Below are 63,426 nucleotides of genomic sequence, written 5' to 3'. Positions count from 1 at the left end.
TACTGCAGGGAGCACTGTTTCTCGCAAGGTGTAAACAGCACCAGTCATTGATATAAAACATACATGAGCAATGTCTCCTTGGTCCAGTTCAACTACAGTACTGAGTAACAAAGGTTTAACAAAAACCCGACGGCACACAGTGAAAGTCCAATCTGCAACCCTCTGGGTGATGACTTATGGCTACCGGCCTCCCCAGAAACCTTCATCTTCATTACGGGATCATGGAAACTGGTGCTCAGAGTAATACAAAGGGATAACATTTACATCCCTACTCTAAGCAATATCCATACTTCCTCATTGTACGGTTAGGAAATAAACCCAACAAACCTTGTTCTCAACCTAAAAAGACAAGTGTTGTTTTTCCAATGTGCAAACACACAAGGCTTTCAGGGTAGGGCACAGCACGATACAATGTTTAGTCTTGCTGACATAGATGTACCTTAAAGGGGAAGGAAAGGCTAAATCACTATGGGAAGTTAGCTGGTGTGATGGAGTTGGATCTGCCAAATTGCTCAATAAGGGACCAGCACAATGGCCCATGATGGTACAGCCTGGATACAATTCAAACTGCATAACGACGTAATTGATGGGGTCCTCTCATTGCAACCCAATTGCCCCATCTGCACAAACAGGGCACTTCCCATTGTAGTTAACAGGCAGCATGTTTCCCATTCACCGGAATGTAACATTGGCCTAAGGAATTACCGTTCCTATGCAGAATTAGCTGACAATCTTTTTTTTTTTTTTTTTTTTTTTTTTTAAACAAGCTCATTCAGTTGGGCTTAAGTAGAAAAGTTTCATAAACATGATCTGAACGTCCAGTTTTTTCACAAATATTAAGTTGCCCATATATTGAAATATCTGCTCGTTTAGTGACCTTCCCCAATACACCCATCTTGATGTAGGACATATGGGACTGATCACATTGACAGGATACAGGCTGTTGGGACAAGGACCATATCAACAAGCCAATGCGCTTCTCACCCTGACTGGATTTTTATACCTGTCCTAATGACATCTGGAAGATTTTTGCAAGATATTGGTCTGGTGGAGCCGTCAGAGGGAACTATACACGGACCATCTCGGTTGGTTGGTAGCTTTTATCAGCTTGTGTATGGCCACCTTAAGGATGACACCCCTCTCTACACTGTTCCATTTTTATCTTCATTATTTTTTCAGTAAGTGACTGCCAAAAAATATTGCTCCACGAGGCTACAATTTTATTGTCATTGTTCCTTTGTATTACTTAACCTTCTGTTTAGGCCCTCTCCTATTCATATGCCAGTCTCTCATTCAAAACACTGCCTGGTTGCTAGGGAATATAAGACTCTAGCAACCAAATACCTGCTGAAATACCAAACTAAAGAATAAAAACCAATTGTAATTTAAAGGTGAACAACCCCTTTAACGTTGATCCAAAGGCACTTGCATGGCAGAGGAAGAGCTAGTCAGTGCGCGCACACAGGCTGGATTTCAGTATAAAAGGGCAAGTCATCCTTCTCTCTGCTCCAGAGGAGAAAACCTCAAGCGTGACACAGCCCTAAGTTGAAAAGTTTGACATCATGGGGTCAGTAGTCTCCACTATATAAGTTTAACTAGCCAAGTCTTGTTCGTTCAGGATATTTACCCACTCTGAAGAGTTAGTGCTTACAGGACAGTGTCCCTCTCTAATTCCCATGGCAGTTGAATGCTCAGCACAGATGCTGGGAGACCGAGGTCAGACCCGTCGACAACTGGGGCATTTAGACACGGACTCAGAAATGAGTGAGCAACTTCGAAAAGTTAAAAGGAAAAGTGTATTGTGCATTCTCTCTTTTCAGGAGCAGTATATTGCTTAACAAATAAGCCATCTTATTAAGGAGAAATACTCTTGACCTATCAGACAACATTTTGGTTTTAGCAGGAAAAAAAAAATCTGGTTTCCACATAGAGCTCTCTCCTAATGATCATGAAGATAAACCTACTGACACCGCCAGTTGAATAAAAACAACAGTAAAGACATTTGCCAACTGCGCCTATGGTTAGTGTTATGTCACAAGGCACTGAAGACAATTCCTAGTATGGGATCTCTTATTCAGAAACCTCCAAATTACAGGAAGGCCGTCTCCTATAGTCCGTTTTCTTATCTTTAATTAAACAGTACCTTGTACTTGATGGGAACTAAGCAGCATACATTTATGGTGGTGGCAAAACAATCCTATTTGGGCTTTAATTAATGTTTCTTAGCAGACTTAAGATCTGGTGATCCAAATGACATAAAAATCTTTTATTCGGTAAACCCTCAGGTCCTAGGCATTCTGGATAATAGATCCCATATCTATAAGTAGCTGAATTTGATGCCAGAAACTCCAAAACTATTACCATATACAAAAAAAAAAACATTTAAATCTGAGGCTGCAGTTACTTAAACCTTCCACAAGGGGTGTCCAAAACACAATGTTGCTGGATTGCAACCCCCAGCACACTCTCACGCTGGAAATCTTGTTTTATCCTATAAAGACAACAGTTCCAGCTCCCAAGCCTTTACCTGCCAATGTAAGAAAACCTTTACACACAAGCAATAGGAGCACTGTATACTTACTGTAGGAGAGTCAGACTAACTCACATCTTTGGCAACAAACCCCTTAAAAGCTATGGGGAGGGACCACCGTGTGTTCTTATTCGATAAGGGCAGACATCTGAAAACCACAAAAAGTTGAGCCATTTTTCTGTAAACTGTATTAGTCAAAGAAGAACAATTTTGGGGATTTTTTTCTTTGTAGCTGTTAAGAACAGGAGATTGTTACAAAATGCACAAGGGGTAACATACAGCACACTGAACTCTTCTCTATTTCACAGTAAGTGGTTGAATTACAATACAAAAATACACAGAGTAAAATCCAGTTGCTCTTTGCCAGTAAGATCAGCTGGGCTGGTCCCTTAGAATGGAACACATGGGCCGCCTCGCTCGTGCCCTTGTGCATCCATAGGTTGGGCATACAGTTCCAGATGCTTGCACTTGGAATGGTCCCTCTATATCTTACTGAGCAGGAAGAAGAAATTTAATGCTGGACAAGTGACACGCTTCCGTAGGAGCTGCATACACTGAGGCATTATGGGACTTTCAATGCAACTAAAGTCAGTGAGTGGAAGGGTTTTGTGTCTGTACTTGGGAAATTGTGCTCACCTTAAGGCCCGCTGAGAGAGGGAATGATGTAATATTTAATCTGTAATGTGTTGGTGCTACGCAAGCAAATATATAAAAGGTAATCTTTTACACACACACTTAGGGGGTTTAACATTCCACCCTGTGCAGGGGCTAATTGTATGCTTTCCATCACAGGAAGAATGCAGGGTGAGATGCAGAATCTAACCTGCGTTTGGAGCTCCAATGAGTTCCCAATGATACAGGCCCCGCAGAAAAGAGTGGGGTTAGTTAAAGGGGTTGTTCACCTTTAAATTAACTTTTAGTATGATGTAGAGCAGTGATCCCCAACCAGTGGCTCGTGGGCAACATGTTGCTCCCAGTGAACTCAAGGTTGGTGCCTAATTTTTAAATCTCTGGCTTGGAGACACAGAGACACAGTTTTACTCCAAGCAGATCATCCTGCAGGCCGGCATTCCACATGGGGCTACCAAATAACCAATCACAGCCCTTATTTTATATTCTTACTGAACTCATGCTTGTATGGCTCACCAACGCATTCTTTACTCGTAAGCCACACTTAGATGTAAAAGGTTGGGGATCCCTGATGTAGAGAGTGCTATTCTGAGACGATTTGAAATTGGTCTTCATGGTTTTTTTTTTATTTGTGGTTTTTTAATTATTTCCCTTTTTGTTCAGCAGCTCTCTAGTTTGGAATTTCTGGTTGCTAAGGTACAATGTAACCTAGCAACCAGGCAGTGGTTTGAAAGAGAGGCGGGGATATGAATAGGGGAGAGCCTCAATATAAAGAAAAGTAATAAAAACTAAAATTGTAGCCTTACAGAGGAATAGTTTTATTTGGCTGGTGGGTTCAGTGACTCCCATTTGAAGGCTGGAAAGATGACCAATTGAAAAGTGGCTGGAACAGGCCATTTTTTTTAACCTGCTAAAAGTTAACCGGAAGGAGAACTGCCCCCTGAACAGATCAGATGTAAAAATGATGTGTGTGTAGGAGCCATATAGGCAGCAGGTTGCTCTTTGCTCAGCAAAGATATTTCCATATCCAGAAGCGGCTACTTATGGGATGTGGATTATAACAAGAGGCACGCAGGTTTGAAGTTATGGTTTGTGAGTGACTTCAACTAGTTGCCTACCATGAACTGACACAGGTTCAATTCAACCAGATCTGCAAATGACCTTTTCAAAGAAACTAAACTGCAGGAGTAACAGCTTCAATCATAGACAAAGTTCAATTCCAGATCGGTTAGTGGCCGAGAGGACTGCATTTTACATACTGTGTGGGTCTAAATTTTGAAAAAGGTTATTAGTAAAAGAATCTGCTGAAATATTTAATAAAAAACTTAAATAAACTAGCGGATTTCTGGAAATATCTAACAAATATACATATGAAAAACAGCAAATATTCTTCTTCAGACACTAAAAAAAAAAAAAAAAAATATATATATATATATATATAGATAAAAATGGAACAGATGCCGCACAGGTCTTAGTCAAAAATACTGGAACATTTATTGTGTCAGGCTAACGTTTTGGCTGTCTCCACAGCCTTTCTCAAAGTGAACAAGCAAGGCAGCAAACCCACATTTAAACCCAAACTGGCACCAAACTGCAGTCAGTGACGTCACACAATGTAATTAAATGTCATTACCCACCAACCGTGCAAAAGACAATTGTAGTCACAAAATAAAAAATAAAGAAAGAATATAACGAAAATTATTGTATATATAATAAAACGAAAGTGAAATCAATATACACAAAAAAAGAAGTATGTACAGGAGAGAAGGGGAAATATAGGGTAACCTGTATCGCTGAACTGCAACAACCGTTATGTGTACCAACGAAGATATGAGGAATCCAGTATAGGCAAGCAAGGGAGAGTGGATAAAGTAAATTCAGCTCAAACTTAGGGCAAATCAGAGCAGTTACTGTGCCAATGCGACTATGCAAACCTCCGCGATCAAAGCAAACCTCCGTATATGTAGGTTACCAGGACGCCAAAGAGTCGGTTCTGGACCTCCGTGGTCACAGCATAGAAGCAGAATAGCAGTTAACTTGTAAGGGGTGGAACATGCACAAGTGAGGTCTGTCTTACACGATCTTACCACCTTAAAGCCGGTGAAATGCATTAAAGAACTGATCGTGTAGGGAATAAGTGGTGGCGCTTAAAAAGCAATGATGGCAAGCGATTCAATGTGATGTCTCCATTAATCACAGTGGCACCCATGAATACCTTAAGCCAGTTCAGCGATCCCACATATACCATAGACCCACTATTATAAGAGTGGCGCATTTAAATATTGAGAAGGTCGGGTTATCATATTGAAAGCCAGTTTTTACAGGAACACTATTGCTTATTATTGTGGTACTGCGTGTAGAATTATTATGTGTGTATTTGTTGCCTACAGCACAGGTCATTACAGGGGAAAAAATAAGGAAATAAGTGTAAAAGAGAGAACAGACAGGATAATGTAGCATAAAGGAAAGAAAAAGTGAAAAACAAAAGGAAACTGAGCCACAGAGATACAAAGTATCTAGTGAGTCTCTAACAGAATGCAACCATACAGCAACAGACTATCAAGCATTACAGCAGTAAATTATTAGTGGGATATAGATAGTTACATGTCGCAAGTATATTACTAGCAATTCCATAAGGCAAGCAGAGAACAATATGTTGCTAGCTGTACAGTATGTGTTGCATGGATCCTTAATAAAAAAAAATTATTTCAAAAACCGTGGAGCAATATTTCTGTCCTTTGTACTATTAAGTCCTGATGTAGAACACACATTTCAACTGAAGAAGGAGAGCAATGGTGAAGTGCTGAAGTACACTAGTTTAGTCAGTCCACTATAGATAAAATACTGAATATGATACTAGTTCATTCAACCCGCTAGGGCTAATGGTATTGAGGTGATGTATCCATCTCAATTCCCTCTGTAGGAGAAGTTTTTCACGATTGCCACCACGAATCAAAGGGGGTACATGGTCGATTATCATACATGTGTGAAGGGGCGGGAGGGTGGGCGAGTGTGTGAAGGGGCGGGAGGGTGGGCGAGTGTGTGAAGGGGCGGGAGGGTGGGCGAGTGTGTGAAGGGGCGGGAGGGTGGGCGAGTGTGTGAAGGGGCGGGAGGGTGGGCGAGTGTGTGAAGGGGCGGGAGGGTGGGCGCGTGTGTGAAGGGGCGGGAGGGTGGGCGAGTGTGTGAAGGGGCGGGAGGGTGGGCGGGTGTGTGAAGGGGCGGGAGGGTGGGCGGGTGTGTGAAGGGGCGGGAGGGTGGGCGGGTGTGTGAAGGGGCGGGAGGGTGGGCGGGTGTGTGAAGGGGCGGGAGGGTGGGCGGGTGTGTGAAGGGGCGGGAGGGTGGGCGGGTGTGTGAAGGGGCGGGAGGGTGGGCGGGTGTGTGAAGGGGCGGGAGGGTGGGCGGGTGTGTGAAGGGGCGGGAGGGTGGGCGAGTGTGTGAAGGGGCGGGAGGGTGGGCGAGTGTGTGAAGGGGCGGGAGGGTGGGCGAGTGTGTGAAGGGGCGGGAGGGTGGGCGAGTGTGTGAAGGGGCGGGAGGGTGGGCGAGTGTGTGAAGGGGCGGGAGGGTGGGCGAGTGTGTGAAGGGGCGGGAGGGTGGCGAGTGTGTGAAGGGGCGGGAAGGGTGGGCGAGTGTGTGAAGGGGCGGGAGGGTGGGCGAGTGTGTGAAGGGGCGGGAGGGTGGGCGAGTGTGTGAAGGGGCGGGAGGGTGGGCGACGTGTGTGAAGGGGCGGGAGGGTGGGCGAGTGTGTGAAGGGGCGGGAGGGTGGGCGAGTGTGTGAAGGGGCGGGAGGTGGGCGAGTGTGTGAAGGGCGGGAGGGTGGGCGAGTGTGTGAAGGGGCGGGAGGGTGGCGAGTGTGTGAAGGGGCGGGAGGGTGGGCGAGTGTGTGAAGGGGCGGGAGGGTGGGCGAGTGTGTGAAGGGGCGGGAGGGTGGGCGAGTGTGTGAAGGGGCGGGAGGGAGGGCGAGTGTGTGAAGGGGCGGGAGGGTGGGCGAGTGTGTGAAGGGCGGGAGGGTGGGCGAGTGTGTGAAGGGCGGGAGGGTGGCGAGTGTGTGAAGGGGCGGGAGGGTGGGCGAGTGTGTGAAGGGCGGGAGGGTGGGCGAGTGTGTGAAGGGGCGGGAGGGTGGGCGAGTGTGTGAAGGGCGGGAGGGTGGGCGAGTGTGTGAAGGGGCGGGAGGGTGGGCGAGTGTGTGAAGGGGCGGGAGGGTGGGCGAGTGTGTGAAGGGGCGGGAGGGTGGGCGAGTGTGTGAAGGGGCGGGAGGGTGGGCGAGTGTGTGAAGGGGCGGGAGGGTGGGCGAGTGTGTGAAGGGGCGGGAGGGTGGGCGAGTGTGTGAAGGGGCGGGAGGGTGGGCGAGTGTGTGAAGGGGCGGGAGGGTGGGCGAGTGTGTGAAGGGGCGGGAGGGTGGGCGAGTGTGTGAAGGGGCGGGAGGGTGGGCGAGTGTGTGAAGGGGCGGGGCGAGTGTGTGAAGGGGCGGGCGAGTGTGTGAAGGGGTGGGCGAGTGTGTGAAGGGGTGGGAGGGTGTGTGAAGGGGTGGGAGGGTGTGTGAAGGGGTGGGCGAGTGTGTGAAGGGGTGGGAGGGTGGGCGAGTGTGTGAAGGGGTGGGAGGGTGGGCGAGTGTGTGAAGGGGTGGGAGGGTGGGCGAGTGTGTGAAGGGGTGGGAGGGTGGGCGAGTGTGTGGAGGGGTGGGCGAGTGTGTGAAGGGGGCGAGTGTGTGAAGGGGTGGGGGGGTGGGCGAGTGTGTGAAGGGGTGGGGGGGTGGGCGAGTGTGTGAAGGGGGGGGTGGGCGAGTGTGTGAAGGGTGGGGGGGCGAGTGTGTGAAGGGGTGGGAGGGTGGGCGAGTGTGTGAAGGGGTGGGAGGGTGGGCGAGTGTGTGAAGGGGTGGGAGGGTGGGCGAGTGTGTGAAGGGGTGGGTGTGTGTGAGGGGGTGGGAGGGTGGAAGAGTGTGTGAAATGGTGGGAGGGTGGGCGAGTTTGTGAAGGGCTGGGAGGGTGGGTGAAGGGGTGGGTGTGTGTGAGGGGGTGGGAGGGTGATTGTGTGTGAAGGGGTGGGAGGGTGGGTGGGTGTGAAGGGGTGGGAGGGTGGTTGTGTGAAGGGGTGGGTGTGTGTGAAAGGGTGGGTGGGTTGTGCGAAGGGGTGGGAGGGTGAGTGAGTGTGTGAAGGGGTGGGTGAGTGTGTGAAGGGGTGGGTGAGTGTGTGAAGGGATGGGTGAGTGTGTGAAGGAGTGGGTGGGTGTGTGAAGGTGTGAGTGTGTCTCGGTGTGTGTGAAGGAGTGGGTGTGTGTGAAGGGGTGGGAGGGTGGGTCTGTGTGAAGGGGTGGGAGGGTGGGTGTGTGTGAAGGGGGGAGGGTGTGTGTGTGAAGGGGCGGGAGGGTGTGTGTGTGAAGGGGCGGGAGGGTGGGCGAGTGTGTGAAGGGGCGGGAGGGTGGGCGAGTGTGTGAAGGGGCGGGAGGGTGGGCGAGTGTGTGAAGGGGCGGGAGGGTGGGCGAGTGTGTGAAGGGGCGGGAGGGTGGGCGAGTGTGTGAAGGGGCGGGAGGGTGGGCGAGTGTGTGAAGGGGCGGGAGGGTGGGCGAGTGTGTGAAGGGGCGGGAGGGTGGGCGAGTGTGTGAAGGGGTGGGAGGGTGTGTGAAGGGGTGGGAGGGTGTGTGAAGGGGTGGGAGGGTGGGTGGGTGAAGGGGTGTGTGTGAAGGGGTGGGAGGGTGATTGTGTGTGAAGGGGTGGGAGGGTGGGTGGGTGTGAAGGGGTGGAAGTGTGTGAAGGGGTGGGTGAATGGGTGTGTGAAGGGGTGGGTGTGTGAAGGGGTGGGAGGGTGGGTGGGTGTGTGAAGGGGTGGGAGGGTGTGTGAAGGGGTGTGAAAGTCGTAGTAAATTTGAGTCTCTCATCCGTTGTTCTCTGTGATGTGGGAGGGTGGGTGAGAGTGTGAAGGGGTGGGAGGGTGGGCTAGTGTGTGAAGGGGTTGTGCGAGTGTGTGAAGGGGTGGGAGGGTGGGCGAGTGTGTGAAGGGGTGGGAGGGTGGGCGAGTGTGTGAAGGGGTGGGAGGGTGGGCGAGTGTGTGAAGGGGTGGGAGGGAGGGCGAGTGTGTGAGGGGTGGGAGAGGCGAGTGTGTGAAGGGGTGGGAGGGTGGGCGAGTGTGTGAAGGGGTGGGAGGGTGGGCGAGTGTGTGAAGGGGTGGGAGGGTGGGCGAGTGTGTGAAGGGGTGGGAGGGTGGGCGAGTGTGTGAAGGGGTGGGAGGGTGGGCGAGTGTGTGAAGGGGTGGGAGGGTGGGCGAGTGTGTGAAGGGGTGGGAGGGTGGGCGAGTGTGTGAAGGGGTGGGAGGGTGGGCGAGTGTGTGAAGGGGTGGGAGGGTGGGCGAGTGTGTGAAGGGGTGGGAGGGTGGGCGAGTGTGTGAAGGGGTGGGAGGGTGGGCGAGTGTGTGAAGGGGTGGGAGGGTGGGCGAGTGTGTGAAGGGGTGGGAGGGTGGGCGAGTGTGTGAAGGGGTGGGAGGGTGGGCGAGTGTGTGAAGGGGTGGGAGGGGGCGAGTGGTGAGGGTGGGGGTGGCGAGTGTGTGAAGGGGTGGGAGGGTGTGTGAAGGGGTGGAAGGGTGTGTGAAGGGGTGGGCGAGTGTGTGAAGGGGTGGGAGGGTGGGCGAGTGTGTGAAGGGGTGGGAGGGTGGGCGAGTGTGTGAAGGGGTGGGAGGGTGGGCGAGTGTGTGAAGGGGTGGGAGGGTGGGCGAGTGTGTGAAATGGTGGGAGGGTGGGCGAGTTTGTGAAGGGCTGGGAGGGTGGGTGAAGGGGTGGGTGTGTGTGAGGGGGTGGGAGGGTGATTGTGTGTGAAGGGGTGGGAGGGTGGGTGGGTGTGAAGGGGTGGGAGGGTGGTTGTGTGAAGGGGTGGGTGTGTGTGAAAGGGTGGGTGGGTTGTGCGAAGGGGTGGGAGGGTGAGTGAGTGTGTGAAGGGGTGGGTGAGTGTGTGAAGGGGTGGGTGAGTGTGTGAAGGGATGGGTGAGTGTGTGAAGGAGTGGGTGGGTGTGTGAAGGTGTGAGTGTGTCTCGGTGTGTGTGAAGGAGTGGGTGTGTGTGAAGGGGTGGGAGGGTGGGTCTGTGTGAAGGGGTGGGAGGGTGGGTGTGTGTGAAGGGGGGAGGGTGTGTGTGTGAAGGGGCGGGAGGGTGTGTGTGTGAAGGGGCGGGAGGGTGGGCGAGTGTGTGAAGGGGCGGGAGGGTGGGCGAGTGTGTGAAGGGGCGGGAGGGTGGGCGAGTGTGTGAAGGGGCGGGAGGGTGGGCGAGTGTGTGAAGGGGCGGGAGGGTGGGCGAGTGTGTGAAGGGGCGGGAGGGTGGGCGAGTGTGTGAAGGGGCGGGAGGGTGGGCGAGTGTGTGAAGGGGCGGAGGGTGTGTGAAGGGTGGAGGGTGTGTGAAGGGGTGGGAGGGTGTGTGAAGGGGTGGGAGGGTGGGTGGGTGAAGGGGTGGGAGGGTGATTGTGTGTGAAGGGGTGGGAGGGTGGGTGGGTGTGAAGGGGTGGAAGTGTGTGAAGGGGTGGGTGGGTGTGTGAAGGGGTGGGTGTGTGAAGGGGTGGGAGGGTGGGTGGGTGTGTGAAGGGGTGGGAGGGTGTGTGAAGGGGTGTGAAAGTCGTAGTAAATTTGAGTCTCTCATCCGTTGTTCTCTGTGATGTGGGAGGGTGGGTGAGAGTGTGAAGGGGTGGGAGGGTGGGCGAGTGTGTGAAGGGGTGGGCGAGTGTGTGAAGGGGTGGGAGGGTGGGCGAGTGTGTGAAGGGGTGGGAGGGTGGGCGAGTGTGTGAAGGGGTGGGAGGGAGGGCGAGTGTGTGAAGGGGTGGGAGGGAGGGCGAGTGTGTGAAGGGGTGGGAGGGTGGGCGAGTGTGTGAAGGGGTGGGAGGGTGGGCGAGTGTGTGAAGGGGTGGGAGGGTGGGCGAGTGTGTGAAGGGGTGGGAGGGTGGGCGAGTGTGTGAAGGGGTGGGAGGGTGGGCGAGTGTGTGAAGGGGTGGGAGGGTGGGCGAGTGTGTGAAGGGGTGGGAGGGTGGGCGAGTGTGTGAAGGGGTGGGAGGGTGGGCGAGTGTGTGAAGGGGTGGGAGGGTGGGCGAGTGTGTGAAGGGGTGGGAGGGTGGGCGAGTGTGTGAAGGGGTGGGAGGGTGGGCGAGTGTGTGAAGGGGTGGGAGGGTGGGCGAGTGTGTGAAGGGGTGGGAGGGTGGGCGAGTGTGTGAAGGGGTGGGAGGGTGGGCGAGTGTGTGAAGGGGTGGGAGGGTGGGCGAGTGTGTGAAGGGGTGGGAGGGTGGGCGAGTGTGTGGGAGGGTGGGCGAGTGTGTGAAGGGGTGGGGCGAGTGTGTGAAGGGGTGGGGGTGGGCGAGTGTGTGAAGGGGTGGGCGAGTGTGTGAAGGGTGGGAGGGTGGGCGAGTGTGTGAAGGGGTGGGTGTGTGTGAGGGGGTGGGAGGGTGGAAAAAGTGTGTGAAATGGTGGGAGGGTGGGCGGAGTTTGTGAAGGGCTGGGAGGGGGTGAAGGGGTGGAGGGTGGGTGAAGGGGTGGGTGTGTCGGGAGGGTGATTGTTGTGGAAGGGGTGGGAGGGGGTGGGTGGGGTGTGAAGGGGGGAGGGTGGTTGTGTGAAGGGGTGGGTGTGTGGAAAGGGTGGGGGTGGGGGGTGGGGAGGGGGGTGGGAAGGGGTGGGTGAGTGTTGAGGGGTGGGGTGGGAGTGTGTGAAGGGGTGGGAGGGGGCGAGTGTGTGAATGGGGGTGGGGAGGGGGCGAGTGTGTGAAGGGGGGGAAGGGGGGCGAGTGTGTGAAGGGGTGGAGGGTGGGCGAGTGTGTGAAGGGGTGGCGAGGGTGGGCGAGTGTGTGAAGGGGTGGCAGGGCTGGGCGAAGTGTGTGAAGGGGTGGGAGGGTGGGCGAGTGTGTGAAGGGGTGGGAGGGTGGGCGAGTGTGTGAAGGGTGGGAGGGTGGGCGAGTGTGTGAAGGGGTGGGAGGTGGGCGAGTGTGTGAAGGGGTGGAGGGTGGGCGAGTGTGTGAAGGGGTGGGAGGTGGGCGAGTGTGTGAAGGGGTGGGAGGGTGGGCGAGTGTGTGAAGGGGTGGGAGGGTGGGCGAGTGTGTGAAGGGGTGGGAGGGTGGCGAGTGTGTGAAGGGGTGGGAGGGTTGGCGAGTGTGTGAAGGGGTGGGAGGGTGTGTGAAGGGGTGGGAGGCTGTGTGAAGGGGTGGGCGAGTGTGTGAAGGGGTGGGAGGGTGGGCGAGTGTGTGAAGGGGTGGGAGGGTGGGCGAGTGTGTGAAGGGGTGGAGGGTGGGCGAGTGTGTGAAGGGGTGGGAGGGTGGGCGAGTGTGTGAAGGGGTGGGAGGGTGGGCGAGTGTGTGGGAGGGTGGGCGAGTGTGTGAAGGGGTGGGCGAGTGTGTGAAGGGGTGGGGGTGGGCGAGTGTGTGAAGGGTGGGCGAGTGTGTGAAGGGGTGGGAGGGTGGGCGAGTGTGTGAAGGGGTGGGTGTGTGTGAGGGGTGGGAGGGTGGAAGAGTGTGTGAAATGGTGGGAGGGTGGGCGAGTTTGTGAAGGGCTGGGAGGGTGTGTGAAGGGGTGGGAGGGTGGGTGAAGGGTGGGTGTGTGGGAGGGTGATTGTGTGTGAAGGGGTGGGAGGGTGGGTGGGTGTGAAGGGGTGGGAGGGTGGTTGTGTGAAGGGGTGGGTGTGTGTGAAAGGGTGGGTGGGTTGTGCGAAGGGGTGGGAGGGTGAGTGAGTGTGTGAAGGGGTGGGTGAGTGTGTGAAGGGATGGGTGAGTGTGTGAAGGAGTGGGTGGGTGTGTGAAGGTGTGAGTGTGTCTCGGTGTGTGTGAAGGAGTGGGTGTGTGTGAAGGGGTGGGAGGGTGGGTCTGTGTGAAGGGGTGGGAGGGTGGGTCTGTGTGAAGGGGTGGGAGGGTGGATCTGTGTGAAGGGGGGGAGGGTGTGTGTGTGAAGGGGGGAGGGTGTGTGTGTGTGTGAAGGGGTGGGAGGGTGATTGTGTGTGAAGGGGTGGGAGGGTGGGTGTGTGTGAAGGGGTGGGAGGGTGGGTAGGTGTGTGAAGGGGTGGGAGGGTGGGTAGGTGTGTGAAGGGGTGGGAGGGTGGGTAGGTGTGTGAAGGGGTGGGAGGGTGGGTAGGTGTGTGAAGGGGTGGGAGGGTGGGTAGGTGTGTGAAGGGGTGGGAGGGTGGGTAGGTGTGTGAAGGGGTGGGAGGGTGGGTAGGTGTGTGAAGGGGTGGGTAGGTGTGTGAAGGGGTGGGTGGGAGGGTAGTGTGTGAAGGGGTGGGAGGACAGGTACATGGAGCAGAGGTTGGCCTGAAAAACACTGCAACAGGAGTTTTTAGTGTGACCTCCGCTTCAAGCACCTGCGCTATCGCATCTCACCCCCCCCCCCCCCGTGTTGGCGCACATGCGCAGTTCGGCGGGGGGGGGTGTGAGATGCGAACCGATAGTTCATTACCCCCGCCGCGTAATGACAAACGCCGGGGTCAATGAAACCAGAGCACAGCACAGACTAGGGGTAGGCAGGACAGGCTCCTGCCTGGCGCCCCCCAATTGTTGCGGCCTAGGCAGCTGCCTCTTCTGCCTACCCCTAGTTCCGGCCTTGTTTCAAGCACCTGCACTCAGAAGGAAGCTGTACTTTAAAGTGCAGGTTCACAGAGTGATATACGGGGGCGAAGAAAAATGCAGGCTGAGAGAAGCGGACCAAAAGCTTTTTGTGCCCAGGCCCTAAAACACTCAAGTCCAGCCATATCAATAGGTTATCTGAAAGCAGTCCTGTTATGTAGCGCTGGCTCCTTCTGAAAGTTTAGACTCAGGCACCAATATTACAACAACAACAAAAAAATGTATTGGTTTAATGGTAGAATTAATTATTTGCACTGTACACAGTGTAATTTATATTAAATTAATTATATTATTAATTATTTATTAATTATTTTATTAATTAAAAAAAAACTATACTATAAAAATCTTGACAGAATTTCTTCAACATATAATGCCTAGATATTAGGCAGGCAAACTAATGTTTGGAAAAAAGTTTTCCTCCTTGCCGACCTCGCGATTGCATGAAGTATTTCCTATGGCCAAGGTGTTGCATAAAGAGAACAGTATACACAATATTATGTGTACCGCATCGCTAGGCAGTTTACAGATATCAACGTTCATGGCCAATCTCTATCCAAACAGATCAATACCTGGGCAAATTTGCTGATTCCTACTGTTCCAGTTCCATTTACCACTGATATCCGTTCATGTTTATCTGTATATTTCAAGACTGAAAGAAACAGACATTTGCAATTAATGGAAAGAAAGGGCTCAATGCTGAACCATTACAAAATACAAATTTCAGGGAAAGGCTAGACACATTTAAAACACAAGTAAAGGCCAAGCATACTGTCAGGGTACTGTTTCAGGGTACTCGTTATGTTGCTGAAAAGGCTTGTTTACCCTGTGCTAAACCTGATTCTAGAACAGGGATAACCAGGCTAGGGCTTGTCAGTGTGTAGATAAACTTCAACACTGCCAGCAGGCTACGTAGCTCTGCGCTGGGAGTTGCAGTTCCGGCAGCCACGGGTTGGATATGCCTGGCTTGTAGTCATGCGTCTGGCGGCCGGCAGGGGGCACAGACGTATAGAACACACACTAAGTAGGGCTGTAATGGCTACGGGCAAAGCCTACTAGACCACAGCGTCCAAATAGGGCCAGCAGCAAGCGGTGCGAGCTGCTCCCACCCGCGGCGGGCCCTCCCTTCGGTGTGACAGGCCCTTTGGACTAAGGCAAGATGCCGCTGTTATTCCTGGAGCGATTCCCCTGGCCCAGCCTGCGCACTTACACCGGCCTGAGCGGCCTGTTGCTGGGCCTCAGCCTGCTAAGCGCCTATCGGAGCCTGAGCGGGGAGGCGGCAGAACGGAGCATGCTGGAAGGAGAGGAAGCTGGGGCACAGCTGCCACCTGAGCCCGTGGACTTAGTTGAGCTGTTCCGGTACCTGGTCTCTGACAGTCTTGGGGTGTGGGTGAGTGTGGCACCCTGGGCACGGTTACGGCTGACATCTCTAGCTGATTTTAAAGTACAATTCCTGAAATTCACGTCAACCCATGGCATTAAACCATGACTGTTTCAGAGTTGTAAACTGGCATAAGGGAGAATCATTGTACAGGGTAACGCAGGGACATTTTTGCTGTCTCAGCAATTCAGCCATAGCTCCAGGCAACATCAGAGCAGCAAATAAATCTTCACCCCATATTTTTCACTTCCCTTCTGGAGGCTTTGTAGGCCACAGGGACATATAGCAGAACCCTGCAATTTCCCCGTAATAATAAAACAGTACCATGTACTTGATCCCAACTAAGATATAATTAGTCCTTATTGGAGCCAAAACAATCTCCTGCCCCCCATAAGTGAGTGTCAAATTCTCTTAAGGCCCTCATACACGGGCCGATAGAAGCTGCCGATATTGGTCCCTTGGACCGATTCGGCAGCTAATCGGCCTGTGTATGGGAAGAAACGAGCGGCCTGGCCGACCGATATCTGGCCTGAAATTGGGCAGATATCGATCGGCCAGGTTAGAAAATCCAGTCGGATCAGGGATCGCATCGGCTCGTTGATGCAGTCCCCGAACCGACTGCCCATGGCCGCAAATGTAATCCGATCGTTTGGCCCCAGGGCCAAATGATCGTATTATTTTTTTTTAAGCAACTTGCTACCCGATATCGCCCACCCGTAGGTGGGGATATCGGGTAAAGATCCGCTCGCTTGGCGACATTGCCAAGCGAGCGGATCTTATAGTGTATGGGGACCTTTAGACTCTTAGCAGTGTTATGTGTGTGGCATAAAGCATGTGCATATCTTCTGATTAAATAAGTCCATTGGCATAATTACTGGGGGGTGGGGGCACGGTTGCAAATTTCATGCCTAGGCATTTAGCTTACAGCCAAATAAGTCTTCTGTTGTACTTTACAGATGTGGGTCCCAAGTTACTAGGTATTAGACTAGGCTACATTTGCCCGTAAACTACAACCAGTAAAATGTTTGCTGTCATTATTTTTGATATGTATTTTTGATTAAACAATAATGGATTTTTTTTTTCCCCTCTAAAGGTGGCCATAACACAGGCCAATTGTAACTGCTGATATCAGTCCCTTAGACTGATTCGGCAGCTTATCGGGCCATGTAGGGGCAGCAACGACAGGCATGCCGACCGATATCTGACCTGAAATTGGGCAGATATCGATTGGGCAGGTTAAAAAATTTAGTCGCATCGGGGGCTGCATTGGCTCCTTGTTGCGTTCCCCTAACCGACTTCGCCGTCGTTACAACTCGATCGTTTTGCCCTAGGGCCTAAATTTGCCCGATTGCTTACCCATAGGTGGGGATATCGGGAGAAGATCCGCTCGCTTGTCGACCTTGCCAGGCGACCGGATCTTTACGTGTATGGCCACCTTTAATGGGAAATCCGTGAAATGCCCAAACTGATTTTTTATCACCCAAATAACTTTGGGTTAGTTGACATTTCTGTAGCTCTATTACAGTGACTTAGGCTTGTTTCACACTAGACATACGCAAGCAGTTTTGCGCCAAATTCCAGGCTGACACAATGGGGCCGATTTATTAAAACACGAGTTCGAATCCCGAAAAAAATCCAAAAGTTCGGATTGGATACGATAATTTCTGAAGATCGCAAATATCACGAAAATGCTTACGAAAAAATCTTATTAGTCATGATAATATCGTATTGGCGATCCGAAAGTCACAAAATTTTTGCACCGAACGTTTGTAAACAGCGGCAGAACCTTTCCAAATCAAGTTGTGCAAGCGGGAAAAAAACGGCAAAAATACGCTCAGAGCGTTCGTGTCTTAATAAATCTCCCCCAATGTCTCTGGGTGCAGCCAAAACAATTACATTTTTCAAGCACGTGGTGGATTCTTGATCCGTGTTTACCTGCAGGCCGAGAATCTGCCCGTGTGGCACTAGCCTTAAAGTAATTGCTGTGTGATTGCTGAGTCGGCACCAGAGCAAGCTTTGCACATGTTATGCAGGGTTATGTTCATGTATAATCTTTAAAGGAATAGTAACACCAAAAAAAAATGTTTTAAAGCAATTAAAATATTATGTACTGTTGCCCTGCACTGGCAAAACTGATCTGTTTACTTTAGAAACCTTAGTATAGTTTGTATAAATAAAGCTGCTGTGTAGGAATAGAGGCAATTGGAATAGAGCTAAATGGCACAGGTTAAATAGCAGATCTCAGTGGAACACCATTATATTCTATAGAGCTTATCTCTTATGCAACTTGCGCTTTTTCTCCTTTGAAAGGCTGTTCCTGTAGCTACATAGCAGCTTGTTTATAAAAACTATAGTAAGGTTTCTAAAACAAACACATCAACTTTACCAGTGCAGGGCACACAATACATTATATTTTGATTACTTTAAAATACAGGTGTGGGACCTGTAATCCAAAATGCTCGGGACCTGGGGTTTTCCGGATAAGGGACCTTTCCGTAATCTGAATCTCCATAACTTAAGTCTGCTAAACATAATTTAAATATTGAATAAACCCAATAGGCTTGTTTTGCCTCCAATAAGAATTAATTATATCTTAGTTGGGATCAAGTACAAGGTACTGTTTTATTATTTATTTATTATTACAGAGAAAAAGGAAATCATTTGTTTTTAATGGAGCCTATGGGAGATGGCATTTCCGTAATTCAGAACTTTCAGAATAACTGGTTTCCGGATAGGGGATCTCATACATGTACTTAAATATTTTGGTGTTACTGTTCCTTTAAAGGTTGCTGTACACTGCTATTGTTGGTGTAGTGCGTGTTCATAAAACGGGTTAAAACAATAACAAACTTCATTATACAAGGGTTCAGTGTATACACAACAGCTCACTTCTTGCATCTCAGTGTTATGACTGTATAATACAGAAAATGGTATACAGTGAAAATTCACCTTTGGGCAGAATGGTGATTAGTTTTGCTTCCTGGTAGTGCTGGTATCCTATGTTAGTTCTGTCACTGCTTGTGGGGCTTTTCTTGCACAGGAAGCAGGAACTGTTGTACAAACACATTTTATAGAAGAAACATTTTATTTGTGGATTAATGTTTCAAACCTCACTAGGGTCTGTCCAAAAAAACTGGTGTATGGTAAAATCCTATGAATGTCCACCCTATTGTGATCTTATATAGCTCATGCTTTTGGCAGCTAAGCAGATTCCAGTTGTGGGCAAAATAGTGAAACATCTCAACAGAAATATTAAATGCTGGGCATTTATTGCTTATCTGCTCTTGCATGCTTAATTGCATACCAGTAATAGACTTAGGGAGGTGACAGACGGGGAGATTAGTCACCACGCAACAAATCTTCGTTGCCACGGGCAACTAATCTCCCTGCAATGCCATCCCACCGGCAAGAATGTAAATCGCCGGAGGGATGGCATACGCATTGCTGTGATTTCCGCAAGTCGCCCAAAGTTTCCTCTAAAGGCAACTTTGGGCGACTTCCGGAAATCGCAGCGACGCATATGCCATCTCACCAGTGATTTACATTCTTGCCGGTGGGATGGCATTGCGGGCAGTGCCCGCGGCAACAAAGATTTGTTGCGGGGTGACTAATCTCCCCATCTGTCACTTCCCTAAATCGGTGGATGTATTATTACATATATATGTATATATATTTGCAGTGTCTAATAAATGCCTTTAACCATTTGTGCTGTAGAGTTTAAAGGAGACATATGTTAACATTAAGAATGTACAAATGCATTATACTCCTCTAAATATAGGATTATGCTTAAAAAAGTTGTTGACTGATGTATTGAGAAATTCCCCCAAAGTGCCACCCATCTGTACTACTTCCTGCTGGCTTAATTCTCTAGATGTGCAGGGGAGCAGGCGGCACTCCATATACTGGACTGTAGGATAGGAACCAATCTGCAACTAGGCTGACCTGATAGGGGACTGAAGTCTGTTTTTGCTTGTGTGACTGCAGAGCTGTGATTGGCTATCCCCCTTCTACTGTGCTTCTGGCAGGGACCCTTAGGACATGCCACTCATCATTTGCTCATCAAACACGAACAGAGACCTGATAGGATTTATAGGAACCTCCAATAAAGGGGCCATTTTTATAGATATTATTTATTTTTGGACAAAAGTGAAACCAGCACCATGTATTATTTATAATTGCCTAGAAGATTAGGGTTTTCTTCCATTTATCTAATATGTCTTCTTTAAATGTATTTTGTACAAACTAAATGAAAAAAATATTTCTTCATCTTCTAGTGAATATTGCCCCATAATAGGGCACCATCTGGCATGTTAAATTGCCAAGGCTTTTAAAGTAAAGAAAGTATTTTTTAATAAAATACAGGCATGGGACCTGCTATCCAGAATGCTTGGGCCCTGGGATTTTCCTGATAAAGAATATTTCTTTAATTTGGATCTCCTCTGCTAAAAATCATTTAAATATTGAATAAACCCAATAGGATTGTTTTGTCCCCAATAAGGATTAATTATATCTTAGTTGGGATCAAGTACATGGTACTGTTTTATTATGACAGAGAAAAGGGAAATCAATTAAAATTATTTGCTTCTAGTGGAGTCTATGGGAGACTGCCTTTCCATAATTCGGAAATTTCTGGATAACAGGTTTTCGGATAAGGGATCCCATACCTGTACTTCTGAAATAATGCAGAATTGTTGAAGTGCAGACATGTAGATAGCCCATGTATATTGTATCATTATTTATTATTAGTTTTATTTTCTCCCCATTTTAATTTGCAAGTGTATTGTAATATGGTTGGAGAAAGTGCTTGTGTGTTAAAATAAGATGCAGGGCTAGGGGAATTTCTGAGGGAGGATCATATCTGATCCACTTTTGGAGAATTAAGTATTGGTGTAATTCTCTGTAATATAACTGATGGTGCTGAGGCACAGTGGCTCTGGGTGCAGACACCGCTGAGATCATTTGTGAGCTGAGGTGCTGTTTCTTGGCTGCGCTTATATGCAGGCCTTGAAACATCCTGGTCTTGCATTAGCCTTAAGCTAAGATATTGTTTTGTACGATATTCAGTGCATGTATAGTGAATTGAGGCAACCAATACCGCAAAAGCATTGGATGTCGGTCGTCTCATCAATCGGACGAGGCGGCACCCGAGCAAAAACAAGCATTTAGGGATGAATTCCTATTATTTCTACCTCCATATCTGACGATTCAGCCCTGAATGCTAGTGGAGGGTATGAGCAATCACTGGAAAGATCATAATTATAATGTGTATGGCCACCTTTAGGCCTGTGTCACACAAGCCATTTTCTCTGCTGAAGTTAAGAGGCATATCATGTAAAAATTAAGAATGTACCAGTGAATTATTCTCCTCTAAAAATAGAAGGATTTTGCTTAAAAAAAAGTTGCGTTTTGAACTGATTCATTGAGAAATTCCCCCAAAACCCTACTAGTCCCACCCATCTGTTCCACTCCTTCTGGCTAAATTCTCTGGATGTGCAGGGGAGCTGGCGGCACACTGGACTGTAGGATAGGAGCCAGCAGCAGCTAGGCTAACCTGATAGGGAACTGAAGCCTGTCTTTGTTTGTATGGCTGCAGGGCTGTGATTGGTTACCCCCTCCTGCTGTGCTTCTGGCAGGGACCGTTAGGACACACCCATGCTTTATTTGAATCACTAACAGAGACCTGAGATCTTAGGGAGATATAGGGACGTCCAAAAAAGGGCCATTTTTGTAGACAGTATTCAATTTTAGCCCAAAGTGAAACCACCACCATATATTATTCATAATTGCCTACAAAATTAGGGCTTGTCTCCTTTAAATATACCTGTGGAGTAAATGCTGATTGTCTTCTACCCTGACTTTAGTGTGCACTGACAATGGGGCTCTTTTAAAAGCACTGGGCAAATTTTTGTCTGGCCAGTAACCCATAGCAACCAATCATTGATTAGTCTTTTCAGCTAGCTGTAGGGAGAACAGTGAAGGCAAATGTATAATGTTGTTGCCATGGGTTACTGTCCAGGTGCTGATTTGGCCAGTGTTTATAAATGACCCAGACTGGTACACTGACATGTTGGCTGGTGCCAACTAATCTGCGCTTTCACCCCCCTGGGGTATTTATGCCAGTTGACAAAACAATATGTGGTTTTAATGAGAAACACTTATGTCAGTGTGCACATATATAAAAACTGAATCTGCCTCATCAGGGCCATTCAGCCTGTCATTTACTTAAATAGTAATCCCCCTGATACGAGGCCTTAAGAAATATATTTTTTTCTGGGGCCAGTTCCTTAACATATAAGTATTTTTAACTGGAAAAAAGATTTCAAGATCTAGTACAAAAGTGAAATTGAACATTATTTGTAATATATTTCAGTGCATTTTCATTTCCTCATGTTACTGACCCTTTAAGTGTGTGTATGTGCCTATACATACATAAATTTAAATGGCTAGTTGACTTATAAATAAAGTAAGACTGGTTAAAATAGTAGCAAAAATCCTGTTTTAGTATGAAAATACTACATGGGACTACAAGACAGGTAAGTTAACTTTTGTACAGGTATAAGACTGCATGCATATTTACTGTAGCTTCTTTATGCATTTGTCTTTATTAAATGGGTAATTCACCTTTGAGTTACATTTTAGTATGAAGTGGAAAATACTATTCTGAGACAATTTGCAATTGGTTTTCATTTTTTTATTGTTTTTTTTTTTATTTCACTTTTTGCTCTCAAGCTCTTGAGTCAGCAGCTAACTGGTTGCTAGGGTCCAAATTACCTTAGCAACCAGAGAGTAGTTTGAATGAGAGATTAATATATGAATAGGAGAGGGTCTGAATAAAAAGAAGTAAAAAGTAACAATAAATCTGTAAGTAACAATCATTTTTTGGCTGCTGGGGTCAGTGACGTTCCTTTGAAAGCTGCAAAAGTCACAAGAAGAAGACAAATAATTAAAAAAAACTATAAAAAGACAAATTAAAAAGTTGCTTAGAATTGGCTGTTCTATAACATATTAAAAGTTAACTTAAAGGTGAACTACACCTTTAAGGATTTTTCCTTTATCACCCCTCCCATGTTAAGAAAAGTGTTTTCAGGTGATAATATCCTTTTATTTCTCTAGGGTTGTACACACATTATAAATTAGTATACCAGGGTACAGTTTCCAGTATTAACCAGTCTGCAATAAGATTTAAAGAGTCAATTACAAGTTGGATAATGGCAACTGCACTTGGATAATGGCACAGGATCCACATACAGTCTCTCTTTCTCTACAGGTTCTAGTGAACACAGTGTGTTGCCTTTTGATGCTGATTGCTAAACTGATCCAGCATGTGGTATTTGGTCCCCTCCGTGTTGGAGAGAGACAGGTAAAAAGGACTGTCTATGTTCCAGTTGGTGTTAAAGGAACAGTAACACCAAAAAATGAAAGTGTATAAAAGTAATAACAATATAATGTACTGTTGCCCTGCATTGCTACAACTGGTGTGTTTGCCTCAGAAAGACTACTATAGTTTATATAAGTAAGCTGCTGTGTAGCCATGGGGGCAGCCATTCAAAGGAGAAAAGGCACAGGTTACTTAGCCGATAACGGATAAACCCCCATTATATGGGGCTTATCTACTAATTATCTGCTATGTAACCTGTGCCTTTTCTCCTTTTTTCCAGCTTGAATGGCTGCCCCCATGGCTACACAGCAGCTTATTTATATAGTAGCTTTTCTGTAGCAAAAACACCAGTTTTTTGCAGAGCAACAGCACATTATATTTTAATTACTTTAAAACACTTACATTTTTTGATGTTACTGTTCCTTTAATAACCAACTTGTATGCTGTTTAATCCTACAAATTGCAGTCATCTTGACTTTGCACTCTTCTCTTGCCTTCTTTATTTTTGTAGCACTTGAAGGACAAGTTTTGGAACTTCATCTTTTATAAATTTATCTTCATCTTTGGGGTACTCAATGTCCAGACAGTAGAGGAAGTGGTCCTTTGGTTTTTGTGGTTTGCTGGATTGCTTTTTCTTCATCTCATGGTGCAGCTCTGTAAGGATCGGTTTGAATACGTACGTAGAATGGGAAAAAAATTAAACATTGCACTAAAAATTTAGCTCTGATTCTGCTGTGCATATATTTCTAAATGATTTTCTCCTTTCTTTCTTACAGTTATCTTTCTCCCCAACCACTCCAATGAGTTGCCATATGCGTGTCTTGGTTCTGCTGAATATTATGCTCTTGGCCTGTTGTGGTCTTGCTGTGCTGTGTGCAATTGCTGGATACACACATGGGATGCACACATTGGCTTTTATGGCTGCTGAGGTAAGAAAATACCAGATTGTTTCTCCCTGTGGTACATAAGCCTGCTCGCTGCTTTAATATACTCCACATTTAGATACCAAATTCTTAGTCTCCCTGTCTTAGTATACTGCTTTTGATTAATTTTTAAAAGGTATTTATACCCTATTATATAATTTAATGTAAAATTGCTCACTTCTCTTCTGGTCTCTGCTATTATCATGAAGGTGTAAAAAAGCTTATTTTACTGAAGTAGGATGTGTCCGTTGATGCTTAGCTTAGCTCCCCTTCTCTGTAATCAATGTGAATTTCAATGTGCTGAGATAAGCAGTTTTATATGTTATACATAGCGTTAATGTCTCCTTTTAATTTAAGTTATTACTTGAATAATTACCAATTAGCATTTAAGTTTGTCTGCATTTCTAACTTATATCCTGTTGTACTTTTTGTCAGACTATAGTTTGTCTTGTCTTGTTTTTAATGGTAGCAGGAATCTCTCAAAAGGAAAATAAAGCAACACAAGTCCTCAGAAAGGGTTCACTCCTTGAAATACAGTACCTTTTTAGAATTTAATAAAAGTGACTGCATTGCTGAATTTTCCATTTGAATGATTCCTTAAATACGGTAAGGTAAATCCAGTTTTTTTTTTTTTCTTTAAAATACCAGTATATATATATATATATATATATATATATATATATATATATATATATATATATATATATATATATATATATATATGAGAGTTTAAGTGCCTTTTTTTGATGTTGGTGTTCTCTGTGATTGGTTTTACTCAATCTTACAAACACATCAGATCAAATGGATCGTTTCTTTAGAATACAATGTTATTTAGTACGTAGCCAAAGAGATTAACAAGGGTCCAGTGGCATTAGTAGCACAGAAATAGAATTAAAACTTTTCTTATATAAATGGGACATTTGTTGCTAAGAAATAGTTTATTTTTAGGTGATGTCAACAATTCTGTAGGGAAGCACTGGCACAACACATTCAATAGAGTAAATTAAAGTGCAAATGTGCCAGTATTAATTTAATTACTATTTAATAATTTAATATTTTATTTCCTTAAAAGTGTGATTGCTCAAATCTCATGTAAGTGTAGGTGATCTAAATATCACACTCTGGCTAAATCACCTAATCACCAGATGCATAAATAGCAAGGCCAAACATCCATCTTTCATCAGGGACCTTCTGTCTATCTTATGTGGATACCCACTGAAAACAAAGTGCACCAAAATTGTGTAGTAACATTTTAATAAGAAATAAATATAAACCCAAATGGAATACTCACAGAGATTCATTCAAGCACTAAATAAAAATTCTTTAAAATCCTGGAAACTTCTGAGGTTCTCTACTTGTTTCATGTGGTATGTTACACATCCTCAGGAGGTATCACCTATTTTAGGTGATGGTTGGACAGGTACGCATTTTAACTGTAGAAATAATATTTTTATTTTATGCTGTTGCTGGACACTTAAGAGAATTGTGATCTAAAAGCTGCTGATTATCTGTGCACATTAAAAATGAATTACTTTTATTCCTGTAGTGCATGTTGGTGACAACAAGAACCACTCATGTTGTGCTACGGTAAGCCCTAAAACTATTATTGTGTTATTTTTTTTTATTTTTTTTTAAATGAAAGTATGTACAATAGTGTTAAAACCAAAACATATCAAATAAGTATATTATCTTACAGCAATAGCTCGTGCTTTTACTGCAAGAGTTGTTTTGTGCTAAAATGTAGCCTTTGATGTGATGTAGAAAAACTGTGTAACTGAAGTTGAGGTATTGCATTGTTGATCCAGGAGAGTTTTGCTTGCAGAGGTCTGTCTGTCACTGTTCCTTGTGCATCAGCCAGGGCGGCAGGCAGAGACCGGTGTTATGAATGCTGATGTTCTCCATCTGAGGCAGTAATGGTCTGCATGATCTGAGGGTCCTGTGAGCTGACGTGATCAAAATCACCTTGCCACTTGGAAGCCATACCCTCAGTCATGTGAACAAGAAACGTGCTGTTAGTAGCCGGCAGTTGTGAAACTATTTAGGATTGCTTAGGAATGTTGTAAAGCCTGTCTCCCATAGACTCCATTTTAATCAAATCATTTAGATTTTTAAAATTGATTTTGATTTCCTTTTTCTAATAATAAAACAGAAGCTTGTATTTGATCGCAACTAAGATATCATTAATCCTTATTGGATGCAAACAATCCTATTGGGTTTAATCAATCTTTTATTGATTTTTTTTTAGTAGACTTAAGATATGGAGATCCAAATTATGGAAAGATCCATTATCCGGAATACCCTTGATCCCAAGCATTCTGGATAACGGGTCCTATAGCTGTAATTCTAAACTGAGAAATTTAGGTAGCAGGTAAAGGTTTTTTGCAATATAAATGCAGAGTGGGACACACAAGACCCATACAAATATAAGTGTTGTGTGGTAGAAATGTTTAATGTGTGGGCAGAGGGTGGATAACATTGCAAGTTGCTGCAAGCCAGTTCAGGAAACCTATAATAAAATTTTATAGTGCCTGTCTCCCATGGGACACAAACATTATTGATGAATAAGATACTTTTTAATTTACTCAGAAAGCCCAGGTGCGTGTATATGTTTTGAGATTGATTTTAAATACATTTAAGGAAGATGATTTTTGGATTGCAGATGACCGTTTTATATAGTGCAAATAGATTTTATTGCGATGGAGAAGATTGGAGGTAGCGATTGGGGATATGAGAAATTAGGAGTTTTTTCAGATAATTAGGGCCTTAATTATAAGAAGGCAGATTTTAAAAAGAATCCATTTCCAATCCATTTAATTGGAAGCCAGTGCATGAAACAAAGTATAAGAGACACATTTATCAGGTGTTCTGGGCATGAGCATTTTTCTGTTTGATTTGCATTACAATAATTCTGTTTGACCTGTAAACTGAGGGCCATATTGTCTTCAACACTTGTACTTTTATCAGTGCCAATTTATACTAGCTAGGTAACTTTCTATTGTTTCATAATATGGGTTCTTGCAGCTATGTCATTCACCTTTGGGACCTAAACCACGAAGGAACATGGGAGGGCAAAGGGACTTATGTATACTACACAGATTTTGTGATGGAGCTCAGCCATCTGTCCATAGACCTAATGCATCATATTCACATGTTGGTATGTAATGCCATTTTTTACATTTTCTGTCTTTCCTGTCCTTTGCCTTTTAACTTTTCTTTCTCTCTTGTGCTGTATCTGTTTTGTTTTTTCCCTTTTCCCTTGTAGCCCTTTTCTACATTGTTTTTAACTCTTTACATCTCTTAATGTTCTGACTCTCTTCTCACCCTCTAGCTAGCTCCTAATCTTTATTTAAGCACTATGGATTTATCAAAATTTAACAACTTTTATTCGTGCTTTTTCAGCTTTTTGGTAATATCTGGCTGTCCATGGCAAGTCTTGTCATCTTCATGCAGCTCCGCCACCTCTTTCATGAATTTCAGCGCCGAATACGACGCCACAAAAACTACTTACGAGTTGTTGGAAACATGGAAGCTCAGTGAGTGTTCATGACTGAAGGTTCAGAGGTTAAGATAACAGCAGCTATGTTAAATGTTGCATGTGTGTCCCTTTTCAATGTTTGACTTGACATGATATAGAATGTGTGTGAGTATTGATATTGTGTTGTAAAATGTTAGTTTGAGGCCAGAGAATAGCTTATGTAGTATGTTTACATAGGAACACTAAGGCTTTTACAGCTCATGCATGTAATATAATGGGTCACAAAAGAGTGAATGCAAAGTAAAACATTGTGTGTATATTTGTATCTACTGTCTATTTAAAAAAAAAAACAAAAAACAAACAAACTAGACAATAACCCTTAACTGTCAGCTACGTAAAATGTATTGCTGGCAAAACATAGGCATGCCAGCAACATAGTTCTAAAAAAAAATATGATTTCAAAAGAAAATATATTTTGAACACATTGTCACTTTCTTTTTAAAGGGGACATTGTGCAATGAATTGTACTCCGCTAAATAGAAGGAATGTGCTTTAAAAAGTAGTGTTTTGGGCTGATTTATTGAAAGTTTCTCCAAAAATCCTACTAGTCCCACCCATCTGTTCCACTTCCTGCTGCTTCCTTTCCCAGGCTGTGCAGGGGGTATAGCAGCACTCGGCACACTGCACTGTAGGATAGAAACCACTCAGCAGTTAGACTGAACTGATAGGGAACTGAAGCCTGTCTTTGCTTGTGTGACTTCAGGGCTATGATTGGCTATGCCCCTCCTTTTGTGCTTCTGGCAAGGACTGTTAGGACCTCATTTGAAGCTCGGACAGGGACCTGAGAGGATCTAAAGGAAGCTCCAATAAAGGGGCTATTTTTACAGATAGTATTAATTTTTAGACCAAAGTGAAACCAGTGCCATATATTATTCATAACTGCCTACAAGATTAGAGTTTTTTCTTTTATGCTTTAATGTATGTGAATGTCTATTGTAAGACGATACAAGTAGAAGGAATGCTGCTATATATTTTTTGTCTTGAAGTTTTGCTGTAGCAACTCCTGAGGAACTTGAAGCTAACAGCGATGACTGCGCTATCTGCTGGGATTCAATGCAGTCTGCTCGGAAGCTTCCCTGCGGTCATCTTTTCCACAAGTAGGTAACTGTGGGTGATATCTGCTTTAACCAAAAATTTAGAAGTGTGGACAGAGGATGCAACTGGCAATAGACATATGCAGAAAATGTTAGTGTTAAAATGTAATTCTTCAAATCCTATGGGCATATTTTTGTAGTTTAAAATAATTTTGGTACTAATAGTTTACTGTATATGTAGTGTATACAGTTGTGAACGTGCACTGTTATTTTACAGTGGACCAGAGCTGGTGTAATCAGTAAGGCAGAGGAGAATTTCCTGAATAAAGAGCAGAGTGAAATGTGCCTCTTTTTAAAGAGTACTACTAAATGTGGGGTTAAAAAAGATCTTTAAATAAGATTTTCTTGCTGGCAGAACCAAATAAACCACAGCAGAAGTGTGAGGCAGAATTTTAAAACTGACTGTGTATCCTACTTACTTTTTGTCTTAGCTCATGCCTCCGATCCTGGCTGGAGCAGGACACGTCATGCCCAACTTGCAGGATGTCCCTTAACATGGCTGATGGCACAAGAACTCGTGTAGAACAGCAGAGGGAAAATCAAGATCAGAATGCGGTACCACTGGCAGTTACAGAAGGACGGCCACGTCTCAACCATCATAATCACTTTTTCCATTTTGATGGTAAGAAGTAGCCTGATTTTAAGGTAGACAGAAATCGGTGGGAGTTGATTGAATTTAAGCCTATATCTTGATTTTTCTTTAGGTTCTCGATTTGCTAGTTGGTTGCCTAGCTTCTCAGTGGAAGTAATGCATACAACCAACATCCTTGGCCTTGCACAAGCAAGCAACTCTCAGCTGAATGCTATGGTAAGTAGTTGACAGTGACTAGCTCCTGTAAGGTTACTAATGTACCATATAATTAATCAGAGCATTAAAGGAGAAGGAAAGGCATTTTGGCATTTTATTGTCAATAGATTAGTCACAATAGTGCAAGCAAGAATGCTAAATTTCTTCTTTAGAATAAATACCTGAGTAAACAGCCATTTTAGCTTGGTCTCAGTAGCATTTGTGCTGCAGCTCTGTATGCTGGTAGCTCAGATAACACATCACAGTTAGGAGGGGGATAGAGAGATGATAGGAGGGGAGGAGATGAAGGGATAGAGGAGCAAACTGAGCTGGCTTGTGCCATGCCCTCAAGGATTATTCTGAGAGAAGGAAGTCCGACACATAAGATCATGTATACAGGATAAAAAAAAGATCTGGTAGTTTTTTTTTCCGCTGAGCAGCAATTCTGTAAGTGTGTATGGCCATATTTACATAGACCTTTCTGATAAAGCTTACTTCATTTTTACCCTTCCTTCTCCTTTAACAGTATTGGTCATTACATTTTAGTGTGGTTGATGTTGACTATAACATAAACTTACTGCACATATAGCTGTTTGTTACAGTGTTATAAAAATGATAATTCTACTTTTTTTTTTTTTTTGCTTGTGATCTGTAATATCAATGTACTGGATATCTGTCTTACATCTACTTCTTTAGGCCCGGCAGGTTCTAGATATGTTCCCACAAGTTCCGTATCATTTGGTTTTGCAAGATCTGCAGCTTACGCGTTCTGTTGAAATTACCACTGATAATATATTGGAAGGACGTATTCAAGTTCCTTTTCCCACACAGGTTAGGCAACAGTAGTTACTGTCTTTGAAATTACATTGAAAGTGATTACCTTTAATTAAATCAACCTAATCCCACATTTTAAAATAGTTTATATTTTCTCCTGCAGCACCAAGACGATGTCAGATCTGCAACAGAAACATCTGAAGTCAGTGCACAAGAAGAAAGCAGTACTGCCACACAGGTAAGTAAGTTAGATGGCTAAAAGGGACTTGGCACAAAGTCCAGGTCATATATTTTAGAGATGGAAATGCTCCCTTCTTTATGGGACCGCTATGCCACCCATGTACATAAAAAAGGTGGTGTCATGGTCTTCAACATCTATATGTCTCTATATGTATACGTCTCCTTTTTAAAATGTTGGAAAGGTAACAATTCTTTGTATAATGAACATTTTAATGTTCCCCTGTATTTTTAACTGAGATGTGATTATGTCATCGGAACAACCATTCAATGTCCAAAGTATAAAAAAATTACTTTACCATGCAAAAAGCAATGTTGTGTGCTCTGTCCATGTTTTTTTCAATATTGTCAGAACAACAAAGAACATCAATGCCTCTGTTATTTTACATCTTACACAGACTGAGCGTGTAAATTTGGATTTGAGCCCAGGTCTTGAGGAATATGAGGATTTCAGCGTAATCGAGGCTCAAGTGAGTGATGTCGAAGAATTTGAGGCCAGAGGCAGCAGATTCTCCAAATCTGCAGAAGAGAGGCAACGGATGCTTGTCCAGAGGAAAGAAGATATGGTTCAACTTGCACGGAGGTAGGAGATATGAGTGAACTATTAATAAAGGGATCTTCAGTGAGTAAAATGATGTAGGATAAATACATTACAGGAAAGCAAGATTCAAGTCAAGCTGTTGTAATTATATATATATAATTAGTTAACTGACTTCAGTAAGGTGACTTTAAATCTCAGATGCTATTTTGCCTGTCACTACAACATCTTTTAAAAAGATTTCTACATCTTCACTCTTTTTACTATTTTTTTTTTTATTTTTAAGTTTTTCTATGCATAAAGCAGTCTGACCCTCACTGTTGAGAAATCTATCTTATGCCTCTTTAATCTTTTCTTCTCCAATTTAAATAATGGCAGTTTAGCCATCCTGTCTTTATAACACAGATGCTATGAGTGAGTTTTGGGCCTGCTGTGGATAAGGGAGAAATACCTCTCCTCTCAGTCTTTTAGTGATGGGTGATTTAAGCCTCGTGCTTTAAGACAGATAAGACTGAGATACCTGTTTGCATGCTTGAGATGTAAATGAAATGCCGGAAAATGGTAGATGTGCAATTAGTGGGAGTTAGGGAGTGAGCACAATTGGGGGTCACCAATGGGCTGCTGTAAAAAAAACCCTGTTTAGGTGAAAAGATGTGATCAGATTCTTCAGTTCAGGTCAATAATTGGGCAACTTTGATACTAACTTTGAAGATCTATATCATCAGGGCTGGTTATAGTATAAACACCATACTTCATTGTAGAGAGATATTTCAATGCTTTATAAGATAAACTAATATTTATGTTCTCCTCTTAGACGTTTTTTAAACAGGACTTCAGAGGAAGACAATCCTGACTGTTCATCAGAGAGGGGTTCACACACAGACAGTTCTTCAGATTCAACGACTGTGCGGAGGCGCATGCTGGCTGCAGCGGCAGAAAGAAGAATTCAGATGCAACAGTCCCCACAGTAATCCCAGTGTGCATGGACACAACCTAACCTTGAGCCTTGTACAATGGATGCACACATTGACACTTTCTTACTTTGCTCCTTGTTCATGAGCTGTACCAGCTCACAGAGAGAATTTAATCTTTTATAATCTTATTTTTTTGCAATATGTTTAGAATAAGCAAAGCCATTTCTTGGTTCTAAAGGCAAGTTTGCGCATGTGATCCTGGATCATTCTAACTCTTCTCTGATTGGCATCCTAATGAGGAGGAACCGTCAGTATTTTAAGCAGAGTAGGTGCCAGAATATTAAAGTAACATAGGGTTTTTTTTTTTTTACAATGATATTGACTAACTAACATAAATGTTCAGAGAAATGGAACTGGATGAACAACATTAAATGATCTACACCAGGTAGTTGGAATCTGTTTATATTACTTTAATAGTTTTCAGATGTCAGATCAATTTTTATCAAATTTCTGTTGTCATAAAACAATTGCATGAATACTGTGTTGCTTTATCTAGAGTGCTTCAAGAAGGTTTGGTGATAATACTTATTTTTTAGATGTTATGCCAAATGAAAGTGATTTGGAAGCGTTAAACTGTTCTGTAAGATATTTAATGGGGATGTTCACTTACACAGCACTGTAGCTTAATAGGTATGGTCTGTACAACATCTGCAGACTGTAAAACAAAGTAAAATCTGGCCACCAAAATATCATGATTTACATTACCTAAAAGATCAGTTTCCTGCCAAAGCAGGAGGAGCTTCCCATTAGATCTCTTAAAAAATTTTCCTCTAAAATGTATAAGTGGGGCACATGCAAAAGTGCTTCTGTCATACTGGGCATAATGTGCCAATCTACTTCTGTCAAGTTTAGGTAGAATTGTTAACCCCATATGTGAGGAAAAATAACTGACTGAAATGCTACCTGTGCAGGTGGTTATTACACTTGCAGCGCATATTTCTTAAAATATAGATCTATATGAGAAATATATATCATGAGAATAACAAAATAACATTTTCAAGGTGAACTTCCTTTTCAGTACTTAAATATAATAGTTAATTTAAAAATATTAGCTTTAACTATAAAACCGGACAATAGTTGGTAAGGTTTTAGTCTGGTGAATGAAGGGTGCAGGTTTGCAGTAAAAAGTGGAAGTGTAATAGAACTGAGATAAGAAAATTTATTGGGGCTTTTCTAATGGGCTGTGTTATAAAAACCAACCATTAACCGTGGTTCATGGTTCTTGTGTGCAGTGTGTTAGCTGGGAAACTTAGAATTATCCAGAAATCATGCAGGTCTTTTTAGGATTCTGGTGTTACAAGGATTTAAGAAGGCCACTCTTACCTCACCGTAAGTTTTGCTTAGTACAGGAAAATATCATGTACCCGGTTTCATGGTATTTCTATTAGGGAGTTGCAAAACCTTTATAAAAAATAATTAACAATGTTCAGTATTTCCAACATTAAAATAAAGTTGTCTAGTTTATCTCCAATAGAATCCTCAGATACTGCAATGTCTCATGTCCCAGTGAGATTAGGACATCAAATTCACACCTGTCCCAACTGCACGCACTGTTTTTATTTAATAACCTAGTATGGAACTTGCTGCTGGCACCTTCTCTGTACTTATATACAGTCATTTATCACTGTTTGGTAAATAACTGATATGCCGCAATTACTTGATATTTATCCCTTGGTTTATCTAGTTATTTACACAATACATCATTACAAATAACTATTAGATACTTATGTGGGTGTTTAACACCTTTGAGTGCTGGCCACGTGGGCCATAACAGGTGCCGTGTTTTGTAGAACAATTTGCTTTTTCCATTAGGGGAAATAGGAACTGGAAGCAAAGCGATTACAAGCTGGTTCTTCATTGTCAATACCGTAGAAAATATGAATTACAGTGCTTAATTGTTAGGGACTAACTTGTGTAGGGCACTAGGCTGCTTTTGATGTTGATTCTGTTGGAGATGGCCACTACAAAGAAAGAATCTAAAAAATGATAAAGATAGTAGCTTCTCATTCTGGTTTTTCTTTCCTGGCTGCCTGTTACACACACAATGTCTAAAAGAAAGGTACACGTGCATGTGTGGATTCATAGACAATGCATTTATTTTCTGCAGTGTTACGCAAACAAGCCAAACTTCTTTTGCTTTGTTACATGAAAACTTGCACCTTGTTTCAAGAGGCGCATCAGTATATTTCTACCCAATACGTAACTTCGTTTAGAAGGTCTGTAAAGTGTCATTCAGAAAACATTTTTCATGCTACTGCCAGCACGGAATCATTTTGCCTTGTGATTTGGGCTACTGCTTTTGTTTTTTATTTAAAATAAAATTTGGATCAGTGTTAATTTATGGTTTCTGTAGTGGCTTTACTGCAGTAATTATTCACAATTGAAACTGTTAAATAAGGGGAGCCAGAGTGAATAGTAAGCTGTGACTCTCTTTTTACTACATTTCATGGAGAACAACATTGAATATTCATATTATTTAAAAATTCACATAGAATTCTATTAGCCATTTGATTGTGGCATTACATTCCAGACTGAAGCGAGCTATTGCTATTACTTCAGTCTTGCTGGAAAGTGTAAATCAGTGGGGTCAATTGTAGGGCAAGTAGACTTGTACCAGCACATGCTTGAAACTATTTTCTGTTGGGTGCAATTATGGTTACGAATGAGCGAATTTTTCGCCAAGCATCAATTCGCCACAAAATTCCGCTCTTCACCATTGCCAAATTTTTCCCCAAAACTGCTGCTTAAATTCAGTGTAACCCAAAAATTGACGAGGGAGAAAAAAGTCGCATCTGCACCAAAAAAAGTCTTTTTTGCCATTTCGTTTGCAAATTTTTCGGGGGAGCAAAATGAGACAGATGACTGATTTGGAGTATGTCTAGAAAATACAACATTACAATGCTCTAAATTGGTACTGTTAATTTGAGTTATATACACAAATTAAATGTATTTTCTCCTGCCTTATATACTACTCTCAAATGGTCATAGTTTGATAGTGTGAACAAGCTAAGATGAAGATTATGATAAAATTGGCAAAAGTCAATGTCTGATATCTTTAGAAGAGAGAAATTCAAAATTAATTAGTTGTGATTGAAATAAGAATGCACAAGAATATGTACAGCTGCTACCAAACTGCACTTATGAAATGCAGACTCCAGATAGAATATGGAACGGATATGTAAAAACACATAGTCATAATAGAAAGGGTCTTAGGGGTCTTGATCTACGTAGAAATAATAATGTGTGTTTGTGTGTGTGTGTGTGTGTGTATGTGTATAAACACATATATATATATATATATATATATATATATATATAGCCGCAGGTTTTATCCTATGTTTAAAAGTATTACAGTAGAACCCCTTTTTGATACCCCTCTATTTTATATTTTCCCAGAACTTATGCAGTTTTTTCCCCACACAAGCAAGCTGCTTTTTTTTGTCCTGTATTTTTCACACAGTTGAGTTCTGACACGGTCAAACATAAAACACAGAAGACATAAAATTGGGGTTTTAATGTATGTCCAGTATAAGAAAAACCTTTGCTTTCTGATTAAAAAGCTTTTTTAAACTTACAGATAAAGTAATAACACTAAAGTTGCCAAATTGTGGGGATGGGCCAAGGTGTGGGATAGGGTTCCTGCCAATAGGTCTGTTGGGGTGAAATTTGGGGCGAATGCTTAAAAGATCACCTAGATAATTTTTGAAGTCCAACCTGAAGGACAGTGTGGAGTGAATTCATTTTTGTTGATATAGAATTACAGCAGTAATATCTGAAAACATTTTAGGGGTAATTTACCAAATCCGTAGGCAAATGTGCAAGAGCTTCCTGTAACTGTTCATTAATTGCAGCATTTTTTTTGCACTTTTCACACTGCATGGGGTACTGTAAATTAAACCTTTTATCCACCAAGCAGAACCCTGGAGGATTGTTTTGCCACCAATACTGATTCATGAAACTTAGTTGCCATCAAGTACAAAGTACTGTATTATTATTACAGAGAAAAGAGAAATTTTTTTTCTAACTAGAATTATTTGTTTAAAATGGGGTTGGAGAAGGACTTCTGTATTTTAGGGGTTTCTGAATAAGGAATCCCATACCTCTACAAGAATTCCTAAGTAATCAGATGAAATATGGACCAACAGTCTCTGTTTGGAGGTCATTTTCTTTCTTACCTTTTTTAAAAACATGTTTTATTGATGATCATTTTTTTTGTATGTGTGAATATAGTGTTCACACCCTTAATGCACCCCTCCTTAAAGGAGATGTAAATGTTAAAAAAAACAAATCATATATTTAGCCTTAGACTACTATTCTCTACACTTTACACTACCTTCATTTTTAATATTTAAGACTGTCTTAATCCACCGTGTCCAGCACTTCCCCCTGGTGTTTTGCAGTCACATGTGCCATGTTTGAAAGTTCTTCAGGAGGAGAAGCCCCCACCCTCCTGGGAAAAAAAAAGCCTGCTCATCCACAGGCTGGCTCCTGCTGCCTCCAGGCATGCGCAGAAGGGCTCTCCACTTGGACAGTCTTGTCGGAGTAGTGAGAGACCTGAACAGGAAGAGGGGGGGCAGAGCTTCACGCTGAACAAGGAAGGAGAGGACTCCAGTAGCTTGTAACTCAGCAACCAGGTCAGAAAGAACAGAGGGACAAATTCTGGGAAGCTGTTTAGAGTAATTTTAATAATAGAAAAAAAAGGTTTACTTATTCTTTAATATTTAAAATAGCTTTGGATGAACACTAGTAAACTCATTCCCACCCTCCAAGCAAGAAAGTGTTATAGTATTGCTCAACCTGCAGCCCTTTAGCAATTCCCAGCACCCCCTGACAGGTAGTTCAAGAAAATCCGAAGGACAAACAAAATAAGCCTTTTATTTGTGCTTTCTTAAAGGACAAGGAAAACTACTGTTTAAAGGAGAAGGAAAGGCTAAGTCACTTGGGGGTGCCAAAATGTTAGGCACCCCCAAGTGACTTAGATCGCTTACCTTGTACCCCGGGCTGGTGCCCCTGTACGGAGAAAACAGCACCAGCCCAGGGTACCTGTAGAAAGAGCTTCCTCCTTACTTTTTTCTTCTGCCGGCGAAATCCGTGGGCCGGCGCATGCGCAGTAGAGTGAAAAGCCGACTTTCTTGTTTAAGTTCGGCTTTTCACTCTACTGCGCGTGCGCGTGCAAGCGAAAAGGAAGGAGGAAACGCTCGCTGATACCCCAGGCTGGTGCTGTTCTCTCCGTACAGGGGCACCAGCCCGGGGTAAAAGGTAAGCGATCTAAGTCACTTGGGGGTGCCTAACATTTTGGCACCCCCAAGTGACTTAGCCTTTCCTTCTTCTTTAAAGGAACAGTAACACCAAAAAATGAAAGTGTATAAAAGTAACTAAAATATAATGTGCTGCTGCCCTGCACTGGTAAAAGTTGTGTGTTTACTTCAGAAAGACTACTATAATTTATATAGATAAGCTGCTATGTAGCCATGGAGGCAGCCATTCAAAGGAGAACAGGCACATAGCAGATAACAGATAAAACACTATTGTATTCTACAGAACTTATCTGTTATCTGCTATGTAACCTGTGCCTTTTCTCCTTTTTTTCCAGCTTGAATGGCTGCCCCCGGGACTACACAGCAGCTTATTATATAAATTATAGTAGTGTTACTGTAGCAAACACACCAGTTTTACCAGTGCAGGGCAACAGTACATTATATTTGTATTACTTTAAAGCTCTTTCATTTTTTGGTGTTACTGTTCCTTTAAGCAATTAACAATAGCATACCTACACCTTTGCCTCTCCTTAGTCGCTAACCTATTAACCTCCTTAGTCGCTAAGCCCAACCTATAGAACGGAGGTCAATACATGTAAACATACCCCTTACTGGGGTATCAAAAATTATGTGGTTACAGTCACTTGACCACAAACATATTAGGTAAAACAGATTTGTTTATTTGTATACATTAAAACAGCAAAATTTGATATTTCGGTTCCCCTCAGTGCCAGATGTTTTGTAAACATTCTGTGCTCTCTCAATTTAGGGGCTTTTACTGGGGGGGGGTTAAGTTTAGGTAGGCAAACTATATATTGTTTTTTTTCAGGAGAACCTGAGCTTTCCAAATCTGCATGAGTTTTTATGTATTTCCACTTCTGGAACAAGATTTAGAGCTTGAAATACAAAAAAAAAAAAGAAAAAATGCTATTTTTCATGATATAGGGATTTATACCAGAAACATATTTTATTTTATGGACAAAAATTCAACTGATTTGGAAAGCCTCATGTCTCCCGAACATGCCAATATAGTAGTATAGTTTTATTGAGATTTCTGACTTCTATAGATCAAAAACTCCCAGCAGTAAATTACTAAATTGTCAAAGCATTACAGCAGAATACGGCATACTTTACATTCCAAAGCCAAAAATCCTGGAACATTAGGTTTACCCCAGGAAACCATACATTTTTGAAAAGTACACATTCTGACAAATCTGAAATGGGTAACTATGTCTTCCAACTCCTAAGTACCAAACGGCAATGCTTTACAATACTTTCTATAAAAAATTATGAAAATTCAAAAAAATCGCCTCAAATCTTCCACTTTCAAGCATCATATCTCCCACATAACATTAGGTACCAAGAAAACACTCCCTAAATATGAAAGCCAAGGGTCCACTGAACAGTTTGATGCCCATTGTGCATAGGATCACCAATGTATCTGGAATTTAGAAACCCCAAAAGGAAGTTAGTACATACAAATTGCTCCAGAGGTCTCTTTAGCTACTGGAAATTCAACACATTTACTGCATTTTCTGTGGGGTAAAAACACTAAAAAATACATTGACCCCCCAAAACTATATATTTTTGGAAAGTACACATTTGGACGAATTCAAAATTGGTACCCATGTCTTTCTACTCCAAACTACAGAGTCGCAGTGCTTTCCCAAAATTGCCAGTTTTGGTGAAATACCTGAAAATCACATCAAATCTTCCACTTTCAAGCACCTTATCTCCCACATAACATTAGGTACCAAGAAAACACACCCTAAATATGAAAGCCAAGGGTCCACTGAACGGTTTGATGCCCATTGTGCATAGGATCACCTATGTATCTGGCATTTAGAGACCCCAAAAGGAAGTTAGTGCATACAAAGTGTATACGCTGCAATATAAGCTACCGGCATGTGCATTATGTGCTATAAGACCCCCTAACAGTAAGGAGACCCTAGAAAACTATACATTTTCCGAAAGTACACAATCTGACAAAACAAAAATGGGTAAATACATCTTTCTACAGCAAACTACCAAACTACAAAGCTATGCTAAACAGAACGTTTTTTTTTACATTTCTGAAAATCGTCACAAAGCTTGCATTTTACCCCATTATGTACCCCCACATTTTGTAACGTATCAACAAAAAATATTCTAAATGTGAACACCAGGGGTTTACTGAACAGTTTGATGCCCTATATGCATAGATTTACCAAACTACAGGGGCACCCAAATAAAAATAGTGCATATGAATTTTCACATAACATGCTCCAGCTCGTGCAAATTTTGCACCCAGTATGTGTATTATGTGCCATAAGACCCCCTAACAGTATGGACACCCTAGAAAACCATATATGTTCCAAAAGTACACATTCTGACAAAACAAAAATAGGTAAATACAACTTTCTACTACAAACTACCAAACTACAAAGCTATGCTAAACAGAACGGTTTTTATGGCATTTCTGAAAATCGTCACAAAGCTTGCATTTTACCTCATTATGTACCCCACATTTTGTAACGTATCAACATAAAACTTTCTAAATATGAATGCCAGGGGTCTACTGAACAGTTTGATGCCCTATATGCATATATTGGCCAAACTGCGTGCCGTACAGGGGCACCCAAATAAAAATAGTGCACATGAATTTTCACATAAGACACTCCGGCTCATGCAATTTTTGCACCCGGTATGTGTATTACGTGGCATAAGACCCCCTAACAGTAGAGAGACCCTAGAAAACCATACATTTTCCGAAAGTACACATTCTGACAAAACAAAAATGGGTAAATACAACTTTCTACTGCAAACTACCCCTCAGGGGAAAGTGGCAAATATTTCACAGTTATAGAAGTCTTAAACACCTTCATGGGGATCCGGTGGGACGTGTTCTTTCCTTTTTTGAGTGAAAAATGTGTGCTCCCTCTTGCTCCCACCAATACACCATTAACGCCTGTGACACCTTTCTTCCAGTGGACTCAAAGTGCCTCACACATTACTGAATAATGAACTGCTTCTTATTTTACAAAGAAAGCCTGGGTGAATAATTATGTTTTATGTTTGCAATTAAATGCATCCAAAGAAGATGCCTCTTGGATTGTAGATTACAAAGTTCTATCTTGCGGGTGCTGTGTTATAGAAAGTACAAGATGCAGAGGATTTAGTGCAATAAACAGGGCCTTGATTATTTAGAGACTTGCATGCAAGAAGGAGCGTTTTGAAAAGGATCCTCAAGAGAGAAACATTTATCAGGTACCCTGCGCATTAGCATTTTTCTGTTCATGTTTACTTTGCAATAATTCTGTTTGTGTGAACATGTGAACTGAGGGGCATATTGTCTCTACTACTTGTACTATTATTAGGCCCATAAACATATACATACCTGTCAACTCCCCTAATTTTGCAGGGAGTTACACACATTTGGACACCTTCCTGGTCTCCTGTCACTAAATATAATTCTCCCAGGTTTTCCAGATTCTCTGGCTGAATTTTTTGTGCACAGAGAACTTGAATTGGTCAAGTTCATTTGTAACTAATACAAAGTCCTAGTAAGATAAAGACATTAAATTTACAGATAAAGAGACATAGAGGAATATCTTGCCCATCAGCTCTGTTACTTATGTTGGAGTAGTACTTGTGTTCTGCCCATTTTGCACCCCCGGTGCTGTAAAGGTAAGCAGTAAGCAGGGAGGACCGGGGAGGGGGGACGGCATCAGAGGAGCAGCCTTGGGTGGCCAAAAACGCCCCTGGGACTCCCAACTTCTGTAAGCTAACAGGAGGGAACGCCTTTAGAGGGGAAGAAGATGTTTTGAAAGTGGAAGCAGGCTTATGGAACAGTGTAGCTGTAAGAAGCCAGATATAAGTTAATGGGTAAAGCAAAGTACAGGGAGTAAAGGAAGTGCTTCTCAGTACTCTGAAGTACAGGAATCCTGTAGTGCTAAATAAGGTAAATCATTGCAGGATTTTCTTCAATAGCAGTATGATATAGTATGGAACTTGGTGCTTCTGTGCCACTGTACATACAGTATGTGCAGTTTTTACTGTTTGGTGAATAACAGATTACACACAACAGATACTGCAATTACACACAGCTTTTTAGTTGTTCAAGATTCATGTCTGATGGTACCGTTAAAGTTTAAGCTTAAGAGAAATTATACCTACCTTATTGACAAGAGTTAATTTAAGAACAAAACACTCCTCCCAACATCCAAAGACTAATGGCAGATTTGTCATTTTGAGCACTGCATTTCTAAGATGATAAGAATGCAGTGTATCCAAAGGCAATGCCCCATCCATCTTGCCTCTAATATCCTTACATAAAAACAATGGGGGGGGGGGGGACACAAGGGTCAAAACTCCACCTCTGTCATAAACCTATGGTGCTTAGGTGCTCCAGGGTGCTGTAATTCATATTTCAAAAAAATGAGTAAAAAATGTAGAAAGTTTAATTTCATATTATGCACATAAAGGTTTTTTTTTTGTTTTTGGTTTCCATAGATCCCTGACTTTGCTGAGTGGGCTGGTCTGATTCTTCCAGAAAGCTTCATGGGTTGGATGAGGTGTATAAGGGACCCAAGAGCTACTGTGACTATTTGAAAAAAAAAAATCTGTTTAAAAGAATACAGTGTGTCAGAGGGGAGCACCAAAATCGGTTTAGAGGGATTTATACACTGACTGACATTGTAGGTGTGTCCTGCGGGGTGTTCTATAATGAATTAATGAAAATTAATGAAATATTGATTAAAATAATAACTAATCAATTCAGAAATAAAGTTTAGAAAGTAGTAAAATCAATAATATGTGTATCTGTATATCTATCAATCTATCTATCCATCCATCCCTCAATATCAATGTTATACGTAATGAAATAAGCCGTATGCTCACTTACAAGATCCAGTAGCCAAAACATGTTGTTAATAGTTCAACACATCATTTTAGGGCAGTGGCACACAAAACAATTTTTGAGACACTTTGATTACACTTTTTTTCAAAACGTTTAATTCATACTGTCATGGGATAATACAAAATTCACAGAGTTCTCTGATTGAGATTCAGTATTGCAAGGCTAACAATTAAAGCAATAAGCAGAAGGAGAATTATTTTCATATTTGGGCTCATGTACCTAGCACCTTGTAGCTTACTGCTCCCCTGGGCACGGAATCGAAATTCCACTCGTAGATGCTTTCTTTCACCATTGTCACTGTTCTCTTAGATGTGAAAATTGTTTCAGTATCTCTAATTGGGTTTATCTTGAGGGACAAAAAAATAAAGATCATGTAGCAGCTATAGGTTAGTGGTGCTCTAGTATCTATATTACTCCAGCCAAAATATTTTGGTCTTGCATCTAATATAACGTCAATATGGTTGTGTTACTTAAATGTTAATGTTTTCACTTTTAACATTTAAAAAGTAGAACAGGTTAAATGAGCATCTGCAGAAAAATTCTAGGGGGGGGGGTGATTTATCAACCACTAGTCACCTGTTTTTCTAGACTAAGCCTCTATACAGGTATTAAGGTATTGCCAGGTTAATAGAAATGTATTTATTAACAAAACCCAGAATGTTGCTCACAGCTTGCACTGTTTAAGCAGAGAGTGTGTAAATCATAAAAATGTGTTGCATCTTCATAACCCAGTAGTAGGTGATTATTATTTGAGAAGAAACATGCCACCCTTTTGCCACAGTCCTGTTATTAATGGGGGCCCTGGTTCCATACCGATATCAGGTACTTGGAAACTTTTTTCATTTACCCTGTCTTCCTCCTTGTCCCCTGCTTCACATAATAGTACAGATAGGAGAAAAGCCTCAGAAATGTCAATGATATTTTCAGGTAGCTGCACCAAGGTTACAAAAACAACATTCTCATTTTAGAGGTTTTTCAAATCACTAATAAACTAATTTTCTCTAAAATTATGAATGCCAATTGATTTATTAAAACAGCCTTTTGAAAAAAGACAAACAAAAAAACCCCAGAAAAAACACAAATTAAAAAACCTAAGACCCCCTAAAAGCACAAAGCAAAGTAAGATTAGCCAATTGAAAAAGAATAGTTGCCATTGACTTCTATATGACCTTGACAAATTTTAGTTGGCATATTTTTACTTTTGGATTTGTTGCAGTTTACACGTATAATAAATTGTGAAAACTAAATTTTTTTCCGTTGAACAAAATTGTATTTTTGGGCAAAAAAATATGAATCGTGAAAAGAAACAACCTTTAGCTAATGCCCCCACTTAGTCTAGTCAACAGATAATATGATTAAACACTGAAGCACTGATGGCTAATTTGCTGGGAGGTTTTCTACTCCTAAATAAAATATTTTTATGTGTACAGAATATAAATCAAGTATGACAATATCTTTATATGTAAAGGATATAAATTGAGTATGACAGGTCATATATTTAGTTTTTGTGTAACTGGTCTGTATCTGGTGATGGAATAAGACTCAGAAGGAGCAGAGCAGATGCAGAAGGGATGCTGAAGCAGTACTCTCTACACACTAAAGGGAGTGTCAGACAGAATCAAGAGGCAAACATGCATAGCAGGGAAAGTCAAGTTTATACTAAAAGTGGCCTCCCACTTTTTTGTACTGCTTGGTAACATACAGTAACCCAAGTTGAATACAGGACTAATGGAATAGGATATGAGAGAGATTTAGCAGTCTACTGTGTGGTTCTAATGGTGCCCATACACTTGCTGACTGACCATATGAGATTTGCCTATTGGCCTTATTGAGTGGCCCTACACATTGATGGTCACTTTCTATTATTCTGGACAATTAACACAGCATGAAATGAGGAAGAGCTACTGTTCTTAATTTTTCAACCTTGCGCCTGCCAACAAGGGCATCTGTGACAAGTCTATAGAGTTGACATCTATAACCAGATGGTTGGGCAGTATGTGGTTAGGAGAATTTCGGCTGAAATCTTTATCCTCAGAATGGCACTTTTTCCAAAGCACCACATTTTCTGTGCTGCAGCCCACAATCTAACAGAACCAAGGGATTTTGGAGCCACTGGTGTCTGTTTGCTGCTATAGGAGATTGCAGCAGCCTAAAATCTTTAAGCCCTCCTTATAGGGTTTAATTATGTGTAGCAATGAAAAAAACCAAAGCAATACTGACACTAAATTAAATTAGAACGACAGGTATAGGCGCAGTCAGTTAGGGGACCACATCAACGAGCTGATGCAGTCTCCAATCCGACTAAATTAATCGTTATATTATGGGAGTAGTTTCCAAAATGAGGCATGCAAACTGCAGTTATAGATGGAGCTTAAAAGTGATATGTCTCTGGGCCTAGTTTAAATATTTTACATATAAGTTACCAATATATCAGACCTCTGCCGGTATCAGCATTGGACTGGGGCAGTCATGGCCCACTGGGGCTGCAACTTGAAGGACCCCCAACGAACCCCCCAGGGCCCCCCTCCCAACACACCCCCTCCTCCTGCGAACGCTTGCTTCCTTACACGATCGGTTAATACGAAAAAGTCGCGACGGCGACTAAATGCCACTGCATAGAGAATCAGCTTGTTTTGCAAAAATGAAAAAGTGATAATTTAAAAATTTGGTGAAATAACAAATCCTTAATTAACCCCTTTGCTGTTGATTCAGTTTAATGTTGAAGCTCTGCATGTCATCAGGGGGTCTGTTGGTAATATCAAATCCAAAGAAACTACTAATCTATGATAATTATACCACTTTCAGATAGTGGGGCCAAATTGTTAGAGATATGATAGTCACGCCATACAAGCCCACAATTCCATTGTAGCTAAATTAGTGCAGTCTCAAAAAGGACAGTTGGATGGTGCAAATCTAGAACAATGTAGGCCTAAATGGCATCAGATAAATGCTGTCACATTTGGCGAATGTATGTTGTTTGTAAAGTTCAATGTGCTTCATACAGTTAAAAATATGCCAGTGACAAAGTATAATTATACTTATCCTCCGGATCAAATTGTGCAGGCTAAGATCATGTGTAACAAATCTTTGGCCATATGCAGAATTCACAACGAGGTAAATCCCCCATAAGCAGCAAGAAACATCCAGCTTACTCAGTGGGATACACAAGCCGATCTCCAGAACTCAGAGTAGCAAAGGAGTTAGTGGGGGGCTAGTTTGATGGGAGGAGAACAGCGGAAGGATGAATGACCCAGTAAGCTGGGTGACAGTTAGAAAATTTAGTGTGGGCCAATGGAAAAGGGAGGCTGCTCCGGGGTTTGTGCATCCCAACAGATTTGCCAGATTGTGTGAAGAAGATGGAAGCGTGAAGTCTGAACTGACAGTTCTAGATGGGGCTGATCTCTCTAACAGCCAGGAGACCAGTTTCTCTAGTAGTGGTGTGGAGGAGAGCAGAGCTAGGCCTAAACAGATTGTGGTTATAGGGGATCAATTATTAGAAAAGTTTACATGGTAATCTTTTACCCAGATCGCTATAACCAAACAGTTTGCCGTCTTCCTGGTGCCAGGGTTCAGAATGTAGTTGATCGGTTTGACAAATTATTGGCCGTTATTTAAAAAGGGATCCCGTTCTCAGCCTGAAAACTATAAGCCTGTTAGTCTAACATTAGTACAGGTATAGGACCTATTATCCAGAATGCTCGGGACCAAGGGTATTCCAGATAAGGGGTCTTTCCGTAATTTGGATCTCCATACCTAAAGTCTACTAAAAAATCAATAAAATATTAATTAAACCCAACAGGATTGTTTTGCATCCAATAAGGATTAAGTATATCTTAATTGGGATCAATTACAAGGTACTGTTTTCTTACTACAGAGAAAAAGAAAATCAGTTTTAAAATTCTGAATTATTTGATTAAAATGGAGTCTATGGGAGACGGGCTTTCCGTAATTCGGAGCTTTCTGGATAACGGGTTTCCAGATAAGGGGTCCGATACCTGTAGTAGGAAAGCTTTTGGAAGGGGTAATAAGGGATAGGGTACTTGAATACATTGCAAATCACAATACTATAAGTTTGTGCCAGCATACTTTTATGCTTAACAGATCTTGCCAGACTAATTTAGTTGCCTTTTATGAGAAGGTAAGCAGGAACCCCAATGCTGGGATGGTAGTGGATGTTATCTACTTAGACTTGAATATAATATTTGTAATTTGATAGAAAACTGACTGTAGGAAAGATTACAAAGAGTGGTGGTAAAGGGAACATTTTTCGTATTTTTAGAGCGAAAAAACGGATCCGTTTTGCCGCTGTTTACAATCGTTCGGTACGAAAATTTCTTGACTTTCGGATCGCCAATATGTTACCACCTCTGGTAACTGCTCACTGCTGTGTGAGGAAAGGTTCTCACCTTGCCCCATGGCATGAGCAGCCCTGGGCACATAATTGTGCCGAAACAGAAAAGGGCCTTCCCCCCAAACTGTTCCACAAAGTACGAAGAGCAGAATTGTCAAGAATATCTTTTACTTTACTTTATAGATTTACCTTTTCTGGGCCCTGATGCCTAGTGCAAACCATGGAAAACAGCACCAGACCTCCTATTCTCTGAACATGTGTGTAACTTGATCCTGTCTCCTGTTCTGAGCTACACATGCCCACCAGCCAATCAGAAGCGGATCTGGCAGAGGGGAGGGGGGGAGGGAATGAAACACATGTGCAGTATGAAGCAAGGAGGGAAAGGAAGGGAGAATACCTTTTTAGAGATGGCTGCCTGTTCTAGAAAATGTGAAGTAAGTGTGACTGAGTAAATATTTGATTAGGTGAGCCAAAAGTGTGGCGTTTTTACTAAACAATAGGAGGACTATTGGGCAGTATGCTTTTTACATTTTGACTTGCATTCTCCTTTAAGAGATCTTATCATATGAAGCAGCCTAGCACACTGCAGTCCCTGTTTATATCACAGAAATAATATTTAATAATGTCCACAGAAACTCTTTCACTAAATTTTTTTAGATTAATTGCTAATTATCGCTTCAAGGCTCTGTTTACAATTTTCATTTGTAATTACCCAAGCAGTGATACGTTTCTTCAATTCAAATAGAATTTGCGCTTCCTCTTAGTCTGGGGAAGGTCGGGGGATTGACAAATTCTTAATTAATTTTGTTTGTTGATAATATCAAATGCCAAAAAGCATGAACTACTTATCTGTGATATCTATATCACTTTCAGATAGTGGGGCCAACTGATTATAGATATAATATCCATGTCATACAAGCCCAAAAAAACTGAATGATAGACTATTGCTGCTGCACTTTTTTCTGCTAGCCATATCTAGCTGTTCATAGTCAGGAGAATGATCTGGTTTCATGTACTGCTGAGGCCACTGGTATGGGTATGTGGTTATCCCAAGCTCTCCCAACATCTCTCCAAAATGTTCACTTCTGTGCTGAGTACCGGGGGGTGGGACCAGCATGCAGATTCACTATACCAGTGGCCAATCCCTGGCACTTTATTGTGTCAGACATACTGAGCCACTGGCATGGGGTCATGAATGAAAGGTCTTACAGCCATATAATACTTGAATGTGGCAGGTTAAACTGATCTGGTCTCTGCCAACACATAGTGGGGAGCACTGATTTTAGGTTTGATAGTCCTATCAAATTGTACTAATCAATGGCAATCATAAGGCAGTTGAGGCCACTACTCTGGTTGGGTTACGACCACCATCTCTATAGGGACTTTCCCTCAGGCAAGTCCATGTCTTTCCTCATCTCCTGAGGATACAGACATAAGTCAGAATTACAGTGGCCCTTGTTTCTGATATTCTCAGACTCTCTTTCATCAGGCATGGTACCTAGGGATTGGAAGAAGGCGAATGTCATTCCTATATTTAAAAAGGGAGTAAGATCTCAGCCTGGCAATTATAGGCCTGTAAGTTTGACATCCGTGGTGGGCAAGTTATTTGAAAGCTTGTTAAGGGATCACATACAAAATTATGTACTGGAGAATGGCATTATGAGCAGTAATCAGCATGGCTTTATGAAGGACAGGTCATGTCAGACCAATTTAATTGCTTTTTATGATGAGGTAAGTAAGAAGCTGGACAGTGGGGATGCAGTAGATGTAATCTATTTGGATTTTGCCAAAGCATTTGATACCGTTCCCCACAAACGACTGCTTTCTAAGCTAAGGTCTATTGGTCTTAGTGAAGTCATTTGCACATGGATAGAAAACTGGCTACAGGATCGAGTACAGAAGGTGGTTGTTAATGGTACATTCTCTACTTGGAATAAGGTTCTCAGTGGGGTCCCTCAGGGTTCTGTACTGGGTCCACTTTTGTTTAATTTGTTCATAAATGACTTAGGGGAGGGTATTATAAGTAATGTATCAGTGTTTGCAGATGACACAAAACTCTGCAGACCAGGCAATTCTATCCAGGATGTGGCATCCTTGCAGCAGGATCTTGGCCAACTGGCAATCTGGGCGGCTAAGTGGCAGATGAGATTTAATGTGGATAAATGTAAGGTCATGCACCTGAGATGTAAAAATATGCAAGCCACTTATACCCTTAATGGGACTGCACTAGGCAAATCCATAATGGAGAAGAACCTTGGAGTCCTTGTAGATAATAAACTTGGCTGTAGCAAGCAATGCCAGGCAGCAGCTGCAAGGGCAAACAAGGTTTTGAGCTGTATTAAAAGGGGTATAGATTCACGGTAGGAGGGGATTATTCTTCCCCTTTACAGAGCGCTGGTAAGGCCCCATCTAGAATATGCTGTTCAGTTCTGGTCTCCAGTGCTCAAACGGGACATGATTGAGTTAGAGAGGGTCCAGAGAAGGGCAACTAAGTTGGTAAAGGGTATGGAAAGTCTCAGTTATGAAGAAAGACTGGCCAAGTTGGGTCTGTTTACACTGGAGAAGAGGCGCTAAAGAGGTGACATGATAACTATGTATAAGTATATAAGGGGATCATATAATAATCTTTCTAAGGTTTTACCAGTAGGTCCTTCCAACGGACACGAGGGCACCCACTCCGTTTAGAAGAAGGGAGGTTCCGTTTAAATATTCGGAAATAATTTTTTACTGGGAGAGCTATGAAGTTGTGGAATTCCCTCCCCGAATCAGTCGTGCTGGCTGATACATTATATAGCTTTAAGAAGGGGCTGGATGGATTCTTAGCAAGTGAGGGAATACAGGGTTATGGGAGATAGCTCTTAGTACTAGTTGATCCAGGGACTGGTCTGATTGCCATCTTGGAGTCAGAAAGGAATTTTTTCCCCTCTGCGGCAAATTAGAGAGGCTTCAGATGGGGTTTTTTGCCTTCCTCTGGATCAACTAGTAGTTAGGCAGGTTATATATAGGCACTAACTCTGGTCATGCCCATTCCCACACCTTGTGTCTCAACCCTTTCTCCTTGTAGATTGTAAGCTCTTTTGGGCAGGGCCTTCTTCACCTCTTGTATCGGTTATTGATTGCTTTATATGTTACTCTGTATGTCCAATGTATGAAACCCACTTATTGTACAGCGCTGCAGAATATGTTGGCGCTTTATAAATAAATGTTAATAATAATAATAATAATAATAATGGTTGAACGTGATGGACGTAGTGCTGGGCGGTATACCGGTATATACCGAACACCGGTTTTTTTTTTAAAAAAAAATGATAAAAATTTTTAACTTACCGGCATACCGGTGTGGGCGCCTCCTGGCAATTTTTCTTACTATTTCCGGGTTGTGCGCGCTGACGTTACGTGCGCGCGGAAATAGTAAGAAAAATTGCCAGGAGGCTCTGTGAGCTGTCGGGGGTGCCTGCGGCTGCCTGGCCCGTAAGGTTTATTTATGTGAAGGGGATGGGGGGGTGTTTGGGGTGGTCACCTAATCATGCATGGGGAAAAAAAAATACCGTCAAATACCGTGATACCGATATAATAAAAAAAATACCGTGATATAAATTTTTGGTCATACCGCCCAGCACTAGATGGATGTATGTCTTTTTTCAACCCAGCTTACTATGTTACTATAAGTCTGGGTCGTCAGCGCGTATGCAAGTCTACAGACTCCTGCAGAGGTTTCCCACATCATGGGATAACTCCTGGAGGCCAGGGGTGACCCTGGCATCAGTGCTACTCACTGACCGAAGGTATAGGGTCTACCTAGAGACCAGGTCCTACCTCCTATTTGGAGGACACTCAGTGTCAGTGTCTTCCCTCCTCAATGAAGGAGTTGTTCCTGTGTCGTCAACATCAATGTTCTGAAACCCTCCTTAGTCCTGAAAATTGAATATATAAACGCTCAGCCTTACTGCTCACACGGCACAATGCGTCAATCCCCAATAACCCAACGCTTGGCTTTTTGAAATATCATAAGAGAAAATATCACACTTGAGAAAGGGCTTGATACAGCCCGAAACATGTTGTGTGCTGTGGTTTGAATAAAGGCTGAAGCAGTTCATCTGCGTGAAGGTGCCCTCCTTAGTCCTGTTATTATCCTTATTATATAATGCTAAAAGCAAAGTCAGTCTTAACATCACACACTAAAACAAATAATGTCCATCAGCTACAATGCATAAGGATATAATACAAGCAATGTTGATTTTGCAGTTTGCCAGTTGTTGCTATACATCAGCATTCTCTGGAAACCAGAATCACAGCTAGGCCATTGTTCATGTGTTGTACAGAGCTGGGCCCTGAAGCTGAAGGTTTTAAGGCATTGGCTTGGATAGCTGTATCACTGTACAACCTATTTTTCAGATTACCCTGCAAGATTGAGCTAATTTTGAAGTCAAACTTCTACCAGTAGTCAACTTAATATTGTTGTGGTGTGCGACAGTTCTTTAGAAACATATCAGTTACTTAATTATTCTTTCCAATTGCGGATAGATCTTATCATATGAAGCAGCCTAGCACACTGCAGTCCCTATTTATATCACAGAAATAATATTTAATAATGTCCACAGAAACTCTCACTAAAATTTTTTTAAGTTAAAATAGTATTTCTACATATGAAACATATTATTAACAAGAGTAATTTCAAACAGGATTTTTGTTTGACTTGAAACCACAGCAGCTTATTCTGAACCAAATTACTGTCAGGAAATGGTTTATATTGACGTTTCCAAAACTGTTGAGACAGACAGCTATTCTCTTTAAATCCAGAGCTATCACTCATAGTAAACAAAAGCAAAGTCCCAGAATCCCTTGTGCTTGGGGCTGTTGGCGTCTCTCTGTTGGCTCTTGTGGTTTATGTGTTTAACAAAACGCATTGTTTCTTTGTCTCTGTAGACCAAGGCAAGGCAGTTGTTCTCAGGATATACAGAAAGAAGCTAGAAAGCAGAAAAAGTAATACATGTTAAGGAGTATATGTATTTAAGACAAAAGGGAGTAAATATCTGTATAATCTTAGAAACCCATATTAAAGTGGCTTAGGTACCTGGAAACCAGTAGTGCACTGGGAGAATAATGAATAATATCAGTAATTATCTGCTTGTAAGTGTCTAGAATCTGCAGTAACATTCATGTAGATAACATCCTAAATGCAGGTCTCCCACTGACCGTACAATACCATTTGACTGTGGGCTTATAGACTGCAGAGAAACTTTGTGCATAACATCCTTGTCTTTACCTCCTCATCCTCTTCTTTTGCAATGTAAGATGTGAAACCACCATACTCAGCTTCCCAATCTTAAAGAAAAAAAATTGATAGCAATCACAATATGAAGTCACAATTTAGAACTGGCATGTTTCCATGCTGTCTGATGGGTTTGTGGCTTATTTTATTAAATGATGCTGTGGGGAGTTGCTCTGAAACATCTTTTTAAACAGAAGGATAAGCAGCTTCTTTCACATTTTCTAAATACTCAAGAACTTATTTCCCAATACTACAGGGGTAAGGGCAACTTGTGCCTGTAGCAGCCGGCATTATTTCAGTGCCCCAATAACTGCTTATATTTCTTTGGGGTCAAAATACATTGGGTTAACGATGAAGTAAAACATTGTATTGAGTGCCCTACCGTTACTTTATTGTTCACTTACCATCACAGCCACAAAAAAGAAGCAGATCTAGTGCAAATTCATGCCGTTCAGGATCAAGGTCATGGATCATGGTATAGTAACTGTGTTGCCAGTGCCTTAATTCCCCACTGCATGAGGGAACTGCAGAAAGAAGAGAAGCTTTGTACTGAATGGCAATTTAAAGGGCAAACATATTGTTCTCTCTACACCGAGCCTAATATACATGACAGCTTACCCTCTGAAGAAGCTCCTTGTTGTGGGACTCCAGCATTAGGCTCTGAAGGGCCTTCTCCTTCATCAGACTCTTCATTATTTGAGGCCAGGAAATGGAGTTTAAGGCCAGTAAGGTTAGAGAGCAATAGAAAGAAAGCTTCAGATCTCAGAAGCTCCATGCAGCTACCAATGACTGCAGGGAAATCTCCATGCGCCCTTTCATAACACCTGGTACATACAAAGAAAGGAGGGCAATGTCACAGCAAAGCTTACAGGACTTGAAATAAACAGGCATGCACTCCAAAAGATAACATGCTTTGCCTTCCCTAGGGGATAGATCTGATTTACTTGATAGCAATTGTAATATTATGTATACATTGCACAGATTACAATCTCATGTAAATAAGTATTCCCTAGCATCTGGTAGATTTATTGAACATGTTCTGGGCTTGTTCAGGCACAAGACAGCATTTTACCGATATGGGATGTAGCACAGCAGGCAGGACACCAACTCTGGTGAAAAGATGCTGGCAGCCCAGCTATGAAGAAAGGGTGGTGGTAGTAGGAGAAGGGTAGTACAGTTGGGCATATTACTGATCAAGAAGGATCAGGCAGCATTTGACTAAGCGGGCATATCAGGAAGTGGAAGGATTGTAATTATGACCTGGTGTAAAGTTGAGGAGTGATTGTGTTATGGCTGCGCCCTTCTTCACACCAAGATCTTTAGAATTAGCCGATGAGGCTGATTTTTTTTTTTTTAATATTTAAGATACATTATTACTGTTTTATTTATTTAGCTGCAAAACTACTATATTAGAGAGACTGAATCTGAAGACAAAATCAGTAACACATATATATGTGTATATATATAGGCATAAAAACAGAGTGAGTACAACAGACTCTAAGAACTGATACACACCTTTTATTAGGTGGGCCACACTTCTCCAGTGTAATACTTTGTGTTTCCAGAGCTGCACAGACTGCTTGGAACTTTTCTGCCTGAAAAACATCAGGTAGGAAACTATGATAGCAAAAAACACCCAAAGGCTAGTCTACCTGACCATATCCTCAGTGGCATAAAAACAGGAAGCAGACAGTGTGGTTGCAGGGAAGTGGGCCGCAGGGTTTGTTTGCTCCATTGTTGCATATACATTTCTGCTCAACACCATCTCTCAGTGAAGGGGGCTGGTTGAGTTTGTTATGATAACTGGATACTAAAGCATACATATATTTAATAACCACAGATAAAGCATGTTTATATAATAGAATGTGTAATTAGACTGAATAGGGATATCAAAGTACCCATTAACCTATACTTTACATTGCCCATTTATCCTCCTTGATGGGCATCAATTTAGGTAAAAGTGCTTTAAATTGCCCATTAGTTGGAAAAAAAATATGGTTTGGGACAGTTAATAATGGAATAAAAGCAAAGATACAGAATATAAAATTGGATTATTTTCTATTTTATAACAGGATATGCAGTAGCGTAACTACTCTGTGCTGGGCTTCTCCAAAGGATTGTTTTAGGTGGAGGGCCTGGCAGTACAATGTAAAGCTCATTGTGTACTTCCCTATGCTGCCTAATTAATACAAATAGCATGTTTAAAAAAAAAAACTGATGGATTCTACAAAGATTCTGTTCTGTTTTTAGCCACTAGGTAGTACTGTTTCACTGAAGTCGAAGGATAATGCTTCAGCATTAGAAAGCAATATGGCAACACAAACTCAACAGGTATAAGAAAAAATATGCAGATAGAATTGTCTTTGCACTCAAACTATAGCCTTCTCATTTAATACAGAGAGTGAATGGAAGACAAACCCCGCTTATGTAGATTTTTCTTTAGCTTGGTAGAAATGCACCAGTTAGGGCAGCATTTTTCAGTTTTTGTTTCATGCAACCTTTTGTATTCCAATATTTAGGTTAGGTATTACTTCATAACATCATTATATAAAATCACCTTCATATCAGTGATATTGCTAAAATTCTAAGCGTATATAAAACAGCTGATAAATGTGTCTATTTGACTGTTGATACACACTAACTTGCTTTCCAGTTACATTTACAGTTGCTTCTCATTCACATTTTAGGAGATAGTCTGGTGCAGTTTAACACTATTTCTGGTGATGTCAACAGAATGCATATCAGTAGTAATGTGATCCACTTAAAGGACATGCAACGCCTACATTTTCCTAATTTCCTAAATTTGGACATGTCTCCCCCACCCACATCATCATTAGTCTCCCCCACATCACATCATCATTTGTACTGCATATATCCCCACCATTTGCCAGCACCATCACATTTTCCTAGAGCAAATAGCAACTTTTCACTTTCACCAAATTTCATCAAGAATGCAGGCTCACACAGACAAAACTGCCTTTGATAAAAAGTTCTGCTTTGTTTCAGCACTGTAATGATTAAGTCGAGATCAGGAGAGGAGGTTAGGAGAAAAAAAATAGCAGCAGACGGCTAGAGCTGAGTTTCTGTGGGAACCAGCAATGCCATCTCTTTATTGGCTGCTAGAATGTGTTAAGTAGCTGAGAAAAACTGAGCATGAGCTGAAGGAAATAGCCAAAGCAATTTCCTGCGGGAATCTAATCTCAATCTAAGTGATTAAGGGGATGCTGCAGCCTTAAGCTGACCATACACGCACCAATGATCGTACGATATTCGGTGCGTGTATGGCGGCTCGGCAAGGAGACCAATATCGCAAAAGGCTGTGGATATCAACTCACCGATCGCGCAGGTTAAAAGATTTTGGTCGGGTGCCATTGAAGGCCCCTGAGCAAAATCTACCTTCAGGGCTGATGGTCGCATGAAAGATTGAAAATTGCCACGTGTCGCCACTTTACTATAAACCTCTGGACAAGTCGAGGGGCAGGTATTGAAACAGGCTGTCCACTGATTAAATGTTTGTGTATGGGGTTTACATTTCCTTTAGGGCTCTGGCACACGGGGGAGATTAGTCGCCCGCGATTAACTCCCTGTTCGCGGGCGACTAATCTCCCCGAGTTGCCTACCCCTGCCATCCCACCGGCGAACATGTAAGTCGCCGGCGGGATGGCACATGCGGCGGCGCGATTTTGCGCAAATCGCCCCGCCGCGTCTGCCATCCCGCCGGCGACTTACATGTTCGCCGGTGGGATGGCAGGGGTAGGCAACTCGGGGAGATTTTCGCCGGTGGGATGGCAATCCGGGGAGATTAGTCGCCCGCGAACAGGGAGTTAATCGCGGGCGACTAATCTCCCCCGTGTGCCAGAGCCCTTAAAGTAACAGTAACACCAAAGAAAACTTAAGTGTATTAAAGTAATTAACAGATTACGCACTATTGCACTGAACTGGTAAAAGTTGTGTGTGTGCGCTTCAGAAACGGTACTTTAGTTTATATAAACAAAGCTGCTGTGTAGCCATTCAAATTTAAAGAAAGGAGAAAAGGCACATAACAGTTAAGCTGCATAGATTCAAACTGTATTCTACAGAACTTGTCGGTTATCTTCTTATGTAACCTGTGCCTTTTCTCCCAGTTTGAATGGCTGCCCCTGTGGCTACATAGCAGCTTATTTACATTAACTATAGTAGTCTTGAAGCAAACAGAACTTTTACCAGTACATTATATTTTGATTACTTGTATTATTTGTTAGTGTTAATGTTCCTTTAACTGACCTTAAAGGAGCAGTAACACCAAAAAATTTATATATTTTGAAGAAATTAAACTATAATGTACTGCTGCCCTGCACTGGTAAAAGTTTTGTGTTTGCTTCAGAAACATTACTAGAGTTTATATAAACCCTGGTGTGTAGCCATGGGGGCAGCCATTCAAAAGAAGAAAAGGCACAGGTTATATAGCAGCTAACAGATAAACCCTGTAGAATACAATGGTGTGTTATCTGCTATGTAACCTGTGCCTTTTCTCCTTTTTTCCAGCTTCAATGGCTGTCCCCATGGCTACACAGCGGCTTATTTATATAAACTATAGTAGTGTTCCTGAAGCAAACACCCCAGTTTTACCAGTGCAGGGCAACAGTACATTATATTTCAATTACTTTAAAACACTTTCATTTTTTGGTGTTACTGTTCCTTTAAAAGGAAGACTATACCCCCAGAATGAATACTTAACCAACAGATAACATAATATAAACTAAGTGACCTATTAAAGAATCTCGACAAACTGGATTATAAATATCACTAAATATTGCCCTTTTACATCCTTTCCCTTGATGCACTATTTAGTGATGGTCGCGGAAGTTTCCTCTCAAGGCAACTTCCGCAAATTGCTCTGCTGCGTATGCCATCCCACAGGCGATTTACATTCTAGCCGGTGGGATGGCATTTCGGGGAGATTATGATCTCCCCGTGTGTCACAGCCCTAATGTGGCCTTGCATGTAAGTGTGCCTTGGCTTGTTTGTGTGCACTGTAAAGACTCTGATCCCAGGTGGTGGCCCATAATTCTTAAAATAGCAATTTTAGGAGAACTCAATAGCACAGGGGTAGGGAACCTATGGCTAGGGAGCCAGATGTGGCTCTTTTGATGGCTGCATCTGGCTCGCGGCCAAATCTTAAATAAAAAAAAAATTAACAGGGGGCGTGGCCTGTGCTCGGCGGATAGAAGACGTGTTCTAAGCCTTAGAACACGTTTTCTATCCGCCGAGCACAGGCCACGCCCTCCTCTGCATCACATCCGGCATCCTTGGGACCCACCCTACCTTACCAATAGATGGAGTGCTACCTATAATTGTTTGGATCTACAGGAGTGGGAGGGACCCTGTTGGATTGCGCACCTGTCAGCGAATTTGATAGCTAAGTGAGTGCTTCTTATTTTGTTTGAACCATGAGCTATATACAAACCTTAAGAAAATCTTTCAAGAGAATTTCTGATCTTTCCTCAAATTCCTCTTGTATCTGGGCCTGAGACTCTAAGGAGAGATAAGCTGGATTTATCCACTCGTACAATATCTGGTCCTGTGGGAAAAAGGTTAACAAAAACTACATCAGGACCTTTAGACTGCTAATGTTAGCTTGAGAAATAATATCTTACGAATATATAAACAGATTGGTGATGAATAGAATAACTTACATCATGAGGAATATGGGGACTACGAACAGGGAGAGGATCCAAGCAACGAAGTGGCCTCTCGAGAGAGCAGCCATGAAACCATCCACTGACTGAAAGACGACATTTTTCATCACCTAGTACTTCTGAAACCTGTAATATGATTAGACAAAGACTGATCATCTGTGACATCAAATGTAATATAGATATGGTAGGTACTACAGGTACAGGACCTGTTAACCTGAAAACACCACATCCCAAGTATTCTGGTTAGCCTCTTTCCTTTAATTTGGATCGCCATACCTTACATCTACTAAAAAAATAATTTAAACCTTAATTAAACCCAAAAGGATTGTTTTCCCTCCAATAAGGACACAAAATAACTAGTTTACTGAACAGGAGACGAAGATGACACTTATTGCCTTTTCTACCGTCAATAAAATGGGCCACCACCTTCTACTCTTCTACCACACAGCAACAACACAACTACAAGGTTTTCAGGCTATTTTGGCTCAAGCACCACTTTGTGATCAAACCTGTGGTGCCAAAACTTTGATATATATCAAAATATAATGTTTAGCATCACCCATTTCCAGAAATACTAAGGGAAGCAAATGAATAACCCTAACTTCACTACAACTGCCCTTTATGGTGGGCCCCTCCCACAGTTTTGGGTCCAAAATCCTCAAATCTGGTAAAACAAACAATGCAGTAAACAATAAAAGGGATACACCTGGGTAGATTCTGGTACAGGGGCCTTGTTGTCTACAAACTGGCAAAAATATGTAGCAATTAGCTGTGCCTTGTTGGGAATATATAGCAATTGTTGACTCCAACATTGTAAGGATGCTTTCCCTGCTTCACAAGACTCCACGACAAAATTGTAGGTGAATATAAGCATCCCTGCTGTGGTATAACTATAAGAAAAGGATACCCTAGAGAAAGGTTTTTATAATCTTACAATAAGCACTCTTCCCCCTTTATTTATAATATTTAAGCGTATGGTCTTCATATATTTGTTTAATAACCTTGAATATGAATCTCACCTGATGGAAGGAAACTGGAGAGACCTCAAAAAACACCAGCGAATTCCATCTTGGAATCAGAGATTTTACAATTGGTCCAGGCTGTCCATTATCTGCAGGAAAGAATAAAAAAGGTTTTCCTTATTAGAACATGCGAAAGAAATGTGTAATGTAGGTACTCCACCCCAAACACAAATTAATTCCACAGGGAATTCAGCTGTTACCTTCCATAGGTAGTAAATTCTACAGCACAGGGTCTTAAGTATTTCTCAATTAGTTTTGATCAGTCTACTAATAATTAGAAAATAAAAGCAAAGATCTAACTGGTTCTCACGGGGACCTGTGCTGGGGCAGTTTAGCATCTATCATAGATGTCTCTTTGCTTTTCATGCTGCCAAGAAAATATGTATACACATGTAAAGTGCAATATAAATCCACATCAAATATATCTTATAAAATTTTGCAGCAGTTAAGTATTTAAAAATGCCTGCCTTCTGCCACTCAGAGTCATGCTGTAGCCACAGGCATTGGGAGCTTGCTTCTTGACCCCTAAATCCACCAGTTTACAAAACCCATAGAGCGGGATAGGAAAACCTAAAAAAACAAATAAGCAACTGTGGTGGGAGCAGGAGTATTTCTCTTATAACAAACATTATCTCTTATTGTTTTATAACTTCAAAACAGACTTTAAAGCATAGCAAAAGAGGCTTTGAAAACTCTCCACCTCTGTTAAAAATAATATACAGACTGTGTACAGACTAACCATCCATGCCATAAAGATCCAGAGAACCCCCATCACTTTTCGACCACTCAGGAACCAAGTAAAGGATGAATGCAAATCTCCTTCCTTCTAACTCATCATCATGGCAAAGCAAAGCATCTGTGCAGATAGAATGTGTTGCATAGGACAGTCATGAGATACCACTTTTAACAGGCAGAAACATTGTGCTCTCAAATAGCCCTGTAATTTCCTCCTCTAACCTGTATAGCCATATTGTGCACAGGAAACATCAACAGTCTTTTCCAGCTCCACATTTGTAATATTTGATAGCCACTGACGAAAATCCTCAAACAGTACCTGTCTGGAACATAGGTTAAAAAAAAAAATTAAAAAGTACATTTCCACATAGTGCACTATACAAATATGTAGACAACGGCCTCATACAGCTAATAACTCGGCAGTACATAAAATGTAAAAGAAAAACAGAGGGAAGGGCGCTTTCTCTGGTGTAGTAAATTTTAAGAAGTTTATTTAAAATTAAAATAATGAACTCACAAATTTTAGCATATTAGACACACTCAAACACGTAACTGCTTCACTCAGCACAATGCGTTTCATCCCAGATGAGAATTCTTCAGGGGCACAAACTTTCAAGCTTGTATGCTTACACTGAAACTCAACATGTTTAAATAGCTACCACTGGTGCTCAAGATTGGCGCGTGTGCAAATCTTGGTGGACAGGGCGGAAAACCGACCCATAGGTGCTTCAGGGAGTGTAATGGACATGTGCATCCTCTAGACCCACAAAAAATAGCCCCAACTGATGGGGCAGATAACCCAAAAGAGAGACATATTGAACTATATCTCAACACGTATATGTCAACCAGCAAAACGAATCCACTTAAGAGCAACCACGCATTAGCAAATGTCTAAATATATGTACATAATATAAAAAAACATTTTTGTAATACAAAAAATATATAACAACATTTTGAAGCGATCTTTAAAGGACATGTAAACCCCACACACAAAAATGTAATGAGTGAACAGCCTCTTTAACTCTTTATTAGCCTTTAGATTTCCTGAGCGATTCTGATCATCTAAACAGGTGAAATATGGGGAGACTTAAGGGCACTATTGAGACAACTGAAGGTATGCCTGCAGCTTGAGATTAACTCTTTATTAGCCTTTAGATTTCAATCTCAAGCTGCAGGCATACCTTCAGTTGTCTCAATAGTGCCCTTAAGTCTCCCCATATTTCTCCTGTTCAGATGATCAGAAGCCAAACAGGAAGAAAAAACACTGAGCTGTGTAAAGAAAGTTCCCATAGTGCCTCACTCCTGCACAGACACCCAGACCAAGTGAACATGCTCAGTTAGTTAGACTATGAGTCAGCTTCCTGCTGATTGGCTCAGATCCACATACCTAAGGGGGGGGGGGGTTCTTAGCATTCTTGAGGGAGGGGGGGAGCAGCAGAGAGGAGAGAGCTGTGTGTCTGTGGCAGAGGAAAACAGACACAACTAATCTTTTGACAGGGAACTCAGTGCAGCGTTTCTGTGAGTGCTTATGGCTGTATTTTCATACACTTTATTTCTGATAAAGCTTACTTAGTTTTTACCTTTCTTTCTCCTTTAATAGTAAGGCTGAAACATCCCCTTAATCACTTAGATTTTTGTCTCCTCCTGTAACCCACTCATCCCCCTCCCTCAGGAATTTGCTTCGTCTGTTGGCTTGTGGGCATGCTCAGTTGTTCTAAGCTAAGATTACTAAACACGCCTCCCAGTCTAACAGCCATTAATGGCATTTCTGGTTCCCATAGAAACTCAGCTCTAGCTGTCTGCTTCAGTTTTTTTCTCCTGAGCTCAGCTTTACCATTACAGTGCTCAAACAAAGCAGAACTTTTATCAAAGACAATTCTGCCTGTGTGAGCCTGTATTCTTGATGAAATGTATGCTGAGTAAGGGTCTGTGTGTGTACAGTATATGCTGTTTGCAGATTTAAATGTATCTAATTATGTATCAGAGGAAAAATGGCCACCGGGTGAAAGCTGCTATTTGCTTTAGGAAAATGTGATGGTGCTGGAAAACGGAGGGGATATATGCAGTACAAATGATGCCATTTGGGTGGGGGAGACATGCCCAACTGACAAACATTGTAAGCAAATGTAGGCTTTACATGTCCTTTAAGCTTCCTTTTTGCATGCGAGATATGTTTCCCACATCTAAAAACACCCCAATTATTCTCTTAGGGTAACTGTAGTGTGGGCAGTGACCAATTTCTTAGTCAGCTCAGTGCTAATATATTACCAGGATTTCTTGCTTTCCTAAACATAACCTGTGGTCTAGCCTTTAAAAAAAGTTTTAAAAGGGGGTCAGACAAAAGGATATTCCAATGTCTATTGAGATAGTACAATCTCTTTAGACCACAGGTTATACGTACAAAAAAAAAAACTGATTTTTCCCAACCCCTTCTATCATAACCAACTTTGAGAAAAGTATCATATAAGAAATAGAGGATCCCAGAAAATTGAATATATTTACCTCACCTTAATGCTTTGATATGGGGCTCTCTGCGATTTTTCAGATCCTCTGACTAAACAAATAAAAAATATTAAAAGTATAAATTTAAAAAAAAAATGCACAAATTGCTGTATATTTGCTAGTTCACTGCCATGTCCAGACGTGCAGAGACAGCATTTAAAGTTTCTCCATAACCAGTATAAACCTCACACTCCAATATAATCAAACTGCTGTACCTACCTGTTTAAACTGATAAAGATCATTTGATTTGGGCAGAAAGTTCAAATTAAGCAGTTCCTCTTTCAGTTCTTCCAGGAACTCAGAGTTGTGAATGAAAGGATGGATCACACCATGTGGGAATGGCACTGAATCCAAAACCACAGAGCCTGGAGGGAAAGGAAATAAGTTGTTTGTAAAATACTGTTTAAATAGCACCTTCTAATAGTACATACTGCTCACAAAATTATACACTTATGTGGGCCACTGATAACAGGTCTGAACTGGTCCTTAAAATAATCCAAGGGTGAAACACCTGCTCCAAGCTTGATTTGGCCAACAACTTGGGTGACCAAATGCTGCGTATGGATGGCTTAAATTGGATGCAAGTGCTGTCACTGGTGTATAGCCGATGGTCTTTGCAAGACTGCAATCCATGTAACCAGATTTCAGTCACACTTTACATCCATGTTAATTAGGATGCAAGTTCCCTTTCTGGCTAAATCAGTTGGCGGAGCTAAGGCGGTAGCCCTCACTTTCACAGGCTGCCTTGAGCATGCACCAATCAGTGAGGGAGGGGGGGTCAGGTATCTGGGTCCGCACTGGACCTGAATACAGTGAAACCTCAATTTTACATCCCCTGATTTTAAGTTTTCCTGCATTTTACACCATTGTTTTGTGGTCCCACTAACAAATAACATAATAAACTTCGCACCATTTTTTTTCTGGTCCCCTTAAAAATGTAAAATGGGGGTTCTACTGTACTTGCCTGTGTTGGGTAAGAATGGCAAGACATAAGGAAATTCCAGCACTGACTTCCCACTGATGGTCAGTATTTTGTATTTATCACTAAATTGAATATAAACCAAACATCGACACTCTGTGGGTTTCAAGTTTCCTCTCACATTTCAAAGACCTCCAGGAATATTAATTAACTTCTGATTAAAAGAACCTTAATGTGTTGTGTGAATTGGAAACTTTTATTTGCGTAGTATCCAGCATCCTCCATTGGGACGCTGCTAATACCTGTAGCTGAAAATGAAGAGCTTTTTAATGTGCCATAAAGTTAGTGAGAATGGCCTGTGTCAGGGCCACCAGGTGGTTATGTTATTAGCAGTACTGTTATGCACAGATAATTTAAAACTCTACCTATTAATATGAGGATACGAAATACACGCTTTCAGGATCTTTCTTTGTAGGAAATTTCCACAGACAACTCTTACAATATGCAATATTGGCAAGTTTCAGGGGTGTCAGCTAAAACTGCAAGAAAGGTGAGTTAGGCGATTCTAAGGCTGGGGCACCCACGTGTTTCACCTACTCACCGAACTGTCCGCCCTGTTTTCCCTTCCAGGCTTGTTTCACCGAGTCCCGACATGTCTGGTCCGCCAGTAACCCTGACAGCTCCGCTTTGTATTCCCGCTTCCCTTTCTTGTTTCCCGAACACTCGGTTCCAGCCGCAGTCCCTCTTTTACTAGTCATCCCCGCCAGAGACTACAATACCCAGAATCCTTTGGAAAAGGCAAGCGTTCCAGATTCGGATTTACTTCCGAGGTGTTGACCTTTGCCGCCGCAATCTTATCCGCGGACGGAAGTATTGTTTTTACGTTTTCCGGATAACCATTGTCTGTAGCTTTATGCTATTGGCTGGTTGCGGGAGCAGCGTAACGTGGGATTGAACAAGGGCTCTTATCCCGGGAGAAACAGTGAGCGAGTCCTCCTCTCCCCTTTACTCCCAGGATGTCGGTGTTGCCTCCAAACCGTTCCCAGACCGGGTGGCCCCGCGGGGTGAATCAGTTCGGTAACAAATACATCCAACAAACCAAGCCTCTCACCCTGGAGAGAACCATCAACCTGTGAGTGCACCCGCGGGTATTGGCCATAAAGTATTGCTCTCCCGCTGTTGGCGGCAGACATAAAAGGCTTGTTGGCCATCTCCGCATGGAGTCATACATAACTAAATGATACCGAGGTGTTAATTTGTGTGATAAGACTGTCATCTTTGTAACTGTCAACATAGTTCTGCATTACAATTGTTCCCTGAAAATGGGGAGACCGGACCAGCATGTTCATGCAAAGACTTCAAGCCAGATTCAGATTAGTTGACAATTGTTTTAGGGTGAAGACACATGGAGCTACTAGTAACAGCTACTTGTCATGGCTACTAAAATAGATAA

At 42.6% G+C, this 63,426-nt stretch overlaps 3 protein-coding genes across 3 annotated transcripts in view; 2 read left to right on the top strand and 1 right to left on the bottom strand.

Moving 5' to 3' along the window:
- The first annotated feature begins 14,786 nt into the window (after positions 1–14,786).
- On the top strand, positions 14,787–33,674 carry amfr (autocrine motility factor receptor). Its single transcript, NM_001017083.2, has 14 exons — positions 14,787–15,108; positions 22,367–22,459; positions 22,989–23,153; positions 23,254–23,406; positions 24,947–24,987; positions 26,422–26,554; positions 26,800–26,933; positions 27,922–28,032; positions 28,461–28,651; positions 28,734–28,837; positions 29,513–29,647; positions 29,754–29,828; positions 30,226–30,410; positions 31,180–33,674. Exons 1-14 carry the CDS (start codon positions 14,878–14,880, stop codon positions 31,334–31,336), a joined length of 1,908 nt encoding a protein of 635 aa, NP_001017083.1. The 5' UTR covers positions 14,787–14,877; the 3' UTR covers positions 31,337–33,674.
- A 16,739-nt stretch (positions 33,675–50,413) lies between these two features.
- ogfod1 (2-oxoglutarate and iron dependent oxygenase domain containing 1) lies at positions 50,414–62,778 on the bottom strand. Its single transcript, NM_001016322.2, has 13 exons — positions 62,575–62,778; positions 61,274–61,419; positions 61,060–61,106; positions 58,775–58,875; positions 58,557–58,673; positions 57,815–57,906; positions 56,793–56,921; positions 56,564–56,677; positions 52,633–52,712; positions 51,736–51,941; positions 51,522–51,641; positions 51,112–51,170; positions 50,414–50,812 (listed from the first exon to the last, which is right to left on the bottom strand). The coding sequence occupies exons 1-13, from the start codon at positions 62,729–62,731 to the stop codon at positions 50,651–50,653; spliced, it is 1,530 nt and encodes a 509-aa protein (NP_001016322.1). The 5' UTR covers positions 62,732–62,778; the 3' UTR covers positions 50,414–50,650.
- Positions 62,779–62,958: 180 nt separating this feature from the next.
- The window catches only part of nudt21 (nudix hydrolase 21), an 11,045-nt gene continuing 10,577 nt past the window's right edge, over positions 62,959–63,426 (top strand). Inside the window, exon 1 of the mRNA NM_001017262.2 lies at positions 62,959–63,105. Coding sequence (NP_001017262.1) covers positions 62,990–63,105 — 116 coding nt within the window. The 5' untranslated portion in view covers positions 62,959–62,989. The remainder of the gene's footprint in view (positions 63,106–63,426) is intronic.

This window comes from Xenopus tropicalis, chromosome 4, assembly GCF_000004195.4.
Source record: "Xenopus tropicalis strain Nigerian chromosome 4, UCB_Xtro_10.0, whole genome shotgun sequence".
Lineage (NCBI taxonomy): Eukaryota > Metazoa > Chordata > Amphibia > Anura > Pipidae > Xenopus > Xenopus tropicalis.
The sequence above is the reverse complement of the archived record's forward strand: the minus strand, read 5'-3'. Positions and strand labels throughout refer to the sequence as shown.

What these genes read in the sequence shown, in the direction of transcription:
- amfr (NM_001017083.2), top strand. Translation starts at nt 14,878, where the DNA reads ATGCCGCTGTTATTCCTGGAGCGATTCCCCTGGCCCAGCCTGCGCACT. An exon ending in TCCGTGTTGGAGAGAGACAG is followed by an intron (nt 22,460 to 22,988) that starts GTAAAAAGGACT and finishes TTATTTTTGTAG; the next exon opens with CACTTGAAGGACAAGTTTTG. An exon ending in ATGGTTCAACTTGCACGGAG is followed by an intron (nt 30,411 to 31,179) that starts GTAGGAGATATG and finishes TTCTCCTCTTAG; the next exon opens with ACGTTTTTTAAACAGGACTT.
- ogfod1 (NM_001016322.2), bottom strand. Translation starts at nt 62,731, where the DNA reads ATGACTAGTAAAAGAGGGACTGCGGCTGGAACCGAGTGTTCGGGAAAC. An exon ending in TGCACAATATGGCTATACAG is followed by an intron (nt 58,674 to 58,774) that starts GTTAGAGGAGGA and finishes CTATCTGCACAG; the next exon opens with ATGCTTTGCTTTGCCATGAT. An exon ending in CAAAAGAAGAGGATGAGGAG is followed by an intron (nt 50,813 to 51,111) that starts GTAAAGACAAGG and finishes TCTGCTTTCTAG; the next exon opens with CTTCTTTCTGTATATCCTGA.